Genomic DNA, 72,089 nt, shown 5'->3' on the forward strand with positions numbered 1-72,089 from the left:
AAGTGTATGATCCCATAAATGGGATCATACATAAATGACCACAGTGTTAACTACAGTACTGTGTATCCGATTAACAATCTGGACACACCTGGGTGACTGGCATGAGATCGCCTTGGGTGACAATGGCTTCCCGCTTATCCTCATTTGCATATAAGCAGCTCATATTTTACACAACGGTAGTGTGTACTACATCATTGAGAGTCCTATCATAGCGCATTAATTCCCTTCTATCAACAGCATAGTGTTCCAGATTCAGAGAAGTGTGTGCACATCGTCTCTTTAATTGTTTACCCCCTCGCTCTCCTCCGCTCCGCTTGAATATGCATGAGGATGAACGCTTGTATTCCCAAGGATATATACTGTGAGCGAGTTCTGATCAAAAACATAACCGGCTTCAACTGGATGACACAAAAAGAAGGAGGCACTAGCCTCATTTTTTGGCTTGATCTGACTCAAAGCATTTGTGCCAAGGAGGTGCCTTTTAAAACTTTTCCAAGTGTTTATATTTTGGGAAGGTGCAAGCTGAAGTTTCCGGACATGTATCATGAAATGTATGCGTGGACAACAAACAAATAGCTCTCTATTCCCTGTGCGTGCATACATCTGACAACATTAAATGAGCCCAAAGTGTAGTACAGTACGTCATCTGGGCCAATTAGTAGCATGGTCCTCTTTTGAGTACGCATTGAGGGACAAGAAGGCATACAGTGGAGCTGGAGCGGAGTTGATTTTGATGTCTCCTCCACCAGAAAGTAATTAATTTGATGTAGAAATCAGTAATCAATGCAACCTTTCATCTCTCAAATTCACTTGTGAAACATGCAGCGCTTGGTTAAATAATTATTAGAATACTTTTCCTTTTAAAGTTTCCTTTTTGCTAGAAGCAGTGGTCTATAAGGATGTGGGCTATCCGTCTGTTCACTACTGGATTGCCATGGAATATTCCGGTGGTTCTCAACCTGTGGGTTATTATTTTGGGGGGTACCCAGATGATTAACTTAATGTGCAACATTGTCTTCTCACTCAACAGTAAACAAAAACCAACATAAAGTTTAAGTGTATAGCACATTTCTAAATTGTCAATTTAAGGACTTTTTAATACCTCTAAAATTACAAATTAAACATTGGCCAAATTGTCAAATATTAGAGGCAGAAATTGTGAAAATAGCCGATCTACATTGTGAGCATGTAGATCTGCTATTTTCACAAAAGAACCATGTAGATGTGCTATTTTCACTATGCACCTTCATGCTCCCTACACTACACAATGACCCAGACTGAATTTGGTGACACTGTGGCTTTTCCAATACAGACACCATAAGATCAATTTCCAGATGGGTGCAAGGAGAAGTGCCGACTCTGGGGGCTGCTATTAGAGGGTCTTTTAGACTGTCTCGTTTCTGGTTCTTCCTTTTTGTTCCAAGAAATGTTGACTGAACTCTGGGAGCTCAGCTTCCTCTGATCTTAGAAAATAATAGTATATGAGCCCTGATACTGATATTGGGTGAATTGTCGCCCAAGCTACAATTTACAAGATACACTGCAATGATTTCAATTCAGTCACAATGAGCATAATTGTATTTACCTTTTGATTGTTATTGTAGGACTGAGTGAGAGAATATTATCATATTTAGAATCTCATTACACACAATAGAGAAAAGTCGACTTTTGAGTACCGGTAGTTTGTAAAGTAGCTGGTTGTTTATTCTCTGATGGGACACTTGATTAAGAATGCATGCTGTCAACCATTCCAGAGGGTTAATTAAAACCTGGGCCAAACTGACATAATTTACTCCTGGAAGTAGCCTACTGTAAATCAGATACAGTATACAAATCTGTTTGATTCTGTTGACTTTTTCCCAAAGGTGTTTGTCAAATTTGTACAATAATTTAGCAACAGTTCCTTTGTTAAACCATGAAATTGAGGAATTAAATCATTATTGCACAGGATTATAAAAAAGCATGTTTTTATAATGATTTTTTTATGCCAAATCTTTTGAATCTACATTATTTCGTGTCAAGCTAGAAATTGTTTTACTGTCTCTAGTTCTGACTGTAAGTGGTTGGCGGTGACCCAGGAGGAGCGGTCTTAGGCCAGATCGCAACAATACTACTACTACTCCTTGCAACCTGCAACTATTTGCAACCATTATCCCCCAATGGCAGTTGCAAGGAGTTGCATTGTTGCTGTCTGGCCTTTAGAATCCCCGGCTCCTCCTGGCTGTGTGTCGATGAGCAGGTTTGTGTCTTGCATGGTTTCCTCTGCTGTCATTGGGTTAATGTAAAACGCTTTGGAGAAAGGTGCCACATGCACCATTTTCAAAGTATTTCCCCTAAACATTATGTTTTCTAGCACCAGTCCATTTGTTTTCTGTCCGTCAAACTTTAATCGGTCAAATGGCAGATAGGTGTAAGAAGACGTGAACCTCAGTGCAAAACTCATGACTGGCCGTGGAATTTAGAAAAAGACAGATGGAGGTGGGCAGCACAGAATCCATAGGATTGGGAGGGAAAGGGATGCAACAAAATGGATTCTCTGTACATGATTGACGCCATGCTTTGATGACTTATATGACAGAGTGAGAAGTTGGAGAGCAGATTAAGTGGGCGTTTGTTGGATGACCTTGTCTGGTATTATCAGATCTCGGTTTAATTCACTTCAAGTCCATAGAGACTTGGTTGGAGGTGTCTGGTTTGAAGGATAGTTAAACGGGCTAGTGACCACAAGGTTGCTGGTTAGAATGCCAATACTGTCCTGGGACATGTCTGACTAATGTTCTCCTCTCCCTTATATCAACCACAGAAAATCCTTGACCATAGCATTTAGTTCTCTTTGTGGTCAACAGTGCTAGTCTTACACAGTAGAGAGGCCATTCATTTAAATGACCATTCATGCTCAGCAAAGCTTGTCTGCCTGTCCAAATAAAAGCTCATAAGCGATAAGATATGTGGTGTTGTTTTTTTCTTTTGAACAGAAGCATCACATTTATTTCATTTTTTAAATTTAGAGTAGCAAATTATTTTCCTCCCTTTTTCTCCTAATATATTCACTGTGCCTGTGTGCCAATTAATATTCACCACACATTTGTGATTTGCTACTGGTGTTGTATCCTATACTGGCTCACCTGCCATTGAGAAGCCCTCCATCCGACTCCTCCCATTCAACACCCCGCACTGACAGACATCTCCCTCCCCGTCTGGCTTCCTTACGCCGCCAAATGGTATATAAATAAATAGAAAAATCATTTACAGTAACATTACAGCAATTAGGTTATATCATGCATTCAGTATGGCCAATTTACTTAACTGCCATGGTACAGTATTCATTCATTCCATAATGAACACCCATATATACAGGGTATTCATCGATTGCTATAATGAAGACAGACAGCGAAGTATATCGTCGTTGTCGGGTGGAAACCTTGTATGTCCAAAACCATTCGTTTTTTTAAATCATTTAAAAAAATGAACTAAACTAGTGAAAACAGTCGATCTACAAGCACACAACGCCTCGCGGTGCGAGGCGTTTGTGCTTGTAGATCTGCTGTTTTGTGCAACGGCCTTGTCTGATGAAGCAGGTCTTTACGTTGCGAAAAAACATACACATTTGAAACTTGGAGATACGAGGTTTCTGCCGACAGTGACGATATATATCTTTCCTGGACCTTAATTGCAACGTCTTCTGCAGCCTCAAATACTCACGTTTTCTCTTTGACCCGGCTGTCTGACCTTATCCGTCAATCGATGCAGGCGTTTCAGACAAACCTACTATATGAAAGTCAACTAACGCGCCTGTCAATAGCCAGCGGAACATTTGATGATTTCTAATCATCACTATTGTGGTATTTCTTTGTTCTGCGGGGTAATGTGCCTGGAATGCTTCAAAGGCATGTTAAGCAGGACGTCAGGAGACCAATTACACTTGTGAGCTTCACTTCATCTCTCTCTCTCTCTCTCTCTCTCTCTTCTCTCTCTCTCTCTCTCTCTCTCTCTCTCTCTCTCTCTCTCTCTCTCTCTCTCTCTCTTCTCTCTCTCTCTCTCTCTCTCTCTCTCTTTCTCCTCCTCTCTCTCTCTTCCTCTCTCTCTCTCTCTCTCTCTCTCTCTCTCTCTCTCCACAAACCCTGCTGTTCCGAGATGTTTCCCAGCTCCAACCAGATTTCCTTTCACACTGTGATGAGATAGTTGACCTCGGAAAAGAGAGAAGTGGGGTGAGGGGGGGATATTAGCAACGTGGGTTTTGGCCACAGAGCGGTTTTGTCTATCTGCAGTACCTCTCTGTGGAACGCATATAGCTCAAGGCTTTGAGCAACAAAGACCAATTTGGACTGAATTCACGTTTGTGAAGTTTTTTGGGGAAACTCACTAGATTTTCTACAATCACCTAGAGGGTTTTTGCCGTGGGAGAGTAGCATGGTGATCGCTGACTACCCTATGTCTGCCTGCTTTACGATAGTGGTTCTCAACCTGTGGGTCGGGACCCCCAGAGGGGTCTCCAAATTATTTTGGAGGGTCCCCAGATGATTAACTTAATTTGCAATATTGTTTTCTCACTCAACTGTAAACAAACTATCACAAAGCTAAAGTGTATAGAGGGTATATGCACATTTCCAAAGTGACAATTTAAGGACTTTTTAATACTAATTAAACATTGGCCAAATTGTCACAGAGGCGTTGTGAGCATGTAGATCGGCTATTTTCACAATAGAACCGTGTTATAAAAAATGTAATGCCTCAACTCTTAGTGCTCGTCAGGGTGGGGGGTCCCCTGTTAAAATATGATTATTTTGGGGGTCACGGCCTGAAAAGGTTGAGAACCACCGCTTTACGAATACACTCAGCCATGATGCAGTCTCTCTTCCAACAAGAGGAGTTTATTTTTACCACTTCAGCCAAGGTCACATTAGCCACCAAGACTCTCTGGCTGCCAACCCAAGATTTTAGGGAAGAAAAGGCCAGTGCTCTTTCAGAGGGGAGAGAGGCCTTGACCAGGACTTAAGGTTGAACAATGGGCTCTCCCGCGCCTCAAGCTGTTCTCCCATTCACCCTCCGGTGTTGACAGGGGGACAGAGGAATCCTTCACCCATAGAAGCCATGTCCCAGTCGGCTATTAGGCTACTACCTCCTCCTAATCATCATCTATCCTGCCGTTCGCCTCAAGATTGATGTGCCCCTGGATGCCATGAAAGGGCCCAGCATGCCCCTCGTGCCTGGCAGCTCGCGCGGGGATGCCGCACCTGCTTCTATGCCATTGCACGGCTGGCGTTGCGTTCTGCTCACACCGGGACAAACTTGATTTGACCGGAGGGAGGCAGTCATGATTGATGATTCCACCTCACATCTTTGGCCACAGCGATCTGGTTGTGCCAGACTGGTGTGTGTGTGTGTGTGTGTGTGTGTGTGTGTGTGTGTGTGTGTGTGTGTGTGTGTGTGTGTGTGTGTGTGTGTGTGTGTGCGTGTGCGTGTGCGTGCAAGCAACCGCCCATGCGGGCAGGAAGAGTGTAGCCGGAATGTGCATGTCTCTGTGCACGACAATTATTGGGTGATTAGGTGAATGTGAGAGTGTGTGCGTGTGCCAGGCATGGAATTTTGTCATTTTAGGGGCAAGGCCACTTTTTTTTTCTGTTCATCTTCTAAAATGTAACTTCATCTATATTTGTTAGTTTCATTATGTATTGTGTTGAGTACTGACTTTAATAATATTGCATTTGTAACTAAAAATCTTAATCTTTCTGTTTTTTATGTGTGGACCCCAGGAAGACTAACTGGCTGCTACGGCAACAGCTAATGGGGATCCTTAATAAATTCAAAAATTCTATTCACTTGGCCTTTGGGGTTGTCCATTTTTTTAGGGCAAAAAGGCCAAATATAAATAAATTGGTATTTACAATCTGATCCATGCTCAACCCTGCACAAATCAAAGATACTGGATTGGTTTAAAAATGGGGACTCAACAAAATTGACACTGGTGTCTACATATTGACAAGACAGAGACCGAGGATAAAGTAGTACAGTCAGCTAAGGCCACTGTGGCCTCAGGACATGGCATTTTTAGGAGTGGCACAAGGCCAAACTGAGGGGCAACGACGACCATGGCCTTCATGGCCTCCCTGAAATTCCTGCTCTGGTGTGTGCACATGTTTATGCGTTATTGTGTGTATGCATGCATGTGTGTGTGTGCGTGCGTGCATTTGTGCGCGTGTGTGCCACATACCCACAGCTCTGAATGTCCCGTTGTCAGCTGTGGGACAGTGTCACGTGACAACCTTAAGGGCCAGTTCCGTCCAGGCCAGGCATCGTGAGCTGCATTGTTATAGAGAGCTCAAAATGCCAATGGGTCCCTGTTACACCCTACAGACTGCCTCCGCTATGACGGTAATCAGCGCTGAGAGAGGCACCGTCCTCCCCATCTGGGACATAATCTTTTTCTTTTTTAAATGTCAGGTCCCATGGTGTCTTCCACTTAACAAGCATGGAGGCCTGAGCCCCATATGATGTCCTCCGCTTATTAACAAGCGCCGGAGGCTCAATTCCATGACGTCATCCACCTAAAATCCCATTGTTATGATGTGAGAAAATTATGTGCATAATAGTGTGGGAAAAAGTGCCCTATATGTCTTCTGTTTATGTCTCCCGCGAAATGCAGAAGTGTGCGTCTGTGAGCCCAAATGGGTTGTGTTGCATCACATCGTTTGATGTGACTGCGTATACGCTTTCGCATTTCACGGGAGAAACACACAGAAGGCATAGGGTATTTCTTTCACACACTATTATGATCCCCTCGCGTCATATCAATGAGATTTGGGTTCAACATCGCCAAAGTTTCAGTTTAACAAGCATCGAGGCTTGAACGCCACGTTCTTTAAATCCCACGGTGTCGGAGTTTTGATCGGATCAATTCCCGTTCAGTGAAAGTGAGGTTTAAAAAACAAAACAAAGGCATGCTTGGAAGATGTGTGCAAGCTCGCCCCTAAACACACACACGCACACGCACACGCACACACACACACACACACACACACACACACACACACACACACACACACACACACACACACACACACACAACAGGCATACGCCACCATGACATAAATAGCATCAGATGGTGATGAAACATAACAGACCTGAAACGAGAAGGCGGAGAGAGAAAAAGAATCAATGATGTAATGTTTCAAAGAACAAGCTGAACAGTGGAAACCTATGGGAGGTGAAACTTTAAATGGTATCAATGCAAGGGGCTCCATCTACTGTTCTCTCAAGTGTAGTTCATACTGCATGTTCTCCCGATCCTCCTCCTTCAATTGCTTTCCCTGCAAATGCGAAGGGACGGACAGACCCTGTGCTGAGCCTGCAGTGATGTAATTTATGCCTTGTGAATTATAGATATACCGGGCCAAGTGAAGGCCAATATATGTTTTATACCATGCTCCACTCCGTTTATTTTGGCTGGGGTTATGGCTTGATAGTTGGCGGTTCAATTGATGATAGACTTGCTGATTTATCTGCTAATGTCAGGCCAGAACATCCATTAAGTCGCCTTGCTGGGACAGACGCGTCGAAAGTACCGCCGCCCCGTTGTTTATGACTGGCTGAGCTCATTTGACAGATCCGCCAGTGAAACGGGGCCAGTTTCCCCTCACTCACTCTGCTCACCACCATGATTACTTCCTGACAGACAGTAATAAAACAGTGCATTAGCCGGCTCTCGCAGCTGCCTAAGAAGTTTCGCTGTCGCTAGCTCAAAAAGTAGCTTTTCTCCCTCTATCTTTGCCAGAGCATCAGGCTCCCAATGGCCTTTTCAGCTTGTCACCAGAATTATAATAAATATGAGCTATGAGGAAGAAGCTATTCCCTGGTGCAGTGCACTCTGCTGTTTTTCCATTGACTGCATAGTGGCCTGAATCTTTACTCTTAAAATCTCACCCGATTAGACTGACATGTATATACCATTCATTTCCCCAGGAAAGTTATCTACAGCAATTCCCAATCTCTTTCATCATTCTAAATGCACCTAAATGGTTTGGGTGGGGGAGGGGGAGTTGAACGGCAATAACCGCAACTTTGCGTTGGGGTGGTGGGAGGGAGGGGAGGTTGCAATCTTTGATGCTTTCTCCAGCATGAAATGTATTTACAAATACCGTTGGGGGCGCCAATGAAAGGTTTAATATTTAATTAGGCCTAAGGGCATCTTGCAATAACTGAGACTGCTGATCAATGGCAAGACGAAGTAGTCTTCCCTGAATGTCTGTATAGGGTAGAATCCCTGCTTCTCCATAACACAGATTTAATCACCACCCCAATGGCAGCGGCCCTCCAGGAAATGAGAACTGCGTGTGTGAGCCAACAGACTCACAAATGGATGGTGACTACGATCACAGACTGTACATGGTGAATAATGTACTAGGCTTTTCTTTATAGTAAAGCTGCACATGGCACAACCAACTGTCATGCTGAAATGAGCTTTCACATTGTGTGATGACTGAATCTAAACTGTATGATTGAGGCTTCACTAACTATAGCAAAGGACTCTTTCCAACAGCGCCTTTCTTGGCGCTAGAGCAGCGATTCCCAACATGTGCGCTGGTTTCTGGGAGAAGAAATGCGCCGAGATCATTCATAATCCCAGAATGATGAAAACTTGGTTTTGGTGACCCTATGGCATTACCTCTTGCCACTGCCTGTCAGCCAAATTTCCACTTCTACAAGATATCTTAAAAATATACCTGTAAAGGTCAGATTGCATGAAGCCTGCTATGTACTCCCTGGAGGATGAACCCTAGTGACCCTATGACCCTCTCAGATCAAATAAACAAGTAATGTCAACGTAATCTGTCATTTCTGGATGAACCCTGATTACGGGATCTTCTGATTCCCAAGTTATGAGCTATTGCCACCATAAATAATGTTAAAATCTATAATAATCAAGTATACTTCACATACTTTATGAAGCGGTGGCTTCACAAATTAAAACATCATCATCAAACCTACCAGAGTTTATTATAGAAGATCAATGGATGACCTGGACTATGCGGATTACATCATCCTGCTCTATGACCACGTGGTACAAGCACAGGATGAGCTTCTGCACAGAGTGGAGTCAGAGTGTGCCAAGGTTAGCCTTCAGCTAAATGCCAAGAAAATTAATCCAGAGCAGTCTGAAGAGGTGAGTCGTGTAGATCAATGGTTCTCAAACTTTTTTGCCTGCAGTACCCCCTTGTGCTGATTCCTAAAGCCGAGTACCCCTTTCCCCTGACTAGATCATTTTGCATAGAAAAGTTGACATCAAAAGTCCAGTTTTCATACCAATATGTTCAAAATAAAACAGCATAATGGCAAATAAACATTACTTTTTATTCAATAACAGTTGTAATTTGGTTTAACAATTTACATCTGAGCAGGTTCACACAAAGGCTGTCATGTTTTATCATTAACCAAAACAATAAAATACATATTCCGTTTTCTAGTTTATTCTCACGTACCCCCTGCAGTACCCCTGCGTACCCCTAGGGGTACACGTACCCCCTTTTGAGAAACACTGGTGTAGATTACAGTGGAAGATTGGGAGTCAGTTCTAATTGCAATGGGGAGGTCATTGCACGGTTTGGGAGCCAGAAGTCCGTTGTCCCGGATTAGAGAAGGTTCTGCCAGCTTCCCTGCTGATCTGAGTTCGCAGGAGGGGCTGTAGGGTTGGATCAGGCTTTGAATATATAAGAGTACCATACCTTTGTGGTACTCAACATCAGCAAGAGTGAACATGTTACCAACAAAAATCTGTATGAGGGAATACAATGGGTGAGATAATAGCAGCCAGGAGAATGAGACTAGCAGGTCACTGCCAAAGACATCGGGGAAATCTCGCTCTTTCGAACGACCGTCATTTCGACAAAGGAGCGTCGGGAGGGTTAGCGACTCACCCTGCGGAGGTTAGGTTTAGGGTAAAGGTTAGAGTTGGGTGTCAAACAGATGACACGTAGTAACAGCGAAACGCTCCCAAAGACATCAAGGTGCATTGGTGCTGTGGGAACCAACACAAAGCCGCCCCACATTAACACATGTGGATTTAGTCAAGAAAGATGCAGGAGCGTAAAGTACGCATAGAAAAGTCAGATGAAGGACTCGTCTGAGGATGACCTGTGTAACTTTCCTCTTCAAGGTACTGACATATTTACCGTTGGACTAATAGAGCCTGCCTGCTGGCTCAGGGGATAAATTGAATCTTGACCATCAGGTCAAAGTCGTGTCATAGCCGGTATCTAGGTGAGACAAATGTCTCAATTGAAGATCAGGCAGACAAAATACAACACCCCAATTGTTATATTGTATTAACAAGCTCTCCCATACAGATTGAACAAAAGTTACATATAGCGCTGCTTTAACTTCTCCTGAAATATTTTGAGACATGCAGAATACAGTAGGCCTACTTCAACAAGGAAGAAATGTCATGGCTCACTAGCTAGTCAGCTAAATAGTCAAATTCATGGCTCCCTAATTTAGGCCACCTTTGATGTTGCTATGGCTGCACGATTATGCACAAAATAATCATCACAATTATTATCACGATTATTCATTGAGTTTAGTGGGTTTTTTCCCCTGATTTCGTCACGTAAACATAACACTGCCTTTACATTCATTCTGTGCTGCTATACTTTACCGGTATATTCTTGCAAATGCAAATATTTATGTGTCAAAACAAAAGTGCCAGTGGTCCTCCTTGTTCACCTACTGTAAATTCTGTACGCCTCCATACCAAAATCTTACACTAAATTAAATCAACAGAGCACCTCTATTGCTAATTAACACATCAATAAATGTCAATAATTGGACAACCATGTTCATTTAATTACGGGAAGCCAAAATTGTGATCATGGTTAAAATTCAATTAATTGTGCAGCTCTAACTTAGGCCTCCCATCAGAAACATGTGCTGCTGTCTAAAACCAAGTGCTTAATTAATATCAGCTGTCATACAGTAGCTTAATGGCAGCTGCCATTTAGTAAAAAAAAATCTGTGTGCAAGAACAAAATATTTCTCAATATATCCCAATATTTCCAGCCTGAATTTCCATTTCATTTCTCTATTGTAGAATGGTTGTGACGAACGATTCAGGGGCTGGAACCAGGCAACATATATTCTAGTGAGTCAGGGGCTAGAACCAGGCAACATATTTTTATTGCTGAAGACAAACTGAAAATACTTTTCCTTGGTGCTGTACCCTCCAGACACAGAAATGTGGGGAAACGTGCAATCTGCTCTTGAGTCTTTTGCTCGTCTCGTCTGCCACTGAAATCAAAGTGCATCCATACCTCAGAGCCAAAGCACAAAACATATAAACGGCCATTTATAACAAGCGCCATTATATAATCACAATGGTGGATTACATAAGCGGCCCAAATACGAAGAACAGGGTGGGCCTATTATCTCCTATCATATCCAAAATGTGTGCATGTGTGTGTGTGTAAATGGACTGCATTTAGATGTAAAGCCTCAACTCCTTCAATTCCAAGTGCTTGTAATGTCAGGGTGAGGGAGTCCCCTGTTCAAATATGATTCTTTTGGGAGGTCACGGCCTGAAAAGGTTGAGAAATACTGCACTACAGCAACTGCTTGATGGACTGTGAATGTTGCAGTGCTGATCCAATATTTGGGGGTAGGCCTATGCGGTTTTCATGGCGTCATGCTCACGTCGCTCAACATCTTTGTTAAAACACCCTGTTGTGGCACTAAAGCGTTGTTGAGGTGTGAACTTGGGGGGTTTTGTCATTAATGCATGTCCATTTGCGTGAGAGGTGTGACCCCTGCTCAGAAAAGATATGGGGCGGCGGGGGCACGCGCCCCAGGACTAATTCAACACTGCTTATGTGTGTATGTTCCGGAAAGGGAGACGTACAAAGAGGACAAAATCATTGTTGAAGTCAGTGAAAACTCTTCAAAGTTGCACTTGTGTCAAGGTGTTCTTACGTAGTTCTCCCAGACTATGTTTTCTGTCACCTTGTTCCAACATCAAGGCTGCCCCACCTCGAAACGAAAGTAGGAATGGATGAGGCACAGCTCAGACCTCCAGACTATTTCCATCACAACCATATTTCATTAAGACAGCACCCCAGGGCATTGTGAATTAATGTCCCTGCTTGCCATTCTCAGTGTTTGCAATTGACGAGTGTTCAAATCCCTCAGTCTGCTAAGTTGTCAGTTTTGGTCTTCATTTTGCCTCTCAGAAAAGTGTTATTAGTCATAATTTGGAGCATATTGCAAATATTAAGATCAAAAGGGGGAATGGTTGTAGATGTTTTGTCATTGCTTCCGAAACAAGCTAAAACAAAGACAAGAGCTAAGTGGTGTGCATGAGTGGGAGGGTTGTTTGCTTGTCACAGTTAACAAAAGGACATTACCAAAATAAATCTACTGCTACCGAGAGTCAAGTAAAGAGTCTAGTCTGACTCAGTTATGTTTTCCTCTAAATACAAAACCACTGAGAAAAACCTTAAAATTGCTGTCTAGACTTGGGAAGTGCACTTTTAACACAATAGAAAACATTCTAGGTCAGGTACTGGGTTCAATTTGATATTTTCTCAAACATGTATTAAAATGAGACTTGGGTGGTTGAGGGTTTCCTCGGACACCCTCAAACCCCATGAACTGAAAATAACTTGCATATTGTGTTGCACTGTTATGGTTTTGATTACAATGACAGGTTGCCACCTGTTTTGAGAAGACGGGATGTCATTCTGACGTTCATTCACAAAAGTTGTCCTTGCAAATCCTTTCAGATGGCCATTAAACAGCTGGGTAGAATAAACACTAATCTCTCTGCCCGCTTCCAGTTGCCATAGTCTGCCAAAGGATGGTCCATTGTGTCGTTTGCTGATAGCCTAAGCAATGAGTCCTGACATTAAGACAAAACGTGGGAGTGCTAGCAGCAGTATTGCTCACACACTGGGACTATATTGTTGCAGAGACACACAACACAGAATCTCTGTAGATTCTCCCATACTACCCAGCAAAATAAATACATAAATCAAAGCCCATAAATTAGACCTTTTTTCCATGCAGAGGAAATCAGGACTACTATATTTAGGTGTAAAATTTGAGAGACGAGTGTTCTAAGAAGAGTTGCTTAATTAACAGTCCCAGGAGTATAGATTTGCTAATAGTGGTCTGAGGACTTCAAATGTTTTCCTTTGCACTTTTGAATCACTTTGATCACTTTATGCAATTAAAGAACAGTTTTTGCATCTGCTTGCCTATTTGTTTTTCTTTAGTTTTGTGCCAATATACTGTACACTTCTGTGAGTGGGTGGGGGTTGTGTGCATGCGAGTTTGTTGTGTGATGAGTCTCAGTACATATACTTCAACTTCAATCATTGCGGAGGACCTTTGATTCCCATAGATACTTTACATTTGAATTATGAACACTTCTATTTCAACCAGACAACTGATCTCTTTTAATCTTGCAGTTCGCTGTATGGAAACATCAAGAATACCAGACAGTGTGAACAACACAGGCCTGCTCCAAATCCATCCAGTGACAGCACTTAAGCTCCTGTCTTGCTAGAAAGGTAAGAAAACGGTTTGATCTTTTGACTAAGGATTATGGAAAGCATGGTGAATTATACGTGTATGTATACATATCAAGATATGAAAAGAATAAAACGGCAATTAAAATACTCCTAACGATATTTATATTTGAGAATAAAGCCAATCATTATATTTTATTGTCATTCATATGAATTTATCCTATAAAATGTAATTCACTGTTACACTAAGTGTTTGAATAAAATACAATACAATTCTACCAATTTCTCTTAATTTGCGGCACTCACGTCTTCGGGCCACTATGCGCCGTATGCAGCTTTCACACCTACGTTGCACCGCCGATCTGACCAATCTGAGTCATGTGTCGAGGGCTGGCCCCTTTTCAACCAAAAGAACTTTGGTTCTAGAACTGGTTCTGTACTAGATTCTTGGAACCTTAGTGCTTTCACGGAACCGGACACCATTTTTTGTTTCCAGTCCCTAACCAACTTTTAGGGTTCTGAACCAATTCATTTTCAGTGGAAACACCCTGAACTGGTTCAATATTAGGAGGGAAAAAATAACTGAGCAATTCACCCTGGTGGAAAAGGGGCCTGTGAGAATGAGTGGTTTACAATAGACGAAGGGTGTAAATGTGGTGGGACAGAAGTCATACGGGGGAATAAAGTTGTGTTGATGTTGTGTAGATACCCTAACCGTTATGCTATGGCCTGATCATGTGTTTTAAACACATGTGATTTATCCCCCATGCACACCTTGGGACATCCCTCCACGTGGCTTCCAGAAACATCCTGGGCCCTCTTCTCTCCTCAAGAGACAGTCTGCGATTCCAATTATGAAGAAATATGTGCAAGAGATGGGCGACTGACACAAGTCCCATGGATATTTAATTTTAATTAATCTTGGGCTAGAAATTGGCAGCTCGGGCACCGTAACACTCATCACGGCTCCCTGAAGTAGATCCAATTTTCTGTCTCAATAGGCATTAAATTAGCAAGAACATTCCCGGCGTTGTCACCCCTGCACGCATAACAAATGGAATACATTTGACTATGTGACATATCGGAGTGCTAACAAATGAGTCACCACCTAGGCGGCGTACAGGGAAGCGGTAGCAGGTGAATCATGTTCCTCACTGCCCCGCCACATCCCGTAAGGGCACACATGTGCAGAAAGGCAGATTTGAGAATTTGTGAAAACCTTTATGCGTGGATTTCCTCCGGTTAGGATGTCGTCAAGGGACTTTTTCTTGGCTCGGTTCGGCAAACGTTTGAGACTTTCTTGAATGATGAGCTTCGCGTGTTCCCTTTGAGATTAGAGGAGCTACCTCAGCTCCCACTGTCACTGAGGCAATATGCCAAGCTTGATTGACAATGTTTTGCCCTTGCCTGGCTTTGGCTCCGGAAAGATAAGCGGTGTGTCCTCTGAAGTTTATGCATTTGTTTACCACACCATTTGGTTCCCTTACCAAGCAGTCTTGGCTGACTGATCCGTATCGTCTTTGAAACTGCTTTCATGAATGCTATCTGCTTGCCTCCTGACTAATTTGTTTTCCAGCAAAATAGGTCTACACCGTGTCATCTATTTGTTGTCATGTGTGGAAAATTCATCAAACTTTCCAACATGCGAAAGACAAAAGAGCTCAGTATCTCTTGGTTGACAACAGAGTTCTGATGAATCAATTTCCTTTTGACTCTGGTAACTGTGCGCTTGTGCATAGTTAATCTGAGTGGAACTATTGTGTATGTGGCCATGCAGTTAAATTGGTCTCACAGTCTTAGAGAATAGTTGGTATGAGTCAGGAAAATGTCATTACACCCAGTGTGTTACGACCTTTTTTTTATCTCTAGGGGAACAAAGGGAGTAACATAAATGTACCCAAATCCTTTGCAAAATATTGAACTAAAATGACTGCTGAGACACTTTAAAGTGTAGCACTGAATAACAAAATGAGTTGTTGTCGGGTGGAAACCTCTTGTATGTACAAAACGGTTCGTTTTGTATTTATCATTTTGAAAATGATTTAAAAATAGTGAAAATAGCAGATCTACAAGCACACAACGCCTTGCGGTGACAGTCTTGTATGGTGAAGCAGGGCTTTACTTTACGGGGAAAAAAACGTACAAATTTGATACAAGGTTTCTGCCCGACAGTGGCGGTTTATTTACAGAAAAGTTATTTACAGAAACCAACTATGGTTGCAGCAAATGAGATATCTGGGTCTCCAAGGCCAAATGAATAAACAAAACTAAACCAAAAAAACACACTAGATAGAAAATAAAAGGCTTAGTTGGTCTTCAGAACCAAACAGAAAAACAGTAGGCCTACTAAGCCCCCTAATTAACTACAAAACAGGAGAAGAATAAGGAAAAGAGGTTACTAAAGGGTTTAAAGTTTGGTTTAAAGGTTAATGCTAATAATCACAAATCATTTCTATAGACTCTTCAAAAATAGGGACCTTCCTGTCGCATGATTATATTAAAGTTATTAAATCACAATATTAAAGTTCAGAATCGACGTTATCTATTCATGGTTTATTTTGTTTAACATTGTTTTAAAATGTTCAAGTATATAAAAAGCAAAGTAACTCGCAATAAATTGTAATATCGAATTGCAATATAAATTGAATCTGCACCCTCAAGATCATATCGAATTGGGACGAAAACTATAATTTTAAGTGGAACAGCTCTAAAGCACAATCAAGCTATAGCCCAAATGCAAACTGACAATGCAATAGCTCCAGGGTTTCAACAACAGCACCGGCCCACACTTCAGTGGCCAAATGGTGGTGTTGGTTCTGGGGGTCGATGGCTCCACTGACCATCCAGTGACGTTCAGGCATGGATCATGCAGGCACTCAGAGAGGTGTGGCAGACCTGAAATACATTAGCCAATACTTACATTTCTGCCATACTCCAGTGTGACCCGGAAATGATGTGTGTCTCAATTGTTAATTCGCTTTTTGAGTGCAAAGAGAGAAAAGGCTCCCCGGGCTGCTTTGATTGAGGATCAGCGATCCTCATCAAGTATACACATCAAGTGAATCCCTCTCTTTTATCGGAATGCGTGAAATATAAATTCTCCTCCTCCACAGGGATAACCCTCCGGGCTCCGGTTTGTTCCAGCGATCCAGCTGTGTGTCACATCATAAGTAATTGCCGCCACTTAAAAATTTACGCAGACTGAGTGACTGAGGAGCGTTCCCATTCCTTGAATTGAACCCGATCGATACCTGCCCTCCTTGCCTCCCCTCTCGCAGAGATGGGGCTAAGGCGCGAGAAAACGGTCAGAGTGGAGGACGCGAGGATGGAAGTTTGAGCATTGGGATCTACTGAGAGAGACAGTTCTCTTTAATATAAAAAGAGGCCACAGGAAAGTCAGTGGATGTAACAGTGTGACAGGGTACAAAGAGAATATGACACTGAATGGGGAGCTAATTTAAACTAATCACAATGTTCACACATTTCTGCAGCACTTCTTGTCACATACCTCCAGTGGTGGAGTACATTACTCAAGTACTGTACTTAAGTACAATTCTGACGTATTTTTTACTTTACTGAAGTATTTACAAATTTCAGTACTTTTACTTCTACTCTTTTACTTCTACACAACAATAGCCGATCTACAAGCTGTAGATTGGCTATTTTCAATATATTTGTATCCGTTTTATACATTTGAAAAAGTTGTGAAATGGGACATTTTGCATAATGAGTTTCTACTTTTGGTACATTTTGATACCAATATCTTTGTACTTTTACGTAAGTACATTTTTAATTTCGGACTTTTACTTGTAACCAGGGCAGGAATTTCAGGGAGGCCATGAAGGCCATGGCCGCCGTTGCCCCTCAGTTTGGCCTTGTGCCCCTCCAAAAAATGTCATGCCCTGAGGCCACATTGGCCTTAATGCCCCAGCCCAGCTGACTGTACTACTTTCTCCTCTGTGTTGTCAATATGTAAACGATATTCTACATATGAAATGTAACCCTTAAATTCAAATCATTATTTCAATGGACTAAAATCTTGTTTTATTTGATGGCCTCCCTGCCCTGGCATTTGGCCTTTGTGCCCTCAAAACATGGACAACCCCAAAGGCCAAGTGGCCTTGCCCCTAAAATGACGAAATTCCAGGCCTGCTTGTAACAGAGTATTTCTACATTGCAGTAGGCTATTGATACATTTACTTAAAAGTAGAAAAAATAATTCAATAATAACTTTTTCCACCACTGCATACCTGACCCCTGGCCATAAACTAAAATAGTGAGGGGATATTGCCTTCTACAATGATTGAAACTGACACAACACAACAAATCTCATTTGTGCAAAGGGAGGGAAAAAGAGAATGTGATATTTTGTACAGTGGGCCTACTGTGCCTACAGTGTATGCACACCACCATCTGGCCAGTGTTTGCTCGCTAGAATCCAGATCGAGGGAATTCACAAAGCCTTGCCCATAAGGCCTTTGATCTGCTGTCTCTTTCTTCCAATCCCTTTGTTCACAGCATCTGTGGCTTTGGGGTGGCAGCCTCAGGAAGCTGTGTATGAGGGGACATCTAATAAGGGTATCAGTGGGATCAGCTGTGTAAGGCTAGGTGGGCCATTGGCTAGTGTCCACTGGTTCTCAACCTCAGGTCCGGGGACCACCAGGGAGTCCAGATGGACCCTCACGGGTCTGTAACTCTGACCAGTGCAGTTTGTTTGTCGACTAAAACTATGAAGGAAGGACCTTTTTTTACTGACTAAAATAAAAATAAAAACTAAGCTATGATGACTAAAACTAAGACTAAATATATTGACAATTTAGTCAACAAATAAAAAACAGGGATGTCAGGGAGGGACTAGTGGTGAAGAGATCCAAGATTTTTTTTTGTTTGGTTTGCGCTCTAAAAAAATAGCAGATCAACAATCTCACAACGCGTCGCAAACTAAAACCGACTCAAAATAAATCAAATGGATGGACCGTTTACTGGTCCGTTCGGTTCCATTTGTACGCTTTCAGAGTTAAATTAACACTGTTAATTTGAATAGTGTAGAATGGGGTCCCAAATATTTTAAACTGTTCCATTTGTACACTCTGATAAGTTGGACCCCTGGTGGGCCCGCCCGGGACAGATGTTGAGAAACAGTGTGCTGGTATATGTGAACTGAAATCTAGCATCATCTGGGCATATTCTGCAAAAATAGGTGACCATTTGGCGAAAATAGCAGACAAACTCACAATGCATTGCAACATGATGCACTGTACAAACTAAGTACAGTTTGTGTATGCGACGTGACGGTCGCTTATCTCCCGATTAGGGAGTCTTACTGGTACAGTATACACAGGGTTTAAAGTTATACTATGTAACTTTTTTTTATAAAACATATCTTAAAATTGTCCTAACTATTAAATCGCTAAAGTTTTAGAACCCCCACTCCGTTAATTTCAGCCCCAAAAGCCTTTTCTTTATATGTTTTCTACATAGCTGTGACGGGCTGTATTTCCCGGCAAAATGATGTCATCTCCCACATGATACACTACCGGCCAATCACAGCGCGGATCATACACCACCGGCCAATCACAGCGAGTCTTGCTGTCTCTAAAGGAAGTAGCTTCCCTCAGCAACTGTGTTTACATTGGTGAAGGAATCTTGCCTGCTACTCCCTCAATCCTGGTCTAAAAATGATGGGATATCGTATGCGTATCAGCGAGGCGGAGGTACTCGCGGCGGCCGCGGTGGTCCGCGGACCCCCGTTCCGGTGGTCCGCGGCGACTCCAGCCGAAAAAAGCAATACCGCTACTGACCACTAGTTGAGCAGCTTCCACAGTACAGCTTTAAGTTATTAACCACTTAAATCCTACATACTTTGTTGACTGCGATACTTGGTCCCCTCCTTTTTTTGCCACGACACCAAATCTCTTTGGCGAATGCTTGCCCATTTTGACCATGTGGTAAATACAGTGGCTACTCACGGAGGCTGCTACTACTGAGCTAAACAAAAAACAAATGTAAACTAAAGAAGACAACAAACAAGCAACTGTATGTGATTTATTTAATTAAGGATAATCAATGGCACAACTAAGAAGAAAACTACGGCGATAGGTGTATAACAACAACATGCCACAGATTTTTGCAGAAGCTCAGAGCCCTTGTGTTTAGAGTGTCCGCCCTGAGACTAGGAGGTTGGGGTTCGACGGATTATACCAAAGACTCTGGGACCCATTGCCTCCCTGCTTGGAATCAAGGGTTGGACCAGGGGTTAGTCCCTGTGACATAGTAGTGTCATGTCCAGGGTGTGTACTTGTACATCAAGCTCAAGCTCATCAAGCTCAAGCCTCACGCTACAGAAACAGCAGATAGGCTACTGACCTATAGGCCTCATGCAAGGCTTACTTAATTATTTACAGATTTTTGCAACAGTATTATCAGAAAGGATATCTGGCACACGTAGGTGAGGAAACAAACCGCACAATACAAGTAAATAAAAGACCTGCAGTACTGTATGAGTGCCATATCAGTTCTACTTCAGTGAGCAGCACCTTGGTGTAATTTAACAGTAAAATTGGTTATTGTTTCCTGTGGGTTGTACGTAAAGCATGTAGAACATAAAGTAGCAGTTGGTAAGGCTGTGGGTGCCTCTGATGTATAACCATGACCCTGGCCTCTTCATCATAAGCTTTAGCTTTCACTCTGCCTGTCCGCTTGATTGAGAGTGCAGTTGCTGTTTTTCCCCCAAATCCTTGAGACACACGCACAAACACGCGCACACACTTTTTTATTTAACTAGCCTAAATAAAGCCTTATTTTTTGGGCGTCTATGTCATGCAGCAACAATTCTCCGTTCTCCATCTCTATTTTGCTGAGCGACATTGGCATTAATCGAAGTATAAATCAGGCATTAATTCAACCCCAACACATACAGTAAACCTCACCTATAAATGCCTAATCCTAAACCAGATCTAGTCCTAATTTTAACCCCAACTCTACCATTTCTCAAATTATACTTGGGCACTCACAGGTTTAGTAATACACACACATAGGGTTGGGATCTGGAACCGTAAGAGTACATTTGGTTTTATTTGTACGCTCTCAGAGTTACAGACCTGTGAGGGTCCATTTGGAACTCCCTGCCGTTAAATGGGACCGTTAAGGAATCGGACCGCTAAGAGAAAATCTTTAAGGAACCGGAATCGTAAAAAACAGAAGTATCCCAACCCCACGCACGCACGCACATCACACACACACACACACACACGACTGCAGCGCCACTTTTAGTTGCCAACGTTTAGTTACTTGCTCAAGGGCACATTTCAGGTAGACGTCTAAGCATCCATCCTCTTCCTCTGCACAGATTACAGCTTCCCTTGGGAGCTATGGGGAGTTTGACACCATAACCACTACATACATTATTGGTGTCTACCTAGCGTTGCCTAGTTAAATCCCTCTCTCCTCTGATAGCCCGACCCCGTAGGGTACGCATCCGTAAGTGAGTCCACCCACCTTATCTCTGCATTTTAATTGGCCGTGGCCGGCGCCACCTTCCAGCTACATCCTGCAGCGATGGTTAGCTATCCCCTCTAATTATCACTACTGTCTGCAATGATCTGCTCCATAATGAGACGCCCGGCTCCCTCCTCTTCCTCCTAATGCCAGTTTGCCGCTTTGCAATATCCTCGCTCCGAGAGATGATGAGAGAGTATCATCTTCATAACTCGGTGAGAGCGAGGTATAGGCGGGCGAAGCGGTGCGCCCTTTCATCCTGATGCCCTCCCACCCTACCCACCTAAGCCCCTCACCAACCCCCTCAAGACTAACGACTGTTAAAAAGCAATCAAGGGGTATAGCGGCGGTTGGGGCTGTAGATCTCGATACTTTATTGCTAACGCCAGGTCAAGGCAGCGCGCCGCCGTTTAAATTATTGCAATGTAAATCACCTGAAGTGCTTTGGTATTGGAAAGCAGCAGATTTAAGATGCCGGTGCATGTGCTAAGTAGACAGTATCCCAATATTCGAGTGGGGGCCGTCGGTAGAGGGCCTAACCCCTGCTATTCATCAGCGTGTCAGCGTGCTCAGAGCTGGCACTACATCCTGCGAAGTTCCCACTTTTCCCTCACTCTAAAACGCTTATGCCGAATTTCTGCCCGCCACTGCGAGGTAGAGCTCTCAAAGTTATAGTCCTGTTTATCGAGGAAACACTTTTACCTTATCTTTTTTATTATTATTATTCCACTCTTTTTCTCACACTGAAACTTCCATCCTATGTGAACCCCTCCTCCACTTGAACATAGTCAATTGTGTCCTTTGACGGTTGTAATGGGGCTGAACATTAAAAGGAACACTTTGCCTGTTTTCAAACTTATCTTCATATAATTGGTCCTCAATGCTCATTATAAGATGCCACCGTTTCTGTCTACTCGCTCAGAGGTGGGCTGTGGACAGTTCAGAAATGACCAATGACATTATGGATTCCAACCTAATTGAAACCACAGCATTTATCTTCCTGGAAAATTAGCATACTGAAATAGAAGCCACTGTTGTTGCATCAATCAATCAATAAAGAAATACATTTGAAAATGTGTTTGAAATGACCAAACCCGCCAGGTTTTGGAGTTGAGTACATAGAAAGGGCACCATCTTGCAGTATAAGCATGAGGTTGGGTGAAGTGCTCCTTTAACTTTAAACACAGAGAGTGTAACGGTAGGTTAAGCTTTCTAGACAAAACCACTACTCAAGAATGATGGTGTATCTGTTAGTTAGTCCCGTGCTAGAGTTGGGATGGAATGAGAAAATTCTGAAAAGCGTATTTACCATCAAGCAATTAAACCTGTGAAAACATATCTGTACATATCCATAAGTACAGGTCAGATCAATTAAATACAGCCTTTGAATTGAATCTTGTATGTCCCTCATCTCATCCCCAAGTGACTTTGAAGTTATTATGGGCATCAGCACTTGACTTCCAGTGGGGTATGTACAGTATATTTACATGTGCTATTACTGGCCTCTGCTGGTGAACATGTTGTATTACATTTGACAGGAGAAAAGTGTTTGTCTACCCAGTTTCCACCATAAGCAAGCCTGGCAGGTGCAATCACTCTCCCAGCTACCTGTCAAGCGCTTTATACCAATCATTGCAATAGGCAAGGGCTGTGAGCCAATGCCCGATGGGAGCTGCCACGGGCTACACTACATTGGGGCCAACTGTTTTTAATTAAATTGAATTTAATTCAAGTTTACAACTAGGTCCACTGGTTCCCAATGGGATAGGATTTGTGCCAAATATCGTGCCAACCCACAAGATAACCCTAGGGGGGTGATTGCTTGCCTATTAAACTCATGACTATAAAATTAAATGCATATGACCGAAGGACTTTGAGAGAATTCATTGTAGTATTGTTACAGTGCCTCTGTTGTTGCGTTACCAGCACATTGCTGCACTTCCGCCTAGACTTTCTTATCACCCCGATACAGTTGCCAAACATTGTGCGTGCGTGCGTGTTTCTGGTGAGAGCAAGAGCACGAGCGAGTGCCCCCAAAGCTGATTCTTTCACATAGAAACTTGTTCTGGGGGTGATGACAGACCATGATGGAGAGAGAGAATGGTAGATATTATTGGCAGAAAGACAGGAGAGAGCAAGACACAACCATTTGTAACTCTTGAGAGTGAAAGAAACCACAGGTCCGTTTGGTTTCCTTACAGTTTACAGTTTACAGTTTAGGCATTTAGCAGACGCTTTTAATCCAAAGCGATTTACAATAAGCAAATAAACATCACAATAATAAACAAGATTAAGTGTCAGTACATCAACAGCAATATAACAAATGTGAATGAATTAGAGATGTTACCGATCAATCGGCAATGGATCGGATCGGGCCGATCAAAGCGTGATCGGCGATAATCGGTGGTTTAGATCAAAAGGTAAATTCACCGATCCGATCCGATCGGTGCATCCGATCAACCAGCCGTTCAGGATGCCCACTTGAGGCCATTTTGGGGTATTGATTTCCACAGTGCTGAAGGAATAATTAGTTACTGCTATGATAATAAATACATAGTAATGCTGGTAAATAACTATAAGGCAATATATATAAATGAATTCATGAGTGAATGAATTAATTAAAGTTAAAACATTAACATTTAGAAAATATAAATAATATATAAATAATAACTTGATCGGATCGGTGATTGATCGGTATCGGGTGATCAAACTTTTGTGATCGGTGCTCGGTGATCGGTTCCAAAAAACCTGATCGGACCATCCCTAGAATGAATATATATCTAGAAAAAAAAACGATATAATCCGTAAAAAAAAAAAGTTTCTAAAAACCTAAAAACAAATGCTAACTAGCTCCATGTACTGTATGGTCATTGATTTTTCCAGTAGTGCTAAGGGTTTAGGTGGAGTGAAAAGGTGAGTCTTCAGTCCTCGGCGAAAGCTAGCGAGTGAGTCCGTTGTTTTAAGTGCGACAGGGAGTTTATTCCACAACTTGGGGGCCAGGAGGGCAAACTGTCTCGGACGAGTGGATTTTTGCCCTGGGGTTTTTAGCGAGGGTTCTGTCAACATCCCTGTGTTGGTTGATCTAAGTGCACGGGTGGGGGTGTAGGGGTTGATCAGGTTTTGGAGGTATGGAGGAGCCATACCTTTGGCTGCTTTGAAGGTCAGCATCAGAGTTTTGTATTCCATGCGGGCCGCAACCGGAAACCAGTGGAGGCTGTGGAGAAGGGGAGAGACACTCTTAAGAGCTCCATTAACGCTCAGGATTTTACAGAGCATAAGAGGGGGGAACGGGGTCATATGAACAGCTCCCTATTAATGACTCCCACTGTTGCCATTTTCACCCAAGGCAAGGATTACCATTAAGCCCCAGTCACATCTTCTCACATGATTGCACGCACATGCACGCACACACACATACACGCACACGCACGCAAGCATGCACGCGCGCGCGCACACACACACACACGGGTCATTTTGGGTTTCATTTCTACCCTCAAAGTTAAAAGAACACTATTTTACTGTGTAGGTGGGTGCAGTGTAGAGGAGGGATTGGGTAGGTTGGAAGGTTGGTCGTTCGATCACGAGATGTAGACATGACTACGCCCGTTGGTTTGTGTGCAGGCCTTGCATTTAATTGCACTCCTCTTTGTCTGTGATTATTTTTGCATTAAAGTTTCAATTATTTGTATTTGTTTTATAAGTAAAATGTTATTTTATAACAGATCTGTGTGGTATATTGTGTTAAAGGTCTTTGTGTTCAGTTCACTCTTCCATTGAGGAGGTTAGACCCTGGTGTCAGCCGTACCTATACTGGTTGATAAGTAGCTTATAAGCACAATATCTCCCCTGGCCAACCAGGAATGTTTTCTTTACATAGAGGGGTCTCCCATGCAAGAGACCAGGGATCAAATCCTAAGTATGACATGAAACCTATGGATAGTAGGTTAGATGCAAGGTTACCATATATCTGTGTTTGTTTGTGTGTGTGTGTGTGTGTGTGTGTGTGTGTGTGTGTGTGTGTGTGTGTGTGTGTGTGTGTGTGTGTGTGTGTGTGTGTGTGTGTGTGTGTGTGTGTGTGTGTGTGTACACATACAGATGTATTGGGCATAGTGTGTGTTTTATCATTTTAACCACCTTCAACTTATCACATATTTTTTACAGGCATAACAAAAACACCAAAATGACAGGTCCACAACCTTTAAAGTGTATACAACCATACAGAAATTGTACTACATTAGAAGCCAACAAAGTTAATTATCAAATACTTTAACTATTTACAAAAACAATATTATAAAACTGGGGGGTATACGGTCATTTTCCCCTGTACTTTTCTTTTTTTTTTGGTGGCTGCCATCACTATCATCACTGATGCTAGAATGGTCATATCCCTTTTACAGCACCCCAAGAGGATCCTGGGAACATGAACACACATAAGGAATGTTGTATTTCCATATGTTTTTCGTGAGAATGGGATTAGGACCTACAGTTTTGGGTAATCCTCATTGGCCCAGTTATGAAACCATACATCCAGTATAGTGATCTCCAACATGAATCGCATGTGACAGCACAACGACACTTACTTGCCTTCTAGGAAAATAAACATTTCCCTCAGAAAAGAAAATGTTGTGACGTTTTCTCTCGATACAGTAGCTTTCTGTGTGTCTTTGTGTCTTGTGTGTTCCATGGTCGAATGAATGAGTGCATTACTTTTAGATATATTTCATGAACACTGCTAAATCATTCATGGTTACTTTTGTGAACACCACTTTCTGTTCCTACACTGTATAAGATCCTGGAAGCAAATGGACCCGCACCCCATTTGTAACTATAAGAGTGTGCAAATCCAAATGGACACTTAAGTACAGTTTTGATTCCATTTGTACACTCAGAGTTACATTAACACTCAGGGTTTCTGTGGTGTCTATGCTTTCAGCTCAAACTACAAACAAACTGCAGCATATTCCTGGACCGACCATTTGAGAGCTAAGTTACATCAACAATTCATTTGATATTTGGCTATTGAGCTATTGGACTGTTTCCCTAATTAATTCTATTCTATCATTGCACACACTCGCACGCACACATACTCACACACACACGCGCGCGCGCATTGTGTTTATTGAAGAATGTTGGTTCCCTGTCATTTTTCTATCAGTAATCCAAATTATGTATTATCCTCCCCATCAATGTGTGAAGCTGTGAACACAGCCATTTGCTAATTAGCGGGGGCTGGTCCCCATGAGAATCACTGCTATTTACTTGTCCTTGTTGTTTAGAAATAATTATTAGCGATGAATGCAACCAAGCAGTTATAGCTCAGTGTTAATGTTTTAATAATTAACTCTATGTCTTTTACTGTGTATTGTCTGTAGCGTAGATGCACCACTGTAAACCACACAAATCTCCCTCGCCTCGCACAAAATATTTTCAGACGAGGTCCGTGGCCAAATACAAATACATTTGGGGACAGGAAAACATTTGAGAGGCACTGCTATAAAGTACCTTTATACATGTTCTACAGTCTCTTAACAGTTATCCTTATCAGGCATGCTCAACGTGCCACGTCAAAGACGATGATTTCGGCTCACTTTTGCATGCCTCTAAAGTCATGTCAGAAAAAGTAGAACAAGTACAGCAAATCCAAACAGTGCAGTGCTATGCTATAAAAGAGGAGACATCCCGGAGGCGCCTCCACATTCTTAGAAATTCCTTTGTAGATCCCTCCTCCCCCACTTCTTCTTGCTTCCATGCCTCACATGCTAGGTGCTATCAAAAGTGCACTTTGTGGGAAAGATGAGGGGATGGAGTGTGGGCATACTTGAGTAGTCAAATGACTTGCATGATGATCATACCTTTTTAATGAACTCTTGAGCCCTGCGCAGGGAAAATGTTATCCATTCAATCCTGGCAACTTGGCAAGTATAACTCTGTGAACTGTATCTTGCCTTTTAGGATTAGTTTAGTGATGCAAAAATCAAAGGCGTGGTACATCCCAGCTAACCAATTCACAGAATGTTGTTTTCTATTTCATTAGAAGTAAACACCGGAGGTAAGTGGGTAGCCGGCTGACGATAATGAATATTATAAACGTTTCACTGCGGTAGCCTGCGCAAATTTGAATATGAAGTGGAACCACATCCCTCTTTAATTTGTTTTATTACCACATGGAAAATTGATTTTCACACAATGATCAAGCGTGTGGAATCTTGTAATCCATGTAATTGAAAACAAAATATGACACAAATGAACGCTTATTAATGTTCATCTCAGGCATACAGCAAAGAGAATAAACAAAGCAAATAACAATCACACTCACTATTAGCTCGTGTCATTTTTTTTTTTTTTTTATCCTACATGCATTTTCTATGTAATTGTTAAAACCATAATATCATAAACTATAGGGCCTAATATTTCAGGAGATTGTATTAGCCTACAAATGAATTCTACTTTGCATTCATTCCTTTGCTAGCCTTGGGCATGAGGAATAGCCTAACACAATGCATGAATGAGTTAACCACACTTCCTAGCCCTCTTTTCTTCCATTTAGCCTGTAGGAAATGTGATGTGATCACGCGCATGACAGAAAATCCTTATAGTCATTATAGTCATGCGCTAATCCGGTATTTAAGGTCGGTGGTTCACTCGGCATGGGGCAATTAGAAATAAAGCCTGTCTGGACGGGAAACAGGGCTTGTGTCCGCTAGACTAGAAAAACAAAGTCTATTATGATTTGTTTTTTCTCAGTGTACAGTTCGACCAGAAATTAGGCATTGAGAGCTGGTACTAGATCTAGACCTGCAGTGGGTTGATTCGATTGAGTGAAAGTTTGCATCTTTGTGGATATGTGGGATTACTGTCTTTTGGTGCTTTTGGGAGCGGCGTTGGCGAACGCTCAGTTTCCAAGAGAGTGTGTCACGCCTGAGGGACTTAGAAGTGGACAGTGCTGTCCGTCACCTTTTGGCCTACAGGATGACCTGTGTGGATCTAGTTCTGGTCGAGGACAGTGCTTGCCAGTAGTGGTGGATGCTCGTCCCCACGGGCCTCAGTACCCCCACGACGGACGAGATGACCGAGAGCGGTGGCCCATTCGTTACTTTAACAGGACATGTCAATGTAATGGAAACTTCAGCGGGTTTAACTGCGGCCGCTGTAGACACGGGTGGACGGGGGTCAATTGTGACCAACAGGTCGCTGTTGGTGAGTGTAGCTTAATTTGTCTTAAATGCAATTCCCAGAATTCAGTTTGAAACAATATCATGTAGTAATAAGTGAAAGTCATGATGTTTTCCTTCGTTAGAGTAGCTTTTGTCTGTGTGTGAATTTTATATAGTCGAATGAATGAATGCATTACTTTTAGACATATTTCATGAACACTGCTAAATCATTAATACTTTTTTGTTGCTTGTGTAGCTTCATTGTCTAACTGCAGTTTCCAGGATTCAGTTCAAAACAAAATCATGGATGCAGGCCTACAGCTCCAAAAAGAATGCTGCAGTTTAAGTTTAAAATAGATAAATCAATGCACACATATATTTCTGGTATAAACCAGTGAAAGATTATATTTGTGGGAGGTCAAAGCTGAATGGGTAGAAAGGTCGCCTGAGAGAACGCTTATTCCCCTGCGCTCACATTTTATTTTCTTTACAGAGAAAGACATACAGTAAAATAGCAAAATAGCCTATAGGCCTAAACTGTACCAGCTGCAGTAAAGTCACTGTATATGACCGTGCTCAATTTGTGGTTAGAAAAGCAACTTTTCAAACAGAAAAATGCCATCACCTGATCAAATGTCCTTTTAACAGTGCTTCACAGGCTACTGTATTTCACTGGCTAATTCAATGCCCCCACCCAGGACATTAAAAATGTTCCCTTGTTCGGTTTCTCTCAAACCTTTTCATGTCAAGGACCCCCAAATTGCAGTGTTGCAGGTTCGATTCCTGATCCCGACAACCTTTGCTGAGTGTCACTCCCCATCTCTCCCCCCGATTTCCTGTCAGTCTACTTACTTACTATATTATCAACCAGTAAGACGCCCTAAGGGAGAGAAACGACCTCGCCCTAAAGGGCCCTTAGAGACTGACACAATATGTCCATATATGGGCATTCCCAGATATGGGCTTAATACTGATGACATCAGGGATCTCCATAAATGGGAATAAAGGGGACAAGCACGGAATTAATTTGCAAGTGTGACTCGTGTCGTGACAACCACACTGGTTATCATGAAACTGACACAATATGTCCATATATAGGCATTCCCAGATATGGGCTTAAAGGGATATTTCAGTTTCAAAAAAACTTTTGGTAATTTTTTATCGTTTAATCAGGCTTTTATGAACACCCTGAACAGTTTTTAATTTGCTTCATTCAATATGTTGATATTTGACGTACATGTTAGTCCTCCAGCAGGAGGGCCACATACACACCCATTTAACTTCAAACTCCATTTTAACCATGATAGATTCATTAAAAACACCCATAATTTTTTCTGGTGACTCATAATACCCTCCTAATACGTGAGCAGGCCATGTTTTTGAAGCGGTGAAAGCCGCTTCCAAGGAGTGGCTTTGTCTGTCCCGTACATGTCCCGTGCATGCGGAATTGAGGATTGGTCAAGCTTCACATGACAATTTGGCCCTCCAGACAAAATCATTTATTCATTCAGAATTCATAAAAATATAGAACTAAAGCACATAGAAAGTATAGATCTAGAACACTAGATCTGCACTGCAACCACTTGTATAGATCTAGAACACAGATTTCATAGCTCTAGAACACAACACCGCTTCACTTCGAACCGAGGTTTGATTTTTTTATAACTTTTTTCATTTATTTGTAATAATTATGTTTTGTATTAAATTCTTTCAATTTTCCCAAAGAATTATTACAAATTAAAAAAAAAGAAGAAAAAAAAAAAAACGGCCTGCCCCCGTATTAGGAGGGTAGTATGAGTCACCAGAAAAAATATGGGTGTTTTTAATGAATCTATCATGGTTAAAATGGAGTTTGAAGTTACAATGGTTGTGTATGGAGACAGGCCCTGAAGGAGGAGGGCCTGATAACATTTACATCAAATATCTAAATATTGAATGAACTGTCCAGGGTGTTCATAAAAGCGTTAAAAAAACGATAAAATGACCAAAAGCTTTTTTGAAAGTGAAATATCCCTTTAATATTGATGACATCAAGGATCGTGACATGAGGTGTGACTGACTGACGCTTTGATGACATCAGGGATCTTGGCCATAATGGAGCATGACATGAGGCGTGAAGCATGCACGCACGCACATGATCTGCAGGTTTTCATACTAAATGCGACCTACGGTCACAATAAAGGCAGAAAAAGCCAAAACCCCCTAGGGGTCACTGTCCTTGAATCACTGTCCTTGTTGACAGCTGAATAGCTGGGTTAATCCGTGAAAAACAGAAAAGCATCTGTGTCATTTAAGCACGTCACATTATCCCACACTGCAAGCTTGCAGGCCTATCTGCTATTTCTGAATATTTTTGAAAGATCTTGAATATTCTTTTATTTTTTAAACACAAATCTTCTCTTCTGGAGGTCTCTGGCACAAAACATTTTCGGATGGGGGGCCAAATAGGCCTACATATCAATTTGGGGGTCCATGTCATGACAAAAGGTTTGAGAACTACTGATTTAGAAGGCATTTTGTAGAATCAGCCTCAGGTCTTAAATGGGGTTTAATCCCATGACATTTCTTGTAATCCCCCCTCCCAGTCAGGAGAAACGTGATGCTGCTCAGCGCAGGGGAGAAGGCAGCGTTTGTGCGCGCACTGGACCAAGCCAAGCGCACCGTGCACCCCGACCTGGTGGTGGCCACGCGCCACTACTCGGGCATCTTCGGGCCCGACGGAAACACCATGCAGTTCGAGAACATCACCATCTACAACTACTTTGTGTGGTCGCACTACTACTCCGTGAGCAAGACCTTCCTGGGCGCGGGGCAGCCGAGCTTTGGAGGCGTGGACTTCTCCCACGAGGGCCCCGGGTTCGTCACCTGGCACCGGTACCACCTGCTGCAACTGGAGCGCGATATGCAGGTAAAAACAGTACTCAACCTCCAGTACTTGTCAAAGTATAGATACTCCTGGTCAGTGGTGTAAAGTACATTTACTCAAGTACAGTACTTAAGTACAATTTTGAGTTGTTGTTTTTTTTACTTTATTGGAGTATTTCCAGTTTTCAGCACTTTTACTTCTACTCCACTACATCTCAGAGGCAAATATTATACTTTTACTCCACTACAATTATTGGAAAACTTTAGTTACTAGTTACTTTGTAGATTTTGATTATTATTACAAATAGTAAATGATGCATTCATACAAATGTAAGTACAGTAGTACATACACGTGTAACCAAATTAACCCGCAAGGGTCCACATACACGCAAAGGTTTTTACTGTGTGTATAACACGGTCTGTCTCTGTTCAAATGGCCAGGACATGTTACAACAGCCGTCCTTTGCCCTGCCCTACTGGAACTTTGCCATCGGCGGCTCTACGTGTGACATCTGCACCGATGACCTGATGGGGTCCAGGAGCAGCTTTGACCCCAACGCTCTGAGCACCAACTCTCTGTTCGCCCAGTGGAGGGTCATCTGCGAGAGCGTGGAAGACTATGACACCCTGGGGACCATCTGCAACAGTAAGAATAGGCCTATAATACTGGACCAGTGTTTCTGAAAGTGGGGTCCAGATACCCCCAGAGGTCCTTGGAGGGGTTCAAGGGGCAACAATCTAAATATAGAGTCAGAAACTGTTTAAACACTGTATAACCACTTGAACCCCAGCATGCCTGTTCTGGGGGAGCATTCACCCAAAAAATAGCAGGTCTACAAAAAAAAAAAAAAGATACAATTCAGACACAAGTCCAAACTTGTTGGAGCCAACCCATTCCAAGATGTGCTGTGCGGATATTGCAAGTGGACTCCCAAATAATTGGCAAAACACTACTTAAAACACTTTATGTTAACATTAATATTTAAAAAGTGTTTTTTATTGTGATACCGATAGAAAGAAATTGGATATTACGTTAGTTCATTGATCCAAGCCAGAACACAATCAATTGATTGATCGTTAAAATTAAGATGCTCAGAAAGCACCCACAGCATTAGCCTGGCGGGCCAGTCTCTATCACAAACTGCGTTCGCCACCGCCAGGGGGTGGTGTTGTGCGGTCTGGTTTTTTACCAGGCTACCACAGCATAGCAATCTGACCACAAGGTTACAGTGTTAACACTTTGGAGATTTTCAAGTGGGCCCTGACCTAGAACCACTAGCCGGGGGCCAGCCTATATACTAATGCAGCTAACTAACTGTTTTAACATGTGTGGGGGTGTCTAGCTGGCTAGGCTATGGAACCACTGCTCTATCCAAATGAAGCAGAAATGCCAAATTATTTAAGATATAACAATGCTGTGATAATCTTTTGAAATGTGTACTTCCATCCATGCGTCTCCTGCTAGGTACTGAGACGTCACCCATCAGGAGGAACCCAGGAGGGAACGTCAACAGACCCATGGTGCAGCGCCTGCCTGAACCCCAGGATATCAACGACTGTCTGCAGGTCAACGCCTTCGACACGCCTCCATACTACTCCACCTCCTCTGAGAGCTTCAGGAACACAGTGGAAGGTTAGCGCTCAAAAAGTACTTAGATAAAAGTATCAATACTGCAATGTAGAAATACTCTGTTGCGAGTAATAGTCCGGAACACAAAATGTACTTGAGCGAAATTACTAAAGTATTGGTATCAAAATGTACGTAAAGTACCAAAAGTTAAAGCACTCATTATGTAGAATGTCCCATTTCACAAGTTCAAAATGAATAAACCTTTTGAAAATAGCAGATGTACAAGCTCACAACGTGTCGCAAAGCGACGCATTGTGAGCTTGTAAATTGTCTATTTTCAAAATAGCAAAAGTATATAGGGATTAATTGGTTTATGTATGTTTTGAATAATAATAACACAACTGCTCATATGCATAATTATGTGCAACCTCTAGATGTGTTTGTACTGTATGTGATGTAATTGATCTTAATGCGCATGTAGTTTTGTCAAGGACCTTCAAATTGATATGCGTATTTGGCTGCCGACCACCGCTTTAAAACATTCCTGTGCCAGGGACCCCATATAAGAGGAGATGTGTAAACACTTTTTGTTGTGTTATGTTTGCAGGCTACAGTGCCCCCCAAGGGAACTATGATCCAGTGGTCAGGAGTCTTCACAACCTGGCCCACCTGTTTCTTAACGGGACAGGAGGACAGACGCACCTGTCCCCCAACGACCCCATCTTTGTCCTGCTCCACACCTACACCGATGCCATCTTTGACGAGTGGCTCAGGAGACACGCTCCAGGTAAAATCCTCATTCACAGGCCCATACTGGTGTCAATGCATGTCATTGTCTATTCCAATGGTTCATGGACCTCCATAACTCTGTGAGTGTACAAATGGAACAAAGTGGACTTTTAACGGTCCTTTTGGTTCCACTTTTGGAATCATGTCACCATGGGAACCAAAGAGTTCAGCAAAAGGGGTGGGAACTGGGAACCCGTCGCCGACAGCTGTTTGCTTAACGATTCTGACTGCTACGGCGATTGCGTCAAAGCAGCTGTACTTCCGCCTAGCAAAGCCGCGGCCGCCCTGAAAACTGTACTTGCTTAAACTCCCTAGTGTGGTTGCTACAGGCAACACACTATTGTTTTAGGTCTGATTATTATGCCAGCTAAAGTGAACCTGTTTTTGTTAACATTTTAACTATTTTCAAGCATGACCAATCAGAATGGTAATACGTAAATAATTTCCCAGTGGATTCCTCACGACTTGCGTCAGTGCAACCACCCAAAATAGCACCTTTCTATAGCCTGGAATCAGACAAAAAATCCGCTGGTGCAAAGAAATTGCCCTTGGCGGATTTGGGTCTGGCCCCTCTGAATTGTAAATTAATTTCCTCACCCCGAAGAGTTGGGTGACCAATCAGTGCCCAGTATTGGTCTGGTCTAACCAATTGTGTCCAGAGAAATTTTTTAACCCACCCCTTGGAAAAGAAAACATCCCTATCCACCTCTTTCCGTGGGAATTTACTGGAGATTTTTTTGCACTACACTTCCGGTTAACAGCAGACATACAAGCTGACGTCGCGTCGCAGATGCAGCCGTAGATCACACTCGGCTGGGCGCCGGAAGCTCCGTCCAACTTCTGCGCAATGCACTATGGGATGTTGGAAAGTTGTGGATAGAAGTACCAATTTAACTCATATGTCCACGCACGCAGTGGCTATGCGAGGCTAACCTTTCTAGTTTAGGTTTAGTTTTACTAAATACTGCATGTTCAGGAAATAGAATAAGCTGCGCTACTAACAAACAAAACATAATACAACTTTTAAAAAGATAATGTTCCACGTCCTACACTGTACAGTTTTGCTTTGGACACGACATAGACACAAACACAGCCATGGATTTCCTCATGAAGTCTTTGTCAATACGGAAGACATAGACAGAGAAAGAAAGAAAGAAAGAAAGAAAGAAAGAAAGAAAGAAAGAAAGAAAGAAAGAAAGAAAGAAAGGCAAATGAAGTGACCAAGAGCCTAACTGTTCTCTGTTCTCTCACCCAGTCATTGGGTCCCAAAACTACAGCAATAGTACACCACTAACACTAGCTTGAATCACATTAGTAGCCTACAACACAAGCAGCAGCAAAAAATAACAAAATAAAAAAAGTCGTAAGGTTCCTACCTTGGGCTGTCTTCTACTTGATGTACGCCAATGGTTGGTGTTGCAACTCTACAGATTCAACATAAAAAAAATTGCTCAGAAACATTAAATATAAATCTAGATGTGCTACTGTAGCCTATTGGTTCTACTTATTCGTTCTTACATTTGCTCCAATATCAATGAAACAACCATTGGTTAGGGTGTATAATGGTAGCCTAATGCCTCATTCACACTACAGATATATAGTTGAACGTTTAGCTTGGTAATTCAATGTAATCTCAATGGAAACCAGCTTTAAAGCTTTCAAAGCTTCGTTCTCAGGATGGCCTGTATCTTTAAAGCTGGTTTCCATTGAGATTACATTGAATTACCAAGCAAAACGTTCAACTATATATCTGTAGTGTGAATGCAGCTTAATACAGGACCTAGGGTGACCAGATGTCCCCCTTTGCGAGGGACAGTCCCACTTTTCCATGACTTTTCAGGCGTCCCCCAAATTGAGACTCTGTCCCACATTGTGACTGGCAGGTGTTGATATAGGTGCGCTGATTGTTGCTGAAGCTCTTAACGTGAGCTCACAGCAAGCTAGACTGGACCACACTGGACTACTGGAATACATTATAGGGCAGAGTATTCCATTGTAATGTAAATCTCTCTCATTGTCTCTTTTCCCTGCAAGATATGTTTTTAAGCCTGTTAATAAAATAACATGAGAAATATCCCCTATAGGGGGGTAAATAAAAAATGAATAAGTATTAGGGCTATGGTCGAATATGACATCAAAGCATCAGAAGCAACTTAAGTAATAATTTGCTATTAACCCCCCGCCCGCCCGTCCTACATTGTCCCACACAAGTGGTACTTCTGTCCCTCGAATGAACAGTTTGGATCTGGTCACCCTAACAGGACCCTATTAGCCCAAGAATATTAAATAGGCTCCTCCTCCTGCATCATCATCAGTGGCATTAAAAGTTGTAGTGCTCCATTTACTCACCCAATCACTGCCACTTGGGGTCAGGTGTTGTCATGCAGCTTCATATCCATTTGAAAGTTCTGGCAGAATAAGTAAAATAGCATATCTACATTTTTTTCCACAAGTTTTGGACCACACCTCCAGTGAGTTTGCGTTGGTGTGGGGCAGGGCTGTACACTATTGCGCGCCTATTTTTGGTGTGGTCTTTTTGTTGGGGTCCCTCGTGCAATTTCACACCAGCAATGTAGCCTAGCAATGCAGCCTAGCACTAGCTTTCTGCAAATGTTTGCAGCTGCAAAGTTAACGAGGTGGGAGGGCACTCTGCAGTCTGCATCAGATGAAACTAACTGACTGTCTGACTGATGGCAGCCAGCTCATTTAAATTATTGAAATTATAATCATTTAGTTAAACGTTAGGCCTACTCTTGATATGGGCCACGTAGAAAAAGGTTTTTTTTTAGGCAAAAGTGTTCTCCACAAGTCCATTTTACAGTCTAGTTTTTGTGTTGATGAAATTGTCAATATATTTAGTCATAGTTTCAGTCATAAAGTGGTTCCTGTGTAAAGTGGTTCCTGTTTAAATAAGCCGTAAAGATCTCCTTTTAGTTGGCCTTGTAGGCTACCAGTGATTTGTGCTGTCATGAAACTGTACTTTTTCCTGTTGCAAACTTCTAATAACTTCTTCAATCTATATATCTTTAGTTTTTTATTTAGCTGGATGGATGGGTATAGATGGATGGATATAGCTTCCCTATTCTTGGGTCAAATTGAAAATAGCAGACCTACAAGCTCACAACACGTCACAATGCAACATGTTGTGAGCTTATTGATTATAATTCTTTTTAATTATAATTATATTTTTACCCTGGTCAATGATGTGCATAGGTTTAAGTGGCTAATGTTCGTATGGCTGGCATGGTAAGCTGTTGTTTGTCAGTTAACTCTTGGCTTGGTCTGTCTTGCAGAGGCTGTGTACCCTGAGCAGGATGCCCCCATTGGTCACAACAGGGGCTACAACATGGTACCATTCTGGCCCCCAGTAACAAACGCTGAGATGTTTCTGACCGCCCCAGGGAACCTGGGATACTCATATGAAGCTCAATGGCCAGGTAATAATAATGTTGTAGAACTTGTATTAATATTTGTTGTGTGTCCAATTTGGCTTAGGGTCCGGTAATGAAAAAAGCACTGATTATGCAGAATGTCCCTTTTCACAAGGTATCATATGTATAAAATGTATTCAAGTGTTTTGAAAATAGCAGTTCTACAAGCTCAGAGCAAGCTTATTTTTATGTGTCTATTTTCAAATAGCCAAAGTATAGGTCTTAAGTGATTAATGTATCGTATGTTTTGTAATAATGATCAAAGTAGAGTAGAAGTGAAAGTATTGAAAATTGGAATTGCAACAGTAAAGTAAAAAAAATACCTAAAAAATCTACTTAAGTGCCTACACGACTTGAGTCCATGTATTTAGTTACTTTACACCACTGATTTTAATCATTGTAACTTGTTTCTTTTACAGCCCAGCCTTTCACCGTGACAGAGATGATCACCATAGGCATTGTCGCTGCCCTTATGATCGTTGCATTCATTTTTGCCGCCAGTACGTGCGCTGTGCGTACCAAGAACAGGATGGAGGGCCACCAGCCACTGCTTGAAAACCAGTACCAACGTTATGACGATGACAAGGGCCAATCTGTAGTCTAACATCAACATCCACATTATCCAGGCATTATGGGCCTTGACAGTTTCTCATTTTTTGTACTGAAATGCAACAGTGGTGGGAGGAGTAGCCTACTCAGAGGTTCTACTCAAGTAAAGGTATCAATACCACAATGTAGAAAAACTCACTGTATTCAAGATTTTACTTGAATAAAAGTACAAAACTTAACCAAAAAAATACTGTTTCTATTTCTATTACACACCCCGTGAAGCCTTGAATCTCCGTGAATTCAAGGCTTCGTGGGGTGTGTAATAGATAGAATATAAGTATTTCTGGGGTTGAACTACACCTTTAAAGTAGCCTACGAAGTACTCAATCTGCCAAATGAAAATAGACAATCTACAATGTCACATCGCAGCACGTTTTCACATTATACGTCGACTATTTTATTTGGTTATGTATGTTTTGTATTAATAATGAATGTACAAAGTAACTTGTAACTAAAGCTGTCAAATAATTGTAGCCGAGTGAAAAGTATACAGTATTTGCCTCAGAGATGTAGTGGAGTAGAAGTATAAAATATTGAAAAATGCTATTGCTCAAGTAAAGTAAAAGTACCTCAAAGTTGTATTTAAGTACAGTAGTTGAGTAAATGTACTTACTAGTTACCGTACTTTCCACCACTGGAGATGCAGCTGTGAATTGTTTTAAAGGAGTAGTTCACCCCCAAAATGACGTTGTTTGTTTTTGTCGCATTCCTAAGCCAATAATTGGAGGAGACTCTTTGTAGGCGCATTGATTCCGGATGGAGACGCAAAGATTCAGAATCAAAGGGGGTAAATGTATAATAATCAAATTATTGGCATAGGAATGCGACAAAAACTAAAGAATATTATTGAACTCAATTACTCACTCCATGGGGTGAGTAATCGATAGAAAAATATTTTTGGGGGTGAACTACTCCTTTAAGACTCCAGTCTTGGATGTTATGGAGTATGAAAATATGTACATAATTGCAAAAAAGTTATTCATTTTATTAATAATTCATATTATTATAATAATTATGATCTACCTTGACTAAAATGCAGGGCCATGTGTGCTTACGAAGTGTTTTAGAGCTTCAAAATATACTGTATATTAATTAAGTGATACTTTGCTAAGATATTGTAAGATTTAAAAAATGTTACAAGTGACAAAATTGTATACCGTTTGGGTTTCACCATCATAGATGTTGCATTAAGCTTATTACTGTAATTTGTGATATGATATGATATGCTGTTCTTAGTGTATTGTTTGCTGTGTTGATACTTATCTTTGAGTGCCTTTATATGAAATACAATATTTAGAATAATAGTAAGGAGTTTGTTTTTGTTTTTCTGTAATATGTGTAAACAGATTTCAGAATACCTTTAAAATATGTAATATGTCAGAATTATTAAATACCTATATGACTTAAGAATCCTGCCATGTACTTTATGTTTTATACTAATATTTCTGATGGAATAAAACATGTATTTACTATCGGTGTAAAAGCTCTCATTACATGTTCAACTATGAGAAGCAAAAAGTTCTTATGGCCACAAGAGGGTGCAATAGTGCAACCTTTGACACAGTTTTACCTGTGAAACTACACTTGTTGACCTGAATGAAAAGTTACTACTACAATACTACTACTACTATTAATAACAATAATTATATACCTTAATTACCTATTTGCAGAAGCCAATATGTTGCACTAGCTTGTATGTAGATCAGTTTTTGGAAAGTGAAGTGACACGCTTGTTGTAGCTACTGTAGGTGGTTGGCAGGGGTCCTGCACACTTTTCCATGTCAGGGCCCCTACATTTGCCTATGTATTAACTGTGGACCCCCATCTGAAAAGATTCTCTGCCAGGGACCTCATAAAAAAATTCAATATTGTTCATGTTGTTTTTAGTTTTTGTCTTTTGTTTTGTTTTCAAATTTACAAGCTCACACGTACTGTAGCATCATGTGAACTACTGAGCTTGAAGATCGGATATGCTATTTTTGCTCCGCTGGGGGGGGGTCCACAGGCCCCATGTTGAGAACCAGTGTACTTCAGCAGTGGTAGTGGTGGTTCTCAACCTTTTCAGTCCGTAACCCCCAAAATAATCATAATTGAACTGAAAACCCCCCAACCTGATGCACTTGGAATTGTAGGAGTTGAGGCACATCATTTTGGTTGACTCTGAGATATTGTGAAAATAGCAGAACTACAAGCTCACAACACCTCGCATCTAGAACTGCTATTTCTAAAATGAAATATTTAAGGTGTTTTTAATTTTACATTTTAGTTATAGAGGGCAATTATAATGCATTAAATAGGTATTTGTCACTCACATTCCAAAGACAAAAACGTTATTTCAATAAATGTACCCCCATTGATTCCGGATGGGGACCCAACTAAATTTGGGTCCCCATCCGGAATCAAAGGGGTAAATTTACTAATCAAAATGTTGTCTTAGGAATACGACAAATAAAAAATATACATGAACTCAAGTCTCCATGGCGTGAGTAATCAACAGGGGAAAAAAAACATTTTGGGGTTGAACTACTCCTTTAAGGCATAAACATGGAGAGAAAGAAAGAAAAACACCCTGGGGTCTATGGTCCCGACCCACAGGTTGAGAACCACCGTACTACAGAGGGTATGTGGCCAGTGGGCGTGGCCGGTCCCACCTGTTCGGGGTGACGCCCATTGGGGGCGGGGCCAGAGTAGCACGTTGCCCCGAAGCCGTCATCAACTCACCACTCCGTCTCATTTCAAAGGCACTCCCAGTCGTTTCAATGGGACCAGCGCGCTGATCTGAAGTTACTGGCCCATACACTGGTGATAATAATAAGCGACGGGCAGTGTTGAGGCGAGCATTTTTCCCCTTTGACTTGTTGCTGCGTACAGGCATGTTACTGCACACTGGAGTGGAGAGAGAGTGTCTTGGTGTGGACTCTATGGTTAGTTTTCTCTGAAACCGCTTTGGATAAAACGCTGTAAGTGGTTTTCGTGTCTTGATCAGAGAGAGTGCTGTATTTTTTCTGCTCCATCCATCCTTCCATCTTCAACCGCTTATCAGGAATCGGGTTGCGGGGGCAACAACAGTTCCAGCTGTTGGAGACGCTCATCATTTTATCCAGGCATTCTCCTGGCTTCTGCCATGGACGAGGACAGCAGCGTGTTGTCTGACTTCAAGGATATAGAGACCAAGTTGGGTCGCAAGGTGCCCGACAGTCTCATCCGCTCTCTGGTGGGAGGAAAGCACCACGAGAAGGCAGCGGCCGCCTCCGCGTCGCACTTCGGGAACAACCGTGCGCGTTCCACTGACCTGAAGAGGCTGGAGAGCAAGATGTTGTTTTTGAAACAAGAAATGGTGAGAAGACCAGTGTTTGTTTGTCTATTGTCTATTTGATTCCAGTGTTGTAAAGTAACTAAGTAGGCCTACTTTTACTTACTGTACTTTTTGAGGTAGACTATTTTTTACTTGACTGGAGTATTTCCCATTTTCAGTACTTGTACTTTTACTTCTACCCCAGTACATATCAGAGGCAATGTTTGTACTCTTACTCCAATACAATTATTTGAAAACTAGTTACTACATACAAAAAATACATTAACCACTTCAGCCGAAATGCACAAAAGTAATGCACTTTTTGTACTTTAAGTACATTTTGATACGAATACTTTTGTACTTTTACTCGAGTCAATTTTGGCTTCCAGACTTTTACTTGTGACAGAACTATTTTACTATATTGTAGTATTGATACTTTTACTTAAGTACAAAATGTGAGTACTTTTCCACCTACATGCTGCTTGAATTGCCATTCAGGCAAAGGGTAGAGAGTTGAGTAGCAACAGAAATATTTAAAAGGTTAAAAGCATTGTGTTGTTACTTGTTACAGTTACACTGTAGGGCCTACAGTGTCATACACTGTCTGTACTACCTTAACACACAGGACATTGGGCAAAGGCAAAGCCTATAAATAATGGTACAAATGTCGTGTTTATGTCTATGTTTTCATCTTTTCAGTCTATAAAAAATTAAGCCGCCCTGTAATTTCAGCTCCTTGTGGCATTATAAGAGTGAGCTCATGGTCCTATGCAAAGGGAGTTATTCTATACTGCCCATAATGTTATGTCCTATCCTCACACAAGTTTGACATCAGCTGGGTAATTGCAGTGGTGCAAAGTAACATTTAATTAACTACTGTACTTAAGTACAGTTTTGAGGTATTTGTACTTTACTTGAGTATTTCCAATTTCCAATACTTCGACTATAATCTCAGATCTAAATAATTGTACTACACTCCACTTGATTTATTTGAAAACTTTAGTTACTTGCTACTTTGTAGATTTGTATTATTATAAACATACATAGCCACTTAATAGGCTATAGATATATATAGTTTGGCCATTTGAAAATAGCAGATCTACAAGCTCACAATTGTAGACCTGCTATTTTCAACAACAACAAAACTTCTGCATAATGAGTACTTTTACTTTTGGTACTTCAAGTACATTTTGTTACCAATACTTTTGTACTTTTACTCAAGTACATTTAGAATTCCGGACTTTTACTTGTAACAGAGTATTTTTTTCTATATTGCACTATATCTATACTTTTACTTGAGTAAAATGTGAGTACCTTTTCCACCACTGACTGACCATAATGTTATGTCCTGTCCTCTTTTTGACATCAGCTGAGTAATTGCAGGCTATAAGAATAGGATTCAACCATACACACACAGGCTCAGGTTGCCATTGGTTTTGTAATACACATTTAAATCAGAATGGTATAGTGGTAATGAGGCTGTAAAACAGACACATGCATTACAGTGATGATGGTTGAATGCCATCCAGACGTGCTAAGTGACACACGGCTCATCCTTTCAACAAGTGTGGTGAAACCATCCATCTGGTGAAAGCCATTAACACTTGATCAGGGCAGCCTGGATTCCTTGCAATGCTGACGCCCCGGGGGCCGTCATCGCCTTCTGCCCTGTGATGATCAGTGGAGTAAGAAGTACAACATTATTTCATTCAAGTAAAAGTACCAATGCTGCGATGTGGAAATAACTCAAAATGATTGGCATCAAAATATACTTAAGGTAACAACAAAAGTAAAAGTGCTCATTCAGATGATGCACTGTGAGCTTGTAGATCTGCTATTTTCAAATGACCGAATGATATACTGTCTGTGACTCAGACTAATCTGAGAAATGGGAAACAGATTCTGTCTGGTGTATGGTGCATTCACAGTTTCCCACCATGAGCTCATGTAGCTTTTATTCGGACACACGTGCTACTTTATTCTGTGCACTCACTGACTTGTTTGACACAGAGTCAGAGCAAAGCTTCCTCTCTGTGTCTTAAGGTCACCAATGGCATTAGGATTCCCCCAGCAGCACCAGATGGCCAAGTTGACCGACTTTTACAGTCTATATTAGGCTGGCATTGTGGCCAATTTGACCCACATACCAACTTTGTATGTGCTGAATCATGTCTGTGTGACAAGCTGAATCATATCTATAACATTGTCATTATTCAGTTCTCCCCCCAACAAATTGACTCACAGCTATACAGTAGGCATATTCCTTTGTTTTGATCAGTCTTCACTCAGACTTGGGAAATTCGCCATAATAAAAATAATCTTTAGAACATATGTAATTCGTTAAGACATATGTCTTAACCACATAAACCATTATTCTTAGGCCTAATTCATCAGAGTCCGCCAAAAGTCAATACTAGTCCCCCTCATTTTCACCCCTCTACACCAAATATCTTCGCCAAAAATAGACCCATCTGTCAGATTGAGCTTGTGGATTCGCTATTTTCACTGAATGTCAACCCCAGACGCTAGGGGTTCATGCAGGTCCATGTGGTTTATGGGTATTGTTAATACCTAAATTGGGCAATCTTGAGCTTTTGTGCTACTGCCACACCTTACACTTTAGGCCTAATCTGTAATCCAATTAGATGGCCCTTCTGTGGTGTCGAGTTTACAACCCACCATTCACACCCCTGTGTTTAGGTGCAAGTGTGACTATATCTTGCAGCCTGGTTAATGAATGTGGATTCGTTTGCTTGGATATTGAACTGAATTGGTTGAATTGAATAGAGTGGTTCAGGCCATGTTTGAAAGAAGTTTAGATGCCAACGTTTCCCCTGGTAGCTCCATCCCATCCCATGTTTATTCCTCAAACAAACAATGTGGGGAGTTGGATATCACGACGTAGCATTTGTGCAGCTCTAATTATGTTGGTTAAACCCCATCTTGTGATATCCACTGTGAGTTAAAAAAAATCCAACTCAGCTTCCTGTACTGTCTGTCTTGGCTTGCAACATTCGTGGTTGGGTGTAAGTGTGTGTGTGTGTGTTTGGGGGAGGGGGTGGGGGTGGGGGTGGGGCTGGCGGGGGATGCCAGTACCCACAAAGCAAACACACTGCCGGCATTATGAGCCTTAAATGGGGCCGGTTGTGAATCCAGTCCTAAGAAAAGGCTCCGTTTTTATCAAGTCAGCTGTCTGGAACATTGTATCGGGCCATGTCATCTCCCATCCGGCTTAGTGTGTTTTGACTGTTGGTCGACTCACTCCTGCTACTGTCCATTTATGGATCCTGCTGGCCATTTGTTACCAGCCAGCGGCAGGCGAACCCACCCCCCCCCCTTGAGTGACACCACCATAGACTGATGGTCAGTCTATGGGTCAGTCACTGACCCCTACCATTCCTAGTCTGTGGTGTGGTTGTCATGGAAGGCAGTTAAATCAATGGTGTTACTGTGTGGTTATTATCATTGACGTCCCTGCTTATCCATTACCCAGGCCGAGCCAACCCATTAAAAGTGCGATAAGGTGGAGTCCATCATGGTACATTATTATGTCTCATTGCTCTGTCAACATGAACAAATGAGCTACACAGTGTGTGCTGTCCATGAACATGGAATGAAAACAATCCATGTCATCTTCTGTGAATATTTAACCACTTACGGTAACCACTGTACGTATACTGTACTTGCGACAAGGGTTACCCAGGGCCGCTCCTTTTTCTCCTTGACACCAAATATCTTTGATGAAAAATATCCAATCTACAAGGAGTACAACCTCACAACACGTCGCATTCCGACACGCTGTGAGTGTGTAGATTTGCTATTGTCGCTGAGTGTTCAGTTTTCACCCCAGAATAATAGGGACGGTTAGGATTCAAGTGGTTAACCCAGCAAGACCTGAGCCTGAGGCCGATTCTACAAATGCCTTCTAAACCAGAAGTTCTTTCATGATTTATTCTACAATAGCAGACGTACAAGCTTAGCTGCTTCACTTTGTGCCGTGCTGCGAGCTTGTACATCTGCTATTTTTTGAACAGCCAACGCTAAATGTCACGGATGTTTTCCCGGGTTAAACAGATTTGTCCGGCAATGGCTGTACTGTATCTTTATCACGTTGTGTTGGCGCTGGCAATCAGAATGATGATGATGTGGCTCTTCTCTCCACCCGTTCACTCATTGACATGATTAAACGCATACCATTTCAGCTGGCGCTATTAGCAGCCGCATTCCGAGTGCCAGGCCCTTCATCACGCACCCGCTCTTGACACAAATGTTTTCCCCCCTTTTCACCCGCAGGCCCATCTGCGAGCCATCGACGTCAAGCTGATGAAGCAGCTGATGTCCATCAACGAGGGGATCGAGTCCATCCGTTGGGTGATGGAGGAGAAAGGGGGCGTGGCCAGCCAAGAGGGCAGCCTGACGGGCAGCCTGTACAGCCTATCGGACAGCCAGGACGGTGCCTCGCTGCAGGGCAGCTACACCAGCTTGAACGACGGCAACAGCGACGGGCTCGACGGCATATCCGTGGGCAGCTACCTGGACACGTTGGCGGAGGACTTCCCCGACCACCCGTCGCCGTCGCCCACGGACCTGGACCGCTTTGTGGACAAGACCGTAATCGACGGCGATGCTTTCAGCAGCAAGCCGCCGTCGAAACTCAGGGTGGAATCGGATGAATACTACTGCTTTGGATAATTAGAGACGAGCCGCATGTGGCGCTGGCAGAGACTGTGGGGATGTTCGGCGAAGAAGGAAAAAATAATAAAAGACTTGTGTGTTGATCTCTCCGTTTGGGAAATGCACACCATTTGAAAGATTTATTTTCTACTTTGCCACCGGCTCCGAACTGTTCTCATCGTGTGTCGATACCTGAGGTGTCGATGAGATTTCCTGACTGACTCACTCGTTTGTGTCTTGAAACTATATTCTTTATATTATTATGGATGTAGCACATGGTCTCACCGATCCTTTGCCACTTCACACTGCAAGACAAATTTTATGTTTTACTGTTTGACCATGCTGATGAACAAATATGCTCTATTATGCATTAAAGCTATATTTATTGCATATTTATTGCAAGGACATCTTACTGTACTTCAGTACCTCAGAACTTTTCTATTTTTTTGTTTACAGGCTAAAAACAGTTGCATCTAAAAGGTGAAAAGCCACAATTTCATGAATGTGGTGATGTATCGAGATCACTTGGCCGATCTACAAGTACACAACGTGTTGCATCGATTTGTGACTAGCTGAGAGCTTAGAAATGTTTTGCCTATAATGACAAGTCCGGAAATAGGGACGCCAGGTTGACGCCAGTGGTTAGCACCACAGTGAAAGAAAATAAACTGCAAATCAGTAATCACCCCTTATCTGGATGGATACAGAACACAAATCAGTGAAACCAAGCCACAATCAGTCCTATCTAAGTCAAGATTAGGACTTACATTAGCAGTCATTTGGAAAATTTGGAAGATTCCCTCTTGAGAGGCAGACTAAGGCTAAATTTCTAAATGTGACACATCAGTTTGTAGAAAATGTGATAAGATTCAAGTGCAATTTACCTCCAAGACCAAGTCCTTACCGATACTCTCTGGTGGGGATGGACTAATGCCTGAGTTATATTTAGTTGTGCGTGGTCTTCTTCATGCACCAAATGATCAGATCTACAAGCTCACAACACGTCAAAGCTGCATTGAGCTTGTAGATCTGCTATTTGCGGTGCGCGACACGGCCACCGGCTTGGGTGCTCTTCCCATGTCAATATTGTCAAGAGCTTTTCTTTTCTTTTGACATTTTTTATTTCATATAAAGTTGAAAGCTTCGTCCAGAGAACAAACACTGCATCGACACTTGTGAATAGTTTTAGTGGACACGTTTTGTTTTAATAGTCGGCACATTTTTAACGATTCACATTTTGTCAGAAGAGTTTGAAGTTTTAATCAAAGCCATTCATTTCCATACACAAATCAATGATTGTATCTTTGTTTGGTATGTTGATTTGTACACAATCTGTTCTTGTGTTATGCCTTGCCTACTTTTTAACTTTATAAATTATTGTTTTAAGTGCGTGGCTGAAGTTGTATTTGAAAATACAGAAATTTGAAATGATATATTGGAATTTTCTTGTTTCTCAGCTAGTGTAAAATATTTGCTACAATAATATTGTTAATACTTGCGCGCACACACACACACACACACACACACACACACACACACACACACACACACACACACACAATGGGTGCAAGACATACTTAATAAATAATTGTCTGTTTATGACAAAAACACATTTCTCATTTACCAATATTCTCTATTGAGACTGCAAATTAACACTTGGTGCAATTCAGTGTTCAGTCTTTGTAGTCCAGCCATAACCAGGTTGCAACTTGTGGTTCACTGTGTAATGTAGCATGGAAGATTGCACCTCATTTAGCATTCATTCCCACGCTGCACATTGCTTGGAATAAACAAAACAAGAAGGGAGATTTAAATGTCCTAAATTCAGGAAATGACCGTTCATTTCGCCTTCTAAATTCCTCAAACTATTTACAGAGGAAGGCCATTTGGGAAAATGGCTTCTCACACATGAGAATCATATTACAACACAATAACTGCTTACTATTCAACACCAAAATACAATGCATAGTCAATTGCCAGTCAATTGAAACAAATCGTAATCGTAACATGAAACTAAATATGAACAGAACTCCAGCCATGTGGCGTATTTCTTTATATTTTTAAACTAATCTCACTGAGCCGTTGCTGGCCGTGCAGGGATAATTGCAGTTCCAGACAGACTGTATACAGGGAAAGTCATTATCGGAAAGTTGAAACCCCTGGTCTCCATGGCCCAGCAAATAAACGAGTAGCCACGGGGCGAACTTCACCCGTTCCCAGACTGGGATGACACCCTCTTTATTTAGCCTGACATAAGACCTTAGCCATGGAAACGTACTTATTTGAATAGTCATGAGTTATGCTTAAAGATGCTTCCGTGAAGCTTTCTCAGAAAAGGGTCAGGTTTTGAACTTTGGATTCAGCAGGGAAATGTTGCGTTTACTGGAAGCTTTGGACTTAAACACCATTATCTTAAACCCTGGAGTATCTGTTTAATTAGCAGCCACCAAAGCATAAATGTAGGAATTTGTGAAGGCCTTTTGTAAGAGACGTCTGTGTGTATTGTTACATAATGCAGAGTTTGTTCAGAATTCAGGAGTGTATTGGAATTTCCATTATTCATCATTTCCACACAGACACGACCACTCTATTTATCCAGAAAACTTAAGATGACTTTTGTCTCACTTGGAGCGCAAAGCAGCTTTATTTGGTTGTCTTTCCTTATCTCTCCTTGCTAAAGCCCTTTGCTCACTTTAAGCTCATTGTGAAGCCACAACCTAAACCAAGCTATAGGCACTAAACCACAGAGGCTTTTGAGAGGCAGCATGACCTCTGTGCCACCAATTCAGTCGAAAACATAAGAAAGTTGTCTCAGCTCCTCGCCTTTTCTAGTCTTAACAAATTCGACCACATAATCACTGACTTGCTTTCTGTCCCTTCAGGACAGGGCGTTTTGTCAAGACTAGTGGGCCTCGAAGTAATTGGACGTACAGAACTGGTTCTACAAGTTGATGTAACAGTGCTCTGAGTCAAAATTCCTTAAGAGCTGCACGGTACACTACACATCCAAAACCTATATAGGAGCAATTGGAGGCAAACCTAAACCAGAATGTTTAGCTACATATTCTCACAACACCTCTCACAAACATAGCCACCACGTCGAACAAACGTGAACATTTCCCACTGTCCACATTTTAAACATGCCACTCTTTGAACCGCATTTATTTCAATTTAACAAAATCTCGCCTCACGCAGAGCAGCCAGTCCTGACAGAGTATTCTGACCATTCTGGCCAGTGCTGAAACGTCAAAATGATCATCAGAGTATCAAGTTACAGAGGGAGGGGGGGGGGAGGGGGGAGAGGAGAGGAGCTGAGCAGAGTAGAGTATCGAATTACAACAGAGGGGTGTGTGTGTGTGTGTGTGTGTGTGTGTGTGCGTGTGTGTGTGTGTGTGTGTGTGTGTGTGTGTGTGTGTGTGTGTGTGTGTGTGTGTGTGTGTGTGTGTGTGTGTGTGTGTGTGCGCTCGCGCGCGTTTTTTTTTTCCAACATTTTTTCTCAAAAAACTTTTTTTTTCTCAAAAAACATTTTTTTTCTCAAAAACTATTTTTTCTCAAAAAACTTTTTTTTCTCAAAAAAAGAACTACCCATATTTGGCCATTACACACACCACACTGCCGCAACATGGCGGTGAAGGCCGCGCAGCGGCCTGAACTCTAGACTTTTGCGGCCCAAAGGGCCGCAAACTTCTAGTAGAGTATAAAAGAGCTGTCGTGTGGGCCTTGCCATTTCTTTGCACATGTACTTACATGAAAGTATGGCAAAGTATGGTTATTGTAAACATCTGTCCTCGCCTTTGTCAATATGACTTAACTGTTCCTTCTGTAATGATTCACTGTCCTACCTTTCTGCAAATAGACACAGCCAAGTGTGGCTTGACTCGCCTACCCATGCAGGTCTTCCAAGCATGACATCTCAGTTTACCCTTTCAGCGTTCACCTTTTATTCAGAGGGGGAAAAGGGGGAAAGATCTTGCCTTCTTAAGTTGAATTTAATTGCCCGATAAACTGTTGCAACTCTTGCTGAATACCTGTCCCATCATGTTTAATGTAACCACAATCGACTCATTTTAATAGTTTAACTGAAAGTTGTAATGGATTGTTGAGGTTGACCCTGCGAACAGAAAGGAATATGTGACTGCAGTCTGATAATGCCAGCAACTAGCTATAATGTCCTTAACCTGATATAGAATAGTTAGTCTAATTTACATAATGCTTTAGGCTAATACATGATCTATCTTTAGATAGCTTCACATACAGTACCTCTGGCTAGAGATACTCATCAGAAAGAAACATCATTTTATATATCAACTGTAGCTAACAGAGTTTTGTCTTGTGGGCTGAGTGCAAAGGTTAGATGCAAGATGCAGTTGTTGAATAGCTTTTGATGGCATAGCATCTTTTGAAAATATAGCTGATACTAATTTCAGTTGTATGTATACTTGTGAAGGTGAATGACAGGGCCGTGGAGAGCAAACAAACAAGGACGACCGCTGCAGTCTGTTTGCCTTCCAGAGCCCATGTGTGCTCGAGTGTAGGGTGCAAAACAATGATTTATTCATTCAAGAAGCTTAGGCCCCCATATTACTTCTCTTCAGCACAAATAATTACACCAGCAATGCATTTAAAGAGAGGGGCTCCCAGCACGGCTCCATTAGCAAATTAGACTGGGCTTGGGACCGAGCCATGAGATGAAGGGGAAACCAATACTGTCTGGGTGTCTGGGATACTGTCACCATGCAACAGAGTGGACACCGGATACAGGATGTGTGTTATTGGAGAAGATGGAATAGGAATCAAAAGAGCCATACATACAGAGAAGCCATCAGACAGGAAGTCACAGATACCAAGTAAATAGACATGATTGTCAAGTTAATTTAGACCGGTTTAATTGAGTCTGCCCTGTGGTGGGATGTGGTTTAGCCACTGGAATTCTCACTGCTACAACCCCAATGTGTTAATTGTTGTCCAACAACGTTTCATACACAGAAGAACTATATAAAGATTACAATTAGATACTATGAGACTGCTAATGTATCATTTTGGGCTTTAAGGCTGAATGTTTGTGGCATGACTCATATTAGTCCCAGCCTGTTACTCAGCCGTGATGGCTTTGACTAATGCCTTGCTGTCATGATAAACGCAGCACACATTGCACTCACTCTTGCAGCCCCGTTATACATTCTCTGCACAGCGGGGGATTTGCTGGGAGATTTATGAACCTGTGGAAAACTTAATAAGGCTCGTCCCTTTCCATGAATATCTTGTTTCTCCAAGGAAAAATGCTTAATGATTTCAAAGGTTGACCACACTCTTAATGGTGCAGTCCCTCTGGAGATTTTCTGCACCACTGATGTGATGATACTGTTCAACTTCAGCCACACCGAATACCTCATTCCAATTACGCCATTACATAACGGGGAACGCTGCGGTATGTCTACCTCCTACGTCAGGAAAACATCCCATTTAATGAGTTATGAGCCTCTCAGACTGTAAGCTGTAGGCATACCACCACCCCTTAAGTAGTCCCATGACACTATATGGGTCTTGGGGACCAGTCTAACCAAATATGGCAGAAGACTTTTTCTTTCTTCGCCTGTGCAACTGCAAACAGACTGTTGAGATGTAAAATAACAGCCCTTGGTTTGTTTCTGTAGACAGCACATTGAAAACATGGGAAACCCAATTACACACGCATGGCCAGACTGAGAAGCTGTTATAGTTCACTCCACTGGTCACGTTACATTCCATTCATAGATTCCAGTCATTTCCTCACCACAATGACTATATACAACCAGAGTGATGGATGGATGGATTATTTATATTTATCAGATGGAGACTGTGCCATTTAACATATTAACTTTACAAATTGTGTCCCACCATATTGTGTCCCATTTACCCCTCTGATGTTTGGAAAATGGAAATCCAAGATAATGTCATGTTAAACATAATCAAGTCAAGTATTAATAACTCACACATAATAGCTGCACTGGCTCATTAAAAGCCAGCTATGGCTGTTCATTATCGGGCTAACTATGGGATGTTTATTTTACGGAGGCTAAAGGAATGGAAAGTACTGTCATATGCCAAACCACAAACACCTACACCCCACTCCCACTATGATTGCCTCAAGTGCTTTTCAGAAGCTAGGTAAAATAAATATAGTAGCCTACTTCACCAAGTCTTTTTTAAAGCACATATACTACTGTACATGTCACGTTATTTGATTAATTATATCAATTAAATTCAAAGGAGCTTTATTAGCATGAGAAAAATACGTTTACATTACCAAAGCAAGTGTCAAAATATAATAAAAACTGTTGAAAAAGGGGAACATATATATACACAGTTGGAGGTGTTGCATTGTGTAAACAGAGCTATGTCACATTTCGTCATTATTGCGACTGCAGGTCGCAGTTTAGTATGTGAACGGTCACAGCTTGTCTGTATCTCTGTCTATGATAACGCCTGTCACTGTGGTTTTATGGGTTTGTCGCTCTGACATCATGCTTTGATGTCACTGTGATGTCAGGCGAATCACTCTTAACAGAATGGTTTTGCCGCTCTGACATCACACTTCACTGTGATGTCACACTAACAGAATCCCTTTTATGCCCATATATGGGCATAATATAACTAACTGCAGTATACATCCCCTCCTTGTTTTAACATGTGTGTATGTCTAGCTGGCTAGGTTATATTAAGCCCATATCTAACAGGACTTCATATGGGAATGCCCATATATGGAGGCCACATCGGCCACATACCACACTAACGACTGGTTCTACAGACAGGGATCTCCATGTATGGGCATACAAGGGAGTGTATTTATGATGTCAGATGTCATAGACATAATAGGACTTTCACATAACGAATAACTGAGTTAGAATGTTTGGGCTCTCACAGCTTATCTCCATATACAGTACATGGATGTCCATATATGGGTACCAGGGGTCTCCATATAAGGGTAACTGGTCCGATATATGTGAATGTGGACCAGAACATCCACATTACCAACAAGGACCTGTACAGGCAACTGCAGAGGCTCCCGGCCAGCAGGCTGGTCCTGTGGGAACCAATGCGCAGGCATCGATCGCAGGGACGTTCCGCGTTAACATATGTGGACGTCCTGAAGAAGGATGCGGGAGCTGAAAGCTCCTCGGAGCTGGCCGGGTGTATGGAGAACCGGGAAGATTGGAGACTCCGATGGAATCTCGTCTGAGGACGACGAGAGATATACATCACTGGCCCTTTAGGGTGAGGTTGCATGTCGCCGTCTTAATAGCATGTTATTGCTACCGCAGGAAAACTTGCAGCTCATGTCTGTCTGTCTGTCACACCTCATGCTCCATATATGGCCAAGAATACAATATGTCCCTATATGGGCTTGACATCATAGATTTCTGACATCATAGACCACATGAGACTGACACAATATGTCCATATATGGACATTCCCAGATGATGCCCTGTTAGGGCAACCACACTGATACGATCCCTTTTATGCCCATACATGGAGATCCCTGATGTCATTAACATTAAGCCTCATGTGGTGGTCTATGACGTCAGACATCTATGATGTCAGACGTCAGTCATCTCCATATTTGGGAAAATATGGCCACATGTGTCCAACTTAAGAAGTATCCTATACAAAAAAGCCTCAGATATCAAGGTTCCGGTGTTAGGGAAAGGGTTAGGCTGAAATTCCCTGTCAAAACATCTCATTATAGAATCTACACTTTGTAATGATGTTCCCTATACCAACGCATGCATCACTACCAAAACAAAGGCTTCTTATGAGCATGCACAAGCACAAAAGAACCCCTTTGACCTTTCAGCCATAACAGGTGGAACCAGTATACTGTAACAGTTACAGTATGACCAGCTGTAATGTCAACATGTCTCAGGCGCTGCAGTGTGTTTCCATAGACACACTCTCTGTATTTCCTGCAACAAAGGATTGGCTATACATGGTCCATTCTTTCACACACACACACACACACACACACACACACACACACACACACACACACACACACACACACACACACACACACACACACACACACACACACACACACACACACACACACACACACACACACACACACACACACACACACACACACACACACACACACACACACCAGATTTTTTTACACTACTGGTTCTCAACGTCGCTTGTTCTGGGGACCACCAGAGGTCCAAATGGACCCTTATCTATGCTGTAAAAAGTGTTTGTATAACTCTGAGTTACAGACCTGTAAGGGTCCATTTGGACCACTATATTTGTATTTGTGTTCACCTATTTGTGTTCACATTTAACAAGACATTATTGAACAAAAACAACAGTAAATGCACAAGCTTGGAAAACAACATGTGCGTTTCGAGTAGGCCTATGACCTTTTTACGTGGTTTAACATTATACAGTATGGCATTTTTAAACGGTTTAACATCATACTAGTGGTCCCCAGACCTCATGCTGTAAACCAGAGCAATAGATCACATCAGCTGGTTTGCAGTGGTTAGTGAATCATTCATGTTTGTATTCTCCAGACTCCAGGGCATGTCTGGGGGTGCTCAACAAGTACAATAAAAAGTATCAAATGACCCCAATAAAAGGATTTATAGGTTTCAGTTACAAATGCAGGCTTTAGTGTGCACAGTCTGTCTCTCTACATCATTTTGGGGGAGACAGAAAGATTGTGGTCTATGTGTAGATTCTGACATAAATGAATAAAAACAAGGAAATGTCTGCACACGATAAGGATGCTCTCCCATCTTTTATTTCACTTTTCGACCCAACAACGTTTCGCCCCGGCAGGGCTTTATCTCTTGTCTAGATTCTGACACTCCCAGCTCTTTTCATAACCCACCTTATTGCCCCGGCTTCATTCGCTGCTCTTTCCAAATACTTCTCACACCCCTCTATCATCTTTCCATCATCCAACCACCCTCCCTGCCTTCACCTTGATATCAGTTATAGGTCTTCACGGGTTGACGTGTGCCTGGGAGAGCCTTACCCACAAAAAGCGCTCTACCATCGACCCCATATCCACACTGAGCCGGTCGAGATTAAACAGCAGGCTACACTGGCCAGGAAGCTTCATCTGTCAAAGAGGAGAGAGAGAGAGAGAGAGAGAGAGAGAGAGAGAGAGAGAGAGAGAGAGAGGGAAAGAGAGTGTGAAAACAAACCTAGTCTATCCATTTGATCTCCCCCCAACCCCCACTCTTCCTCTCTCTTTCTATCGAGGCCCCCGGAAGCCATTCCGTGGCTATATTAGGAATCAAAGCAGCTTCCACAGAAGCCTCGTGCCCCCATCCAGAGTTCAGAGCTTTTGCTTTGCTCTTTTACAACAACTTTTGAGTCATCTGATAGATATAGAGAGAGGGAGAGAGGGGGGGGGCTAGTGGTATCTGAGTTGCTTTGAAGTGGGTTGAAATTGCATGTGATTTCCTATAATTATTCCACCCATCTCTTGTGAATGTGTCTTTGGTGTCATCGTGTCATTCTGTGTGTGTGTGTGTGTGTGTGTGTGTGTGTGTGTGTGTGTGTGTGTGTGTGTGTGTGTGTGTGTGTGTGTGTGTCTGAGGAGTGATGCTCGGCCAGCGCTTTCTGATCAAAAGTGGACACAAACTGTCTTCGCTCACCATAAATGACACGTTTTCAAGAAGTCTAAATTAGGCTTTAGAATGGTGATTCTCGCTGTGGTTTTTGGACTGTTTTTAGACAGGCTGCAGGCAACACTTCCCAAGATGACAGTGAAGTTAGCCACGGCACCTATTCCAGCATTTTGAGTATTTTATAGTAACAGGATGCTTCCGTGTTTCATTTAATCAGCATTGCTGTACAGTTAACTACTGTCATCTATGACTTTATGATGGCTAAATTATCATCCGAAATGAGGGCAGTTCAGTGTCAGCAGGAAAGAACAACAGGTTGATCTGAACAGGTCCAAACATTTGCAAACTCCATTTACTCGTAGAGCAATGCAAATAGCATGAACAAGGCACTACTTGAGATTTGTGTTGAGAGTTCATGTTTCCTGCCTGTCGTGCCATACCATAAGTGTACGATATTTCATTTAGGGCATGCAAGCAATCTTTTACACGCGAAGGCATTCGAAGTACATACGTACTCGAAGTACATACATACTTCGAATGCATCAATATCATACCAGACAAACAATACTGACACAAGGCGGCAAAATGTGAATTATTTTCAAAGGGTCAAATTCTTCACTTCGTCTTCAGGCATTTTCCAAATTCCGACCAGGAATGGAATACTTAAGTCACTGTTGCCTCGGGCAGTACAAACCCAGCGATGCTATGGACTTAACATCTTTGTTTTGCATATAGTGTCACTTCTTGACCTTTGTGATTGCCTGACATGACATGAGTTATGAACAGTGGTGGAAAAAAGTACTCAAACTTCTTACTTAAGTAAAAGTATCAATACTGCAATATAGAAATACTCCGTTAGGGTGCCCTCACACCAAAATACCTATGAGAGCGGAATCCGCGCTCCACCAATGCATTTCAATGAGAGTGAAGCGGTTTCATGCCAGCAAAAAACGCTCCCTTCTCATTGAAATGCGTTGGCGGAAAGCAGATTCCACTCTCAAAGGTATTTTGGTGTGAGGGCACCCTTACAAGTAAAAGCCTGGAAAAAGATACTCGAGTAAAAGTACAAAAAGTATTGGTATCAAAATGTACTTGTAGAAAGTACTCGTGTCCCATTTCAATTTCTCAAATGTATAAAAATATTTTCAAATGGACAAAATATAGAGAATAGCTGAAGTGGTGAATGTATGTTTAATATAAATCTTCAAAGTAACTAGTAACTAAAGTTTTAAAATAATAGTGAAAGTACAATATCTTCCTCAGAGATGTGGAGTATCGAAAATTCTCAAGTAAAGTACAAATATCTCAACAGCTTACTTAAGTAAATCTACTTACTTAGTTACTTTCCAGCACCGTGTTTTGTTTACAGTGTCACTTCTTGACCTTTGCGAGGCTCATTGCCTGACATGACATGACATGGTGATGCATTCATTTGGGCCCGGAGGCTGACACAGCCTTGTTGCCGCACAGGGAACCCGTCCTCCCAACAGCCCTGTCTGCACTGCCTCGTGATGTGTCACCCTGACAGCGCCCAGGGGTGTCACATTCTGGGCCCTGGGTACAAGGATTCACTGCGGGCCCCCCCCATGAATGTTCTTCATAAGGGGAGGGGGTTTAACTCATTTAGACTAGGAACGCATTATTATTTATTACGCATTATTTTGTGCTTTAACTATTGAAAAATAGCACGTCAGTGGTGCTCAAACTTTTTCATGTGAAGGACCCCCAACATGATATGTATCTGGCCACGGACCCCCATCTCAAAATATTTAGTTCCAGGGACTCCCCCAGAAGCAAAATTTGAGTTACAAATGTTCTCTTAAAAAATACATATATTCAAAGATTTGCACACATTTTCACAACTTTTCAAAAAGAGCAGATCTACAAGCTCGTAGATCTGCGAGCTTTTCAATAACCAAAGTATAAAATAATTAAGGCCCCTCAACCTTGGGCCCTAGTAACTCAGTCCCCCCCCCCCCCCCCCCCCCCCCCCGGCCCCCTTGTGACTCCCCTGACAGCGCCTGGCGGAGATGTGATCCTCTTGGGAAAGAGCAAACACTGCACTCCCTTTCCAGTGTCTGTCTTTCCTAGACCCTCCTTTGATCCCCTCACACAGCGTTGGCACATGGCTGGGAATATCTTGTTGTTTTTAGCCCTGCTAGTGGCAATGTCATGTCTCTCTGGTCAACATTGCCACTCGCATGCTGTGAAAGTATAGTGTACCCCAGAATCTATCCTCTAGCACTGGCTGTCCTCTACAACTACGGTTTCCCTAACAGTAGGTCGGGTTACATTTTTTGGAGTAAACGTCGCTATTTTCTTTTTAATTAAAGTAAAAAAAATGCTATTTTCACTAGTTTAAGTCTCACTCCACCCCATTCTACCCCTAACGATACATTTACATTTTATGCCACACTTGTGTCGGATGAAGTTGTTTGTCGGGTTCAAACCACTTCATTTTGAGGTCGGATGTTCATTCATTGCACCCTGAAACAGAGCTTAAGGTTGAGCTTGAATTGTTATTCTTACTGCGTTCCTGATTATATCACATAAGCTCAATCATTCTTGTTATATTTGTCATAAAATGCATAATCACACAAGGGATTTCTTTTACAATCCTGCGAAGGCTTATAGAGAGCCTGGTTTAGCTGTCATCCAGCTTCCTTTATATGGCAGGTTAATCCTCCCTGGATCAGTGTATTCTCCCTTTCTCCGCAGCCTCCTGGATGTTTCCGTCTGATCAGGCCGAGATGTGCATTTCAGCAGAACCTGGCGTGATGATCTGACTCTTCCAAGGGAGACAAAGCTGTTCTTGTCCATCCCTTTGGCCCTAGACATGACAGAATGTGCCAGAAATAAGGATTCACTCATCAATTCTAATATGGGACTGCAATGAAATCCCCTTGTTCTGCCCGGTAGCACAAACAAACAGACCTGGAGAGAGAGAGAGAGAGAGGGAAAAATAAGAAGCTTTCAAGCACACAGCTCAGAATTGCCGCCACTAAAACCTCTTACTACCTCAAAAACAGTGTAACGGAGCCTTGAGGATCTTCCCATCAAGTGCTGTGGTTCAAGGGGCCAAGGACCGCTAATATCCGGCAGGGATTAGGATACAAAACTGGTAAGGTATCGCTTGGCAACCGCTTAAAGCCTCTTCATTCAAATCCGGGGCCTCAATGAAAACACAAGATCATTTCTACTCGGATGGGATTTTGGATGACGTCCACTCCTGCAGTGTAATTTTGAAGGGCTTGAATTACCGTCAGGCCACCTCTACCTGAGGGTTCTCATTCCTAGAAGAGACCAAATAGATTGAGAGCCAATAGTGGTAAAGAAGGGCAGTGAGCTAGATTTATTTCTTCTCATTTTAACACACCAAATTTGAGTTTGATCTGCCAACAACCTAAATACTGTATCTTCCTGACCAGCTGTCCTTTGCCAATCCCTTGCCAACTGTGCAAGACCTGTTCTCTGTAAAGACTTCCTGAATGACGAGGGCCTTTGCCACACGATACAATTGGATTAAGCTCACATGAATTATCTGAACACTAGCTGGGACCATAGTTCTTAGGTTTTGTGGCGCTCCTCACATACAGTACTGTACATACACTCATTTGGCCCAACTGTTGGAGCAGTTGGAAACCCACACCGGGCAAACAACACCATGCTTTTGTCCCGGGCTTGGCTCTGATTACCGTAGCAGTCAACCTCCCCACCCCCACATACATTCCCTGTGGGGATAGCCACCTGTCTGGCCTGACTCCTGGGATGCCCTCCTGGCTAACAGACAGCGCTTTGTGCTGGGGGCAGGGGGGGTGGTAAAGCCTCTTAGCAGCCTGTTACTGATAGGTCTCTGGGGGTCTTTACTGTCAAGGAGGACTTACAGCACATGTATGCTTGCTATGAGGTCTGCTTAGCGTCTTTCTGTGTATGTGCAGTGCTGGACAAAGACAAAAACTCTCGTATTCAAAAGTACACATTTTCTTTTTAATATCAATGCATTGATGTATTGAAATTTGGAACATTTCCAAATAAAGTGAAATCTACAAGCTCAACGCGTTGAGGTGCGACGTGCTGTGAGATACAGACTGTCTATGTTCACTATATTTTAAATAGGGCTTAAGTGGTTAATTCATAGTATTTTTTTTAAAGTTTGGGTTGCCTAGTAGTTTAAGTAGGCCTAGTCGAGTAAATATACTTAGTTACCGTACCCCACTGCATGTACTGTATGCTTGCTTTGCAGCCTAGCCTGCTTTCTGTCTTTCCCTTGCAGAAGAGATGAGGCGGTCTAGGGAGATTTTAGTTTGTCTACCTTTGAAATTCTGCAGACAAAACATCTGTTACTGATCAAATACAGGCCAACTTTAAAAGGAAACTACATTTACTGTATATGCATTCTTCTGTGTTCATCCAAATTACGACTAGAGTCTATTCTACAAAACTGGACAACATCAAAGTGTTAGAGAGATGGGCAGTGCTACTCTTTTATTCTGTAAAACATTCATCCCCCAAATAATCGATGATGTCCAATATAATAGTACATCCATTCTGAATGACCTCAGCTTGCAAGCATCCCAGAATTACCATTAACCACAGCTTGACCCGTCTGCTTTGCAGAAACCCACAGTTGAGGACAGGGGCGTCACAAGGTGGGACTGGGTTACTAGGGCCCAAGGTGTAGGGGGCCTTAATTATTTTATACTTTAGCTATTGAAAAATAGCAGATATACCAGCTCACAGCTGCAAGCTTATAGATCTGCTATTTTTTTAAAGTCGTGAAAATGTGTGCAAATCTTTGAATATATGTATTTTTTAAGCGAACATTTGTAACTCAAATTTTGCTTCTGGGGGTCCCTGGAACTAAATATTTTGATATGGGGGTCCGTGGCCAAATAGGCCTACATATCATTTTGGGGGTCCTTGACATGAAAAGGTTTGAGCACCACTGACATAGAAACAGGTTTTTTTTTTTTTAACTTTGAAATATTCAGACAAATATTCAAATGTTCATGATTTTTCAAAATAGCAGATCTACGAGCTCACAGCGCGGCAATGAGGGCCGCGCTGTGAGCTTGTATATCTGCTATGTTTCAATAGTTAAAGCACAACATAATGCGTTCCCAGTCTAAATGGGTTAAACCCCCTCCACCTATGAAGAACATTCATGGGGGGCCCGCAGTGAATCCTTGTACCCAGGGCCCAGAATTTGGTGCGACGCCCCTGGTTGAGGTAATTGCAGCCAGGCCAACGGCGGTTGTGGTTAATGATTACGTCTGCTGAGGCTCATCGTTTGCATCACTGGTGTGCTGCTCTCTGACAGCTTGTCTGCTTATGTAGATAGATTTCCAGACTTTTGCCTCCATCCTCATTTACCTTTGCGGCTACATGGCGAATGGTATTGCACATTTTGCGCGGACAAATGAAGGCAAATGACCACATGCAATGCCGGTAGGGTGTGAATGGTGCAAGGGCAAGGTGTTTTCCTGATCCTAAAAACTATGGTCCTGAGATGATTATAAATCATGCAGCGCTTGTTGTTTACGATAATGAATGGTCCAGTTGCATACTTAAGAAAAGTGCCTGACCCTTGACGGACTGTAACTTTGCAAAGGTGTGCTGCGAAATGTGTGGCGCCGCTAAGATCAAGGATACTTCAGCACTCAGAAGGCAATTCATGGTCAAGTATAAAGTTCATTTACAAGAACATATCTTTGGCAACCCAAGATTAACAGCACTTGACACCATGGGCGTCACACCAAACTCTGGGCCCTGGGTACAAGGATTCACTGCGGGCCCCCAATGAATGTTAACTATTGAAAAATAGCAGATATACAAGCTCACAGTGCGGCACCGAGTGCCGCGCTGCGAGCTTGCAGATCTGCTATTTTTGAAAAATCGTGAAAATGTGTGCAAGAAATCTATATGTTTCCATGTCGGTGGTGCTCAAACCTTTTCATGCCAAGGACCCCCAAAGTTAGTTCCAGGGACCCCCAGAAGCAAAATTCGAGTTACAGATGTTTGCTTAAAAAATACATATATTCAAAGATTTGCACACATTTTCACGACTTTTCAAAAATAGCAGATCTACAAGCTCGCAGCACGGCACTCGGTGCCCCTGCTTGACACTGCTGACAAGAACCATGGATGCTCAAGACTTTGATTAGTGCAACAGACACTAAATAGTCTTTGGTTTATTCTACAAAGGAAGGATAAAAGACCTTTTTACATCCCATCAAAGAAAATGTAGCTTTTCCTTCTGGCATGGGCAGAGCATGTTTTCAAAGCAGTACATCGTAGCAGCTGTAAATGTTAAATGTTGAGTACTGAATAAATTATATTGAAAAGACTTACGCACATCACTGGAAACTGTTTTATGCGAGCGAAATAAACGTGCTAATAAATTATAGCTGCTATAGCTCTGGTTATGCTATGACGTAGAATGTGAAATGCATGGGAATCTTGGCAAGCAGTGTTCCATTGCAGGAATTCCACCACAGCCCACTTATGAAAACAGTAGAATAGCCACATGGCTGCCTTTCCAAGGGCAGCGTTTCTCAAGCCATATTGCTCTGGACCGAAAAGTGTGCCGGGATCACGGGATGACAGTGTTGTAGACCGGTGGTGCTCATACCTTTTATTTTTCAAGGACTCCCAGTTAATGCAATATTAGGCCACACAGACCCATATTTTCTCGCATATTATTTCTAGGACTCAAAGTACCAAATGGGTTCATAAGGGTCCATGTAGAGTTACGGAACTCCTCACCCCGGACCCATGCACATTGAGAACCACTGTAGTAGACAAAGCAGCACTTTGACATAGGCCTATTAGGTTATGTTTACAGTTTACAGTTTAGGCATTTAGCAGACACTTTTAATCCAAAGCGACTTACGATAAGAAGGTAATACACATCACTATAATAAGCAAGATAATATGTCAGTAGCCTACATTTACAACAATATAACAAATACATAGGAATATCAATCTAGAAAACAATAACATAGGTAGACCATGCACCTAATCAGTAAAAACCTAATAAATGCTATCTAGCTTCATGTATGGTCATTGAGGGAAGGGGGAGTGTTACAGTAGTGCTATGGGTTTAGGTGGAGTCTGAAGAGGTGTAATTGAATATTGGTTCTTGATGCACCAGGACCAGAACGGGGTTTACAAAATACATTAACTACTAAACAATACCAGTTCCACTTGCAACAACCAATTAAGGCTTTAACTTTAGACAAAAATGTTTGTATAACAGATCTTATGGACTGGGAATGGAGATCAGTAAAGACACAGTTACACATGCTAGAACGCACTCTACTCAGTACTCACCCATACCATTCTGCAACATGTACTGTTGAACAAGCACTTCCTGCTTTTAAAAGGAGTACTGTCATGATTGGCTGTCCGAGAATTGCCTCTCCAATCCTGAGGCTCGCCACATACACCTGGACTCAATGACGTCACACCCAGGAGGAATGAGAGAAACTACATTAAAACTTCACCGGGGACGCCCAGGGGCCCTTAATTGGGCGGGTTCCAGGGGGTCCCCATCCAAATGAATAATTATTCAACTCATGTGAAATGAATACAGAAAATATGAGTATACATATGAGAAAACCATTCTTCTATCAATGTTTCAATATCACCACAATGAATCTATTACTCGTGTAGAGCCTACATTCGCAACATTTATATTATAAGTTTATATAACAAAGTATTATTGCTTGCCTTGGTAGCCTACTTTGTGGTAGCCTACTTTGTTCTTACAAAGTAGGCTACCATACTTTCTGGAAAATAGACATGTTTACATTGAGCGAACAATTGAAACTGATGCATCGCAGTTGCTTTGATTGTCTCTGTTTATCTGTTGAAAGCCTTCACAGTTCACCTCCGGGTATTCTGCTGAAAGGCTTGAAAGGAGGTGATTGAGCTGCATTTTCTTTTCTCAAAGGGCCATTTGGCCTAAATGGGATTCAAATAACAGTGGAATGAGGTGTATTGAAAGATAATTACGTGTCATCCCGCAGCCTGATGGCATTTACATGAGAAAGCAAAGGAGCTTTATGAGCTCTGCTCTCCAAGAGGGAGACAAAAAACCCACAATGGAGACCAGACATTGCGTCAATCATTCCTTCACAAGTCATTACTCACAATGGCGATTATCCTCCTCCACCACGATTTAGAACAGCTTTGATTACAATCTGAAGTGGTTCTTTGCAGCTCACTGACTGCAGTGTGATATTTTTTTAATGGTGTTTGGAAACTGATTTCTGTATCTAATCTGATGTCCTGATTGCTGGTGCCATGGTCGAGTCCTGTTATTATGTATTAAGTTTATTATGTGACACCATTTGATTTTGGGCAGAAACCTAGAGGGTAATACAATCATGAATTAGGTCAGATTCAGAGACAGGACGACGATATTGTTTGGAGACCAAAAATGGACTTAAGGCTGTACATGAATGATCTCACTGTGGCAAAGCGGAGCCAAGCTTACGTGAAAGCTTATGCCATGTGTTAATACAACCAACAACACAGCCTTGCCCCTTGGCAATCCACTCTACTGCGTGCCAGTGAACAAACACAAATGGACAGAGTAACAAAATACCCATGGTAATCCTTATACGGCTGATTTATACTTGGTTGCACGTTTGTGCTGCTCACCGAAAATACCAGATCTTCAAGCTTCAGGCGAAACCGGCGATTATAATAAATCAGGCTTTACACCAGACCTAGCCCCTTTCGGAACCCTGAAACCTTGTTGTATTTGGGATGACGGTATCCCAAATACCAGCTGTTAAGCCACTCCTCCAAACGGAGCCTGTCATATAAGTGGCTATAAAGAAGCTTAGATTAATTTAATTCTATTATGATAAAAGGTGATGAATGGCCTGTTCAGTGTACGATGAGTAAGACAAATAACACATTTGTGTGGCAAAAATAGGTAATCCTGCTTTTCTCTGAATATCTTATTATCTGTTCTTAAAGATTTCTTCTCCTTCTTTTTCTGAGGTATGTATCAGCTATGAAGATACACACTGTTGTGATACAGTTAGTCAGACTGGCCTGGGAAACTGTGGGTGTTACTTAACTTACTTATGTTGAGTGACCTCACACTGCATGTATGCCCACCTTTAAAAGTGACAGTGACATTGTCTCTTGGCATGACCAACATGCACAACTCATTATGCCCAAAGAGCTTCAGCAGCATTCAAGCTATTCGTATCACTGTGCAATTATCACATGAAGACATGCATCATTAAACAGTGGCATTTCTTTCCTTATTGCAAAAGTGACAGAATGAGTCATCTTCAGAATGTAATCTATGGAATCCAGTCTAGTGCCCATGGGTGCATATTTGGCTTTGCCTCGTATTGTTTTTCTTCTGAAGTCAGATCAGTGAAAATGCAACACGAGAAAGCATGTGGACGTTTTCTTCTCCTCGAAGGTGACATTACACAACATAGAGCTCCTCCTCCTCCGGAGTAACACGCGAGTTGTACATGATGACTTTGTTTTTGGTACAACGGAGCACACATGGTTTCCATGATCTCGAGGAGAAGGACATAAACAAAGAAAGTGCAGCGAAAGCAATGTTCTTTAACGGTAACATTTCTAAAAAGGTGAATGAACCTGCGGGCCACATTCCGCTGGCTTCAGACATGTAAACCTGTTTTAAAGCAGAGGCCTCTCCACCTGCACCCCCAGGCCATCCCAATAAATCACACCGAGGAACTCCATTTAAAGGGCCACATCTCTTTTTGAATGCCAGACACCTGTAGGTCATGTTTTATAGAGAACACAACATTGTTGGCTTAGGCTGCATTCCTGAAGCAATAATGAGCCTCTGATTTTTGTTATGATTTAGAACAAAAACTTGCAGACTTTCTGTCGGCAAATATATATATTTAAAATAATGAAGGACATGATTAATTGGACAGTAAAGTGAAGCAGCATCACATACTTTGGTCCTTATGGATAGTTGGGAGCTGTTCAAATGATGGTATGCTTGGTATTTACAAAGAAAGTCAGGGCACTCTTCCATGAAAAATAAAAAAAATGTTTTTATATAGTAAGGGGAAGCCCTTCCCCTTCCTGAAACACTCTCATGAAAGCCGCTCTAATAGCGTGCCAGAAGTTTGAACTGCCCTGCATGGATATCATGCCAACCAAGGGCGTCACACCAGGCCCTGGGTACAAGGATTCACTGCGGGCCCCCCATGAATGTTAACTATTGAAAAATAGCAGATATATACGAGTTCACCGCGTGGCACAGAGTGCCGTGTTTCGAGCTTGTAGATATGCTATTTTTAAAATCGTGAAAATGTGTGCAAGAGACCTATGTTTCCATGTCAGTGGTGCTCAAACATTTTCATGTCAAGGACCCCCAAGATGATATGTATTTGGCCAAGGACCCCATCTCAAAATATTTAGTTCCAGGGACCCCCCAGAAGCAAAATTTGAGTTACAAATGTTTGCTTAAAGAATACATATATTCAAAGATTTGCACACATTTTCACGACTTTTCAATAGCTAAAGTTACTAGGGCCCATCCACCTTGGGCCCTAGTAACTCAGTCCCCCTTCCCCCCCTTGTGACGCCCCTGATGCCAACATAATGAAGGGTTTAACTTTTTATTTTTCATGGAAGAATGCCTCGTCTTTCTTTGGAAATACCTTGACGGAACCCAGGCAAAGAGGACCTGCAAGATAACCTTCACCGCTGGCAGCGCTCCTCTCTCTGCTATTCCTAAATTGGAACACATTATTAGTTAACAGTCATGGGCCTTCAAAATAGCCGGTGTGTTTGTTCCAACTCCGCTTCACTTTTATGAGTCTTGTCTGAGCACCTAATGTTTCATGAGTTTCCAGGAATCTCAATGTTGCACACCTTCACCAAATGTTCTCCATCACTGGTGGAAAGAGGAGGATAATTATCAGTGGTGTAAAGTAATGAAGTACACATGCTCAAGTACTGTACTTAAAATTTGGAGGTATTTTGTTTTACTTTCTTGAGTATTTACAATTTTCAATACTTTTACTTCTACTCCACTACATCTCAGTACAATTATACGAAAACTTTAGTTGCTACAGTAGTTACTTTGAAGATTTTGATTATTATTTCAAAACAATTCAGCCCTGTATTTGAAAATAGCAGATCTATAAGCTCACAATGCCTTGTGTTGCGATGCATTGTGAGCTTGCAGATCAACTATTTTCAAAATATTCTTTATACATTTTGAACCTGTGAAATGTGACATTCTGCACAATGCATACTTTTACTTTTAGTACTTTAAGTATACGTTAATGCAGAAACCTTTGTACTTTTACTCCAGTACATTTTGAATACAGGACCTCTACTTGTAACAGAGTACAGTATATCTACATTGCAGTATTGATACTTTTACTTAGGTAAAACATATGAGCACATCTTGCATCACTTATTACTAGTAAGACGCCTCAGGGCGACAAGCGACCTCTCCCTAAAGGGCGAGGTCGCGCCACAGGGATGTGGACATCAGGGATGTGGACATCAGGGATGTGGACATCAGGGATCTCCATAGGGCAATATATCGGTCACAATTATAGAGCAGTGTAATTAAGTGTGCCTGCCATGCAATGGCAAAACACTTATTGTAATCCGCCATACTTAAGTCAGTAAGTAAGTAAGTCATGTTCTTGCAAATTTCTGCTCGTAATAACTGCCGCACAATTTACGCCACCCACGCAATATATACATCAAAACGTGCGGCTCGGCCGGGAATGGTGTGCTATTACTTTTCTAAGAGAAAAGTTGTATCGTTTAATTGATATTAATTTATTAGTGAATTAATTGTACCCATTGACTTATAATGGGAATCGCAAAAACTCACATTCAATATTTATTTTCTCGCAAACCATAGGGGCTACAGTTTCAAAACTTGGAGAGGAGATTTATAATGATATCAAGGATTAAATAAAAAATAATTTCGTCAGTTGGCCTCATGGTGGCGCTATAACAGTACACTTTACCTTTCGGCCTGTAACTCTTGAACCGTGGGTCGGAAAATTAAAATTCCTTTTTCGCTGGATTCCTTGGGTCATGACGCATCTCCTCATATAGGCCACGCCCATTTGCGTCAGGATAGATTTTCCGCCATTTTGAATTTTCTTCAAAACACACTTTTTGCTCCTTTTCCTACATATTTTCTCCAAATGTCACAAAAATCGATACACACGATCTATGGACTCATGCGATAAACATATTTAAACGATATTTTGATAGTCCATACCGTTCTTCCGTAACAGGGTTCCAAAGTTAGCGGGAGGAGCCCGTTTTGTAAGAAGTAGCCATAAATCACAAACGAAACATCCAGTCAACCCCAAATTTTAACCACAAGTGGAGGGCGCTATACTGAACATATACCCAAAAGCATTTCCACTTCGACCCATAGGGGGCACCACAAACGCGCAAAACGTAACCGCTAATGCTAATGCTAACAAATGCTAATGCTAACAAATATGCTAATGTTAACACATACAAGGTTGCACACACTTAGCGAGCTGCAGGCACACTTAAAATTTCTTAGAAATTTTCTTTTCTAGTAATGTAAAAATTAGGGATTTTAAGCAGCCAACGTTGGGTTGAGTAACGTTGCGGAAGCAGGAATTTATGACTGTCGATCAAGTCTTTTAATTGCATGCTGCCAGTTAGAGGTCACAGCGTTCATATGGATGTCATTTTAGCGGGATACACGTAACGACACGCAGGATCTGATCAGCGTGCCGGATCAAACACTCAGCGGAATGTCAGTCGGCAACAATCGCACCATTATAAGTGTTTTCTTTCAAGTGAAGCTGCTGGGCTCCAGATGACTTTTTCACAGGCCCTCGCTCCGTCTGCAGTTCCTGTGATGATGACACTTTCTGAAAACGAGCCACAGCTTTTAATTCTAGGCAGGGGCTAAAAAAAGAAAGCGCAAGTTTGCAACCATAACAACAGATGAACACAAAAAATGGTGCCGTCAGTGTGAAGAGTATCAAAAGATTCGACATTCAAATCCATGCCAGACATTCAAATCCTGAGTATTAACTCTGAAAGTGTACAATAATGGATCCCTATGGGCCAATTTGTACACTGTTGGAGTCCTAACTGTTAATTTAACATTGGAAGTGTATAGAATTACCCACCAAGGGACAGTCTTTACACTTTCAAAGGTAAACAAACGCTCGATCTTATGCTGTGTGTGTGTGTGTGTGTGTGTGTGTGTGTGTGTGTGTGTGTGTGTGTGTGTGTGTGCACACGCGCTAGGGCATTAACGAAAAACTCACTCAGTCGACTTCATTACACAAGTCGACTCCCACCAGTGAAAGTCGAAAGTCGAAGTTGAAAAATATATATATATATATATATATATATATATATATTCACAATTTCTGGGCTATGTTTAATTTGCCATTTTAGAGGTATTAAAAAGTCCTTAAATTGGCACTTTAGAAATGTGAAGATACCCTCTATACACTTAAACTTTATGTTGGTTTGTTTACTGTTGAGTGAGAAAACAATGTTTCACATTAAGTTAATCATCTGGGGACCCCCCAAAATAATTGGGGGGGGGTCATGTGTGATGTGATGACATCATCAAACGATTAAGTCGACTTCAACTCAACTTTTTACCGAGTCGAGTCGACTTGCAAAAATCACAAGTCGTTAATGCCCTAGCAAAAATGCATGTGCATGTGCATGTGTGACCACATGTATCCATGTGTTAATTAAGTGAATGAATAAAGGCTTTGGGTTGATCTGCTACAGTGTGGGGGTTGAATGGAAGGCATCCACATGGAGCCAGAGGCATAAGGCCCTTTGCATCACACATTGGTTTTTCCACCCCTCGTGTCATAAAATCGATATATGGATGGACGCCTCTGCTTTTAAATCCCAAACGCAGAGAGAGATGTCAGTCAATAATGTTATAACCACCAAGAGTGGGAAGTGAACTTGTTATGGTTTCTAATAATAGAGCGAGGCCCTTGTTGTTACACAGTCAAATCCAGTGTTGATTTAACTACATGAAACCCGGTTTCCCTGGGGCCAAACATTCAGCGAAAATGAACATATATCTGAATAGCTGTGTTGCAATGTGTTGTGAGGTTGTAGATTGGCTATTTTCAGCAAAGTGTAGAGAGAAAAAAGTAGGTAGCTCAGTATAGACCCTTATACAAATATAGCTTTTAAGTGGTTAAAACTGCAATCCATAAGTTTAAGGGCCTTATCAACTGCCTGGAGCCTGTACCTAAACAATGAGAATTGTTTTGGTATTCTAAGGCTCAGCTTGGGACATCTGTGTCATCCAGAAGGACATCTCTTCCCCCCAGTAACCTACTGTATATGGACTCTTTGTCTTGTCATTCGTGGACAAGAAACATATCCTATGAACTGTTGAAACGTCATCTATACTGACTGACCAAATGACCATACATAAACTCATGTCAAAACATAATTTGTCAGAGAGAGCACGAACCATTGATTATTCTGTTGTACCTTTGTCTTGAATACTCTCTCTCCATAGTAAAACATTCCATTCTCACTCTGATCACTCTCCTGTCTTATTTCTGTGTGATGGATTATTGTATCTCATATGGGAATAAGAAGGTGTTGTTGTTTACTAATAATATATTTATCAGTGTGCACAAATAAATGGACCCCGTAAATGAACACTCAGGGTTTTACAGTCGACATGACACTCGCTATTGTTTATGTCTCAGGCATTCTAGATCCGCCTCATTTAATCCGAATCCGTGCAGAATTCCTGCAATGTTAAAAATCAACCATTTCGTCAGAAAGGTATACAAGGAGTTGTTGTTCAATGTCAAGGCCTTAAATTTAATGCTGCCTCAGCCTCCATGTCCTTCAACAGGGCCGTGCACCGTGCACGTGGCCCCTGCCATGACTAAACACTGGGCGTTTCTTTTTTTTTCTACCTTCGGCAAACATTTCATCATTCGCAAACGTTTCCCAGTGGCCGTGTCGTTGCGTCATTTTACACACAGGGGGTCATTAAAGCCTTGACTAAACGGTCCCTTATCATCCCTCAGCTGCGGGGTGATGTAATGAGTTGGAAGACAAACACAGCGGGAGGAACCCGCCGCGACTGTTTTAAGACCGCTGGCCGGCCTTATACAGTAGTGAAGTACTTATAGTAGTGAAGTAAGCTACCTAAACTGCAGTGGTGGAAGAAAGTGCTCCCATTTTGGACTTAAAAATAGCAATAGCACAATGTAGGCCTGTATTTAAAGAAAAGTATTGGCAACAAAAAAAGTATTGGCATCGAAATGAACTTGTGTGTAGCGAAAGTGAAAGAGCTTATTATGCACAATGTCCCATTTCACAAGGTTTCAAAATGTGTCAGAAATAGCCGATCCACAAGGTCACATCTCTTCGCATCGTTGTGATTTTGTAGCTATTTTTGAGCGGTACTAACCGCTCCTACATCTGGCTTTGTGTGTATGTACGGTATGTCCGTCCCTATGTCCGTCAGCTTGGCATTATCAACCTCATAAAAGGCACTGCTCACTTCACACTGGTGTGATTTTTTTACATAGATGTAGAAGTATATAATCTATGATCTACATAATAATCTTATATTCTACAAAGTAACTTGTAACTACCTATTTCAAATAATCGCATCTCCCTCTGAGATGTATAAAGCATTGATCAACGGAAATAAAAATACCGGTACTCAAATAAAGTAAAAGGACCTAAGAATTGTACTTAAGTACACTAATGTACTTGATTACTTTACCCCACTGCTTTACAGTGAGGTACTGTAGCTACCTAACTGTTATCGAGCGGATGGTCAGAGGTTTATGGGAAGAGGGAGGCTGACTTTTATGAGAAGGGCACTTTCACCACTGTCTGCTTCCCTGCATGTGTCTCAAAGGGCCAGAGCAATATAGATTGTTTTTGTTTCTTTTGGAGATGTGTTTCTCTCTTCATTGTCTAGACAGGTTGTCTGTTTTTCTCCCCGACTTCTGCACGGTTCAGGTTTATGCTGTACAGTATGTGTCTCACCAACTCTGTAACTGTCATCTCAACGGATAATTATCTTTAGCTACCACTTGTTTACGTTTCATTTCCACAATGTTTTGCTGTCTACCGTATTGTGTTTACTCTCACACTCTGCAATTACTGCAATGGTTCTCAAATTGGGGTCCGGGGACCCGCAGGTACCCCCCCAAATAAACGCCATCCCCTATAAAAATGATTTCATCCCCTATAAAAATGATTTCACACCCTCCCCAAAAACTGACATCCCCTAAAAAAAAGATTCTACCTACTAAGTCCCCTCGGTGGCTCCGTAAGCAGGGGTCCTTGACCTTGAGGGTGTTCACAGTATGTCTAGAGTTATATCATCAACATGGATCTGTCCCATTTAGCGCCACCATCAGGCCGATTCTTTCAAACACATTTTTGGACACTGCTCCTACAGATTTTGCCCTAAAATCACGCGAAACGGTACACAGTATGCCACCAACAGGCTGATTTTTTTAACACATTTTTGGACACTGCATGTGACCTGACGGTCGCTTATCTCCCGATTAGGGAGTCTTACTGGTAGATATACTATTTATAGACAAAATATTTTCTGATTGGGGTGGCCTACGCGGCCAAATAGTTACACATAATGCAGGGGTCAATGACATGAAAACATTTGAGAACCAATGGGCAGTTGGAAAGTCACTGGCATTGCATGTCTCCATGCACATCATGTTTGACACACCAAGTCCTTATGATGACATGGGTTCGGAACTTGGGTGTCCTCTCGCACGGGGCTTTTGTTGTCATTCTAAACACTGTCCTGCATCTCTCTTTGTCCAGCAAACATCCTAAAGGTAGGTGACTGTGAAATGGGAGCTGGGTTGATGTCACCGACCGCAGCTCTGGTCACCTCCCATCTCCAGTCTGCCAGCTAAAGGAACACAAGACACCGCCGTGCTTCTATCCCCACGTCCCCCAGAGCGAGGAAGAGAAAGAAACAACAACCTCACTGTAAATCATGCATGATGACCACATTTTAAGCTTCCTCCTTCTT

At 42.0% G+C, this 72,089-nt stretch overlaps 2 protein-coding genes across 2 annotated transcripts; both read left to right on the forward strand.

Annotated features, from left to right (window-relative positions):
- Nucleotides 1-27,850: 27,850 nt before the first annotated feature.
- Nucleotides 27,851-37,421, forward strand: LOC308298187 (5,6-dihydroxyindole-2-carboxylic acid oxidase-like; the record flags this gene model as incomplete). Its single annotated transcript, XM_080741742.1, has 7 exons — nucleotides 27,851-28,205; nucleotides 30,748-31,070; nucleotides 31,469-31,673; nucleotides 32,493-32,660; nucleotides 33,205-33,384; nucleotides 36,680-36,823; nucleotides 37,237-37,421. The coding sequence occupies 7 exons, from the start codon at nucleotides 27,851-27,853 to the stop codon at nucleotides 37,419-37,421; spliced, it is 1,560 nt and encodes a 519-aa protein (XP_080597868.1).
- A 3,129-nt stretch (nucleotides 37,422-40,550) lies between these two features.
- On the forward strand, nucleotides 40,551-45,727 carry lurap1l (leucine rich adaptor protein 1 like; the record flags this gene model as incomplete). Its single annotated transcript, XM_080741811.1, has 2 exons — nucleotides 40,551-40,763; nucleotides 45,015-45,727. 2 exons carry the CDS (start codon nucleotides 40,551-40,553, stop codon nucleotides 45,411-45,413), a joined length of 612 nt encoding a protein of 203 aa, XP_080597937.1. The 3' UTR covers nucleotides 45,414-45,727.
- Between the last annotated feature and the right edge of the window lie 26,362 nt (nucleotides 45,728-72,089).

Source organism: Nannobrachium achirus (assembly GCF_963921795.1).
Source record: "Nannobrachium achirus genome assembly, chromosome: 14".
Classification (NCBI taxonomy): Eukaryota; Metazoa; Chordata; class Actinopteri; order Myctophiformes; family Myctophidae; genus Nannobrachium; species Nannobrachium achirus.